The sequence below is a fragment of the Vicia villosa genome, unplaced genomic scaffold (genome assembly GCF_029867415.1).
Source record: "Vicia villosa cultivar HV-30 ecotype Madison, WI unplaced genomic scaffold, Vvil1.0 ctg.000004F_1_1_1, whole genome shotgun sequence".
In the NCBI taxonomy this organism is placed as follows: domain Eukaryota; kingdom Viridiplantae; phylum Streptophyta; class Magnoliopsida; order Fabales; family Fabaceae; genus Vicia; species Vicia villosa.
The window spans coordinates 1,110,935-1,183,023 of record NW_026704934.1 but is presented as its reverse complement, the minus strand read 5'-3'; the positions used below and the strand labels follow the sequence as shown (position 1 = coordinate 1,183,023).

General features: G+C 33.4%; 3 protein-coding genes and 1 long non-coding RNA gene across 19 annotated transcripts; all 4 read right to left on the bottom strand.

Moving 5' to 3' along the window:
* Window positions 1-18,626: 18,626 nt before the first annotated feature.
* On the bottom strand, window positions 18,627-21,518 carry LOC131621382 (uncharacterized). The gene is made up of 4 exons (XM_058892420.1): window positions 20,967-21,518; window positions 20,157-20,831; window positions 19,757-20,021; window positions 18,627-19,654 (listed from the first exon to the last, which is right to left on the bottom strand). Exons 1-4 carry the CDS (start codon window positions 21,516-21,518, stop codon window positions 18,627-18,629), a joined length of 2,520 nt encoding a protein of 839 aa, XP_058748403.1.
* Window positions 21,519-26,320: 4,802 nt separating this feature from the next.
* LOC131621428 (uncharacterized) lies at window positions 26,321-30,203 on the bottom strand. Of its 16 annotated transcripts, none has more exons than XR_009289579.1 (7): window positions 29,903-30,203; window positions 29,469-29,630; window positions 28,811-29,384; window positions 28,000-28,723; window positions 27,623-27,917; window positions 27,340-27,402; window positions 26,321-26,596 (listed from the first exon to the last, which is right to left on the bottom strand). It is a non-coding gene; the product is annotated as an uncharacterized LOC131621428 (long non-coding RNA). The 16 variants fall into 16 exon arrangements; XR_009289582.1 differs by lacking the exon at window positions 27,340-27,402 and having other exon boundaries at window positions 26,322-26,596; window positions 28,000-28,302; window positions 28,645-28,723; XR_009289584.1 differs by lacking the exon at window positions 27,340-27,402 and having other exon boundaries at window positions 26,322-26,596; window positions 28,000-28,302; window positions 28,645-28,720.
* An 11,254-nt stretch (window positions 30,204-41,457) lies between these two features.
* LOC131621380 (protein MAIN-LIKE 1-like) lies at window positions 41,458-42,469 on the bottom strand. The gene is made up of 3 exons (XM_058892419.1): window positions 41,953-42,469; window positions 41,609-41,833; window positions 41,458-41,567 (listed from the first exon to the last, which is right to left on the bottom strand). The coding sequence occupies exons 1-3, from the start codon at window positions 42,467-42,469 to the stop codon at window positions 41,458-41,460; spliced, it is 852 nt and encodes a 283-aa protein (XP_058748402.1).
* A 15,696-nt stretch (window positions 42,470-58,165) lies between these two features.
* Window positions 58,166-60,437, bottom strand: LOC131621338 (3-ketoacyl-CoA synthase 3-like). Its single transcript, XM_058892382.1, has one exon. The coding sequence runs from the start codon at window positions 60,039-60,041 to the stop codon at window positions 58,617-58,619; it is 1,425 nt and encodes a 474-aa protein (XP_058748365.1). The 5' UTR covers window positions 60,042-60,437; the 3' UTR covers window positions 58,166-58,616.
* Window positions 60,438-72,089: the final 11,652 nt, after the last annotated feature.

The window sequence follows — 72,089 nt, the reverse complement described above, 5'->3', positions numbered from 1 at the left end:
ATTTTCACCACACATTCTAGTATACTTATAGCTTGTCATCTGCCGAACTGGAAAATAAAACTTATTGGGTGGTGAAGTTTCTAAACTTTAATGAAAAGATGTTGGGAGAAAGAGAATGTTGAAACTGAATGAATTAGAAGAGACGTGGCTTAAGGCATATGCGAACACATCAATTTATAAGGAAATGAAAAAGCAGTACCATGATAAGAATTTGGTGCAACGAGAGTTCCAGCAAGGCTAACAAGTTATATTATATAACTGAAGATTGAGATTATTATGTAGTAAGTTAAAATCTAAATGGTCAGGTCCACTCATAATCAAAGAAGTCTAGATTATTAGAGTCGTGGAAATCAAAGACCTTCGAGATGCACGTACATTCAAAGTGAACAATTAAAGGCTCAAACATTATGCGGGAGGAGAGATTCCATCTGGAAGGCCTCTATAATTCTGAAATCATAACTTTGAAGCTAGTGAAGATAAAAAAGTTCTTAATGAGAGGTAACAATCAAGTAAAAATAAAAAATTTTTACTAAATTTTATTTTATTAATTAAATTTTTAGTTTATTTTTGTTCAGTAGGAAAAAATGTGAAGAAATAATAAGGCTGGAGCAAAGGTAGGAGAAAAACTACAAAAGCGGCATTGCGAAATTCGTGTCATGATGGACACAACTTTTGTCACAATTCTTCAATTTGAAACATGATTTATTGAAATGGTGAAATTAATGTAAGAGAAGACCGTTCGGAGAATAACGTTGGTATGTGACTATTGGTATGTGACCTTTGCAAATCGTGACACGATCCAGATGGGGTGCAGTTACCGTGCATAGATAAAAATCTATGCACCATACATAGATTATTATGGACCCTTGGATCATTTGATCAAATTCTAGACATCAGTTGTTATTACTCAATACTCAATACTCACCATTCAATCCTCAATACTCAATACTCAATACTAGATTAAAAACATGATCCAATGGCTTATATAGGCTTATGCATGGTGCATAAGTAAAATCCTTATGCATATTAGCCAAAACCATCCAGATGAATCATGACACAAGTTGGAGAGTTATATAAAAGCAAAAAACAGATCCATTCTGTTCAACAACATACAGGGCCTGTCCCGACTTTTTAGAGGCCCAGGGCAAACAAAAAATGGACCCCTAACAAAAAAACCGACTTTTTACTCGTCTCCAGAATAAAGAAGAATCTTAATAAAAAATATGAAGTCTTAGTTGTTTATAACAAAAAAAATTTCAACGCGGATAAGAAGTCGTCTGCAAATCATTTAAGAATTTAAAATCGCAATATGATTAACTAAATTAATGAGAATCTTTTAAGGGCAAAACATAAATGATAATGAATTTGATTTTATCATAAGAATTTGATAATAAATAAGTTAATTGTATGGTAAATTATTAAAATATTTAATTATAACATATAATAGTCTCTAAAATTTATACTTCAAATAAATTAAGGACTACCAATCGTTAGTTGGTCCAGTGGTGATTGGCGCTGGACTTGGTAGGGAGAACTACGGTTCGATCCCCCGCAACTGCGATCGGGAGGGGGATGGAACCACTTGATGCCAGAACTCGCCCCCGAACCGGACTAAACCGGTGCTATAAAGCAAAAAAAAAAAAAAAAAATAAATTAAGGACTAATTTGCAACTTTTAATTGATTAATATCATTTAAAATTAATTATATATTTGGTCCTTCAAATTTGGTTAGAATAAATAATTATCGAGTTGATTTAAAATATCATTTAAAATTTTAATTGATTATATACAAATTATTATTTTATAATTAAAATTTATGAAATGCTAATTGTCATAAATAATTATATTAGAAATTTATTGAAAAATGCTAATTGTCATGTATAATTAACTAAGTTTATTCACAATTTAATAATTATATTAGGCTTGCCAAGAAATTGCCAAACCACTAGGCTACATACACTAAGTTGTTTGCTTAAATTGCTAATGAATATATAACATATTTTTTTTGTATAATGATTTCTTAATAGTTTCCAAAATTGAGGCCCTTATATTGTGAGGCCTTGGGTTGTGGGCCTGCTTGCCCAGGCCCAGGGCCGATTCTGACAACAAATATACTACTACTTTCCAATTCTCTCAATTACTCAAGTTCTTTAAGAGTGTGTTTGCATGAGGTAATTGAAAATTTTAAAGAAATTTAAAATTCAAAGCAATTCAAGTGATTCAATTGAAATCATTCCTTTTTAAATTATTTTGTTTAAGTGGAGTATTAAGATAATTCATTGTTAGATTTTTAGGGTCATTTATAAAATTTAAATTTTTTAGACCAAATTAAAAAATATTGAAAAGTAGGGACCAATTTGTAATTTTTAAAAATTTGAAGGACCAAATTGTATATTTTAAAAATTATTAAGGATTAATTTGCAACTTTTTGAAAATTTTTGGGGTCAATTTGATAATTTTGGAAAATATGAGGACTAATTTGCAAAATATGAAGAAATAATAGTAACGAATACATTCTACGGAGAATGAGAGAAATTTTAAATTTTTTAGTTTTTGATGTCATTTCAAAATGATTAAATTTAATTTATATAAAATACTCAATAAAATTCTATCATTTTAACGATTCTTCATTTTTGTATCTAAACAATAAATTTTGTACAAATCATTTTAAATTCTGAAAAAACATTACATTTAATCCAAAGACACTTTAAGTTAAATTTTTCTTATTTCCATTACATTCTCCATCTTTTCTTCTTGTGTTATTTCACTACAATGGCTCAACCATCCAAGATAGGAAGAACCGTAGGATCAACAAGCAGCTCAACCCAAAAATGTACACTTGCTTCTTATTTCTCTTATGTTAAGTTTTCAAGCAAAGTTCATGCTGACAGTATTCGTTGTGGAAGAACTGCAAGAGTAACCAAATTTCTTTGTTTGAGGAATTGGGTACGTTTCAAGAAAGCAACAAAACTACTGCGTTGGAATTCTATGCCAACATGTTCAACCACTCTCCAGGCCATTTTGTATCCTTTGTTTGAGGAAAAGAGATAAATTACAGTGCGGTCTCCATCCACAGAATGTCCGGTTTATAACCACCAGCAGAATTTCATGTTCAAAAAAGAGGCAGCCGTACAACTAGACAATTGATGAGGAATAGGAACCATTGCTGTCTGAGCTTTGGCTGAGGAATAGAAACCATTGTTGCATTTTTAATGAACTTTATAGGTTTGCAAGGGTCCAAAGTGAACCAGACGACATCATGATACATCTGAGAGCAGCAATCAACACCGTTGCTACTCAAGGAATCTCTAGGGCCCCGATTCACCAACCAGATGAACCATCAATTGAAGAAGAAAAGCAACAACCACAAAATCAAAAAGAAGTTCCATAACCACCAGGATCAGATCGACAATACTTTTTAGCGCTTTGGGAGTTTCACAATGGGTATGTACAATTAGACCATATATATCTCTTCCAACTTATATTCAGATAATCTTTGATCATCAATTCCATGCAGAATTGGAGGAGTACCAACTTCACATGCCTACTCTATACCTATTTGAGTGTTGCAACACAATGAAAAATATGGAAAATTATTTTGGAGATCAAAGTCGGGTAGATGAGGATATAGAAGTAAGGCAGAAAGAGACTTTCCAGAGGCAGGAGTAAGAAACATCAAGCCATGCTGCATGCTACGAACAACTTTAACCTCTTTCCTTCTCCAGACGAAGATATGTGTAGGAATGTCAACTTGCCCCCGTTAGTGGAGATTCCATGGAAATTCTTTGTTTGGGGCCTCAAAGACGGGGAATTTCCCTCCACAGAGACGGGGATGAACACTATAAGAAAACAGGTCATTAGCCAGGTGATTATTCCAGGTGGTAATCACCTCGCAAAAAAACGTACTTGTGGGGTGTTATTCACCTCGCAACACAATTTAAAAAAAAAAAAAAATTATAAGTTTTTCCATTTCGCAACAGCTAGAGGGAAATTTAAATTTTTTCAAAAGAATGTTGTGAAGTGATAAACACCCCGCAATTGTTTTTAAAAAATTTTGGGGGAAATTTATTTGTACAATTATTGATGCGTCAGTAGTGGCAGGAGAAATTTAATGTCATAAACGGAAAAAGAATTTGCGGGGTGAACCCCACGGCGTAACTTCCAACAAAATAATATTTGCAGGGTTAAAGCCACCTCACAAGCTTTTTTTGAAAAAGTGGGTGGAAAGCTTTAATTGCAGTCATTGATTGACAGAGGGGTAGGTGAATGTTACGTACAATTTCTGACATTAATGTTGCGGGGTGATTTGCACTTCGCAAATCTCAACAGTCAGAAAAGTTGCGGGGTGATATTCACCTCACAAGTTTCCTTTATATATCTCATGCGTCTTTCTCTTTTGTCCACCAGTAAACTTAAACAATTCTTCAAAACTTCTCAAACTCTTATTCTCTCAAACCCATTTTCTCTCATTCTTCAACCCTTTCCCAACTCCTCTATATCTCTCAGTTCTCTCCATTTTAATACAAAATCAAGATCCAAATACTCAAAAAATTTATTGGATTCAGATCTGCTTTCTATATTTTCATCAAATCTATTTATAAAGGTACACATATTTATAAATTGTTTGTTATTTTAAAAATTCTTTTAATTGGTTTGTATGATAGAAATAATTGGTCTGTATGTTTTATGAACATGTGTAGAAATATATGTTGAAATGGGTATAAAAATATGCTATATGATTTTTGTATGTTGAAATTTATTACAAATATATGTTGAAATGGGAACAAATATATGCTGAAATTAGTAAAAATATATGCTGAAATTTGTAAAAATAGAATATACTTTTTATTTTTAGTAAACTGAATTTTTATTTATTTTATAAAACAGAATATTTTATTATTATAAAAAAATATTATTATTATTTGTTAAAATAGAATATATTTTTTATTATATGTTAAATAATTAAATATTATATTTTAGGAAACAAAATATTATTACCTTCTATTATTAAACTAAACATAAATATTGTATTACTAACATTTATTACTATTTTTAATATATTTATGATAGTTATGATTTATTATATTTATATTATTTTAAATATTAATAATTTAATATTTAAAATAATGTAAATATTTTTTTTATTAGCTTACTTACTGTTTGCTAGGTGATTTCCACCCCGCAAGTTTTAATCTTCTCCTGTTCTGCAATTTTAGTAAAGGACTTGTGGGGTGCTTTTCACCTGGCAAAATTGCGAAGTGAAAACCACCTGGCAAACTTGCGAAGTGCGTTTCCCCTTGCAAAGAGTTGCGACTAACGTTTTTGCGCGGTGTTTTGTCCACCCCGCAATTGTTACGTTGCAGGGTGATATTTGCATTTGCGGGGTGCTATTCACCTGGAAAATTGATGTTTTTTTTTGTAGTGGAAGAACAAAGTCTTCGGGGACGGGGGTGGCGTAAATATCCCCTGTCCGCCTAAAATTCCTTAATTTATATATAATTTTAAATTATTTTGTAAGTTTATTTGTCATTTTATATAGTTAATCTTATACACAAATTTAAAATATATATGTATTCTTAGTAAAAGAGTGAGATCTAAATGATTATTTCAATTTATTTAGTTTGAAATTTTGATGGTCACGATACTCAATATTATAGATTAAATATTGTTAAGATAATATATTTATCATAAAGGAATCAATTCTAAATTTATTGTGATTAGTTTTTGAAGCTTTTACTATTAATTTGATTTAAAATAATAATAAAAACAATCATGTTTATGAATCTCCGCATGAACCTTGGGGATCAGTGGGAACCCGCGGAGACGGGGAACAAAATTCCCCCGTAGCAGAAATTCGAAACAGGGATGAGAAATAGATTCAAAAGCGGAGATTACAATGAGAATGTATCCCCCACCCTGTCCCGTCCCGCTCCATTGACATCCTTAGATATGTGATCCAGGCATCTCATTATCGTCTACTAAATTTTAAATTACTTTTGATGTATTTCCTTTTAGTTTTATGTTTTCATTTTTTTAAAATTGTGTCTTGTTTCTCCTAAATGTCAATTATAGTGTTATTTGAAATTAATGAACTGTTTGTTTTTTAAATTTTGTTCAATTAACAACATTGCTTATTTACTAGTGATACCATAATAGAAAAAGCAAGAATACACCAACTAAAAAAAGAGCTTAGTTGTTACATAAAATTTGAATGCATATTTCCATAAAAGGAAAAAGATAGATATCTAACTGATACGTACTCAACTTTCAGATACCTCAACATTTAAGCAAAATTTTTACCGTTCACTATGTACTGGAGAACATAGTTAATAAAAGTAAGAAAATAAAGAAATTAAAATACCTTCTTAAAAATTAAAATAAAAAGAATCAAGAAAAATTTATTCTCTAGTAGTGTTGAATTTGTAATTGGTATCATGTTAAGTTTGGTTGTGAAACAAATGAAAACATGGAAAAATAATAGGTACTTAACTCCAAATTTTAAGCCAACTATCCAAATATATCCCACCTTAACATAAGTTTCACTATAACCCGAAAAGACCTCAAAAATGCGTATTCAAATGCTGACTTTAATTGATTGTTTAGAATGTTTTCAAACTCATGGTCAAACGAATTTTGTATGTTGATTGAGTGATCATTATATTATTCAATTTGAGCGAAAATGTATGGAAGAGAGACAGGTTGAATACATCTAAAAGTTGGAAGAGTCCCTTGAAATTATATGAATTGAAGCAAGGAATAAAAGTGACATAAGTTATATAATTTGTGTGTGGTGATCATCTAGGTAGGTTAGCATGCTTTTATTCTATTTAAATGTTTAGTTTGCAAGCAGGTTCCTTGAGGAGAAGCAACCCTTCAAGTTTGGGGTTATGACGATACTCACTCATCATGTAAATTGATAAGAAATTTTAGAGGGGGGTTTGAGAGTGAGGGGTGTGAAAACATTTGAAACTTTTAGGTTAAGATAAATAGTTAACGCGAGGGGTTGAGTGGTTACGGTGAAAAAGTTAGAATTTGAGATAAAGAGATCAATCGAGATTTGGGAAAGAGGCAAGCTCGGAGCGATTGTGACAAATGGGAAGAAAACCTTCAAACCTTCAAACTTTGAGGTAAGGAGGGAAATTCCTTTACTTATGGATGACCTTAAGCAGTCAAGACTCAAGATAGTGAGGAGTCATTATCCTCCTATTTATGTATTTTATACTACAGAGTCTTTGACTTTGTTTGTAACCAAAGAGGTTTGGCCAAAACCCATGAAGTCACGATTGTTACATTGCTTGTAATCCGTTATTATAATATTTTGCCTTCTGAGAAAAGTCTCAAAAAGGCAAAATTGAAATCCCAAAGAAAATAGCTGTCCAAAATGGGAACACATATCTACAGGTGATAATCCTCCTATGATTAAACGTCACTTGTGTAGAAATTCAGCTTTTAACAAATACATAATGCAGAGAACTTTAAGTTGTTCTTTAATGGATACATCACAAGAACGTAGGCAGATTTAGATTACTAAAATGCTTTATAAGTGTTTCGGTGCTTATTAGTGAGAAAAGGAAAAGATTCAAAGATGAATTGTTTTTCAGTATATCTTTAACCTATAAGCTATATGATCTTCTAAGCAAAGACATATCAGAGAGTTAATATTCCATTGCCATTATTGAAATTTGGATATTTTCCATAAGATAATGCTAACACTCTTCAACTTCATGTTGTTATGTGATACACGTGAATGAATTTATTAATTTGGATATTTTCCATTAGATAATGCTAACACTTAGGATCGTCTTTGAGGGTGTGCAAAGCGGACTACCGCACAGGACCTCAAAATTTTAATGGATAAATCGTAATTAAATAGAGCCTCATAAATTTTGCCACTGTTAAAATAGAATTAAATAGGATCTCTAATTATTTTGTTATGGTTGAACCATGACCTCCAGAAAATTGAGACTGGCTTGCTAACACTCTTCAACTTCATGTTGTTATGTGATACACATGAATGAATTTAATAATATCTTAATCATACTATTTTTGTTCCGAGGTGTGAATAGCACTGACCAATAATTAAACTCATAATATCTGTTATATCATTTGAAAATTATACATGAAAATGGTTTTTGTTTTATTTATTTATTTTTACATAAGGAAGTGGTTATAGTTAATTAAATTGATTTGCAAAAGAGATTTCACTGGTTTTGATATGGAAATATTTGCTTGCTAATGCAATTGTGAGACTTGGTATGTGTATGTATATATGGTTCTGGATTTATCATGTTATTATTTAACTAATATAATAAGTAGTATACTTTAATTAATATAATAATAAATAGTTATTATTTTTTTAGTTAAATAGTTTGATATATTTAAAGTTAAATTTGACATGTTTGGAGTTGACTCAATTAATTTTATTAAAGTTGTAGAGATTATTGTAGAACTCTTAGAGTTGTCAATAGAGTTGTTTGAGTTGTTATAAATTGTTAGAGTTGATTTTGAGTTATTAACAATGGAATTGACTTTCAAGTTGTTTACAATTATGTTTGACGAGTCGTAGAGTTAAAGTTGAGAGATTTGACTCTTTAAAATTGTTTTAAATTATTTTATTATTTGAATAAGACTATATGAGTTATCAGAGTTATAATTGAATAACTCTGACATATTTTTAGGTCTTGCTCTGTTGATAAGTGTTTATAAATTATTATATAATTATTGAGTTTAATTATATAATGTTGAGTTGAGTAATTCAGAGAGAATTATTGTTTGGCCTTACATTGGTAATGTAGATGTTTTGATTGGCTGCATTTTATGGTAAAACATTCATGTGTATTCTGTTGTCTTGACTAAGGTCATGACATGTGGTGTGTAGTGTTAAAGGTTATGCAGGTTCTGGTTGTGTAAGCTAATACATGCTGTGAGTTGGATGTCATGACTAATAGAACAAATCATGGGCTGGCTTTTTGGCACCCTGATATGTGAGAAGCAGAGAATTGAAGTGAAGAATACTGTTTGCTGTGATTTATGCAGAACAGGTACAACATCAAGATGTTACAAGGAATGTCATGACTTCAACCATGACATCGCGCCTGCAGAACTGAGGAAGGAAGATTCAGTTTGGTTTTAAAAGATACAGAATATTCTATGTGAATATTATGTAATCCTATGTGGCGCAGATTTAAAGGTCAAGGAATCAAGTCAGAATATTGTGTAATCAAATCTGAAGATTGAAGATTCAGCAGTTACTAATTTAGGAGATAAATTAGGTAACTTATGATTAAAAGGCCTTGTTTGTAGCAGAAGAAATCTGCTGATTTGTAACAGCAAGGAGTGCTGCGATTTTAAGCCCAAGACCAACTAGGATCAGGTTATATATAGGAATCTTTGTAGCCTTGAAAATCTAACGATCATAATGTAGTCATTAGGGTTTGTTGTGTAAGTGAACCACCCAGGTTGTGGGATGGTTACTGATTTGTGCCTCGAAGCCTGTAGGTAAGAGGTTTATTCTATTCACTCAGAAGCTGTGAAGCAATGAGTGAAGATTGTGTTCTTGGAACTACTCCATTATGTATATTTAAATTGTTGGTGATTAAGCCGTCGATGCAGTGGCTGAGTTGTTGACTGCTAGACATCATTGCTATGATTGGGAGTGGAATGGAGATATTCCATATCTAGGGAGAACCTAGGTAGAGGGGTCATTGGGTAGTGATTAAGTGAGGAGTTGTAAACTGGGAGTTTAGCTCTGAATTGATACTGCTAATAGTGGACTTCATCCCTGGCTTGGTATGCCCCCAGAGTAGGTTGATTGAACCGAACTGGGTGAACAATTCTGTTGTGTTGTTTATGTTTCTGCATTGTTTATTTGTAAGTTCAGTTTGGATGTCATAACATCGTGCATGACATCAGTGTGTGATTTAATGACTGTGCTAACACAGAATCTCTGCTAAGCAGATTTGTTAATGTTAACTGAACTGATATGGGATCCCAACACTTCCAGACTTCTGGATGTTAGATGTAATAAATAATTGAGGGATCTGTATGTACTGCCTCAGCCAAGCTGATGACAGACCAGATGTCACAACATCGTATATGACATCTGGGGTCTGTCTTACCAGAATTTCAGGTAAGTTTGTGGTTCAAAGGGAACCATGTTTTGAGATGGTTTAGAGAGAATCTTGTTTTGAGTATGAGATATTATTTGTTGATTGATTGTGAGTTGTGATTGATATAATATGTTCATGCATACATGTATATTGGAGTTAATAGAAGCCTTTAGATCAATAGACTTCTTTTCTACCTCATTTCTTCATCATCCAAATTTTCATTGTCACTTGTTTCACGGTCACTTTGCTCATTTGTTGAGAAACTTAATAGAAGCCTTTAGATCAATAGACTTATTTTCTACCTCCTTGTCTTTACTTTTCTCTTTCCTAAGCTTCTTCTCATACTTTTTATGTTTCTCTAAGCAAGTGAGTTCTTGCTCATGTTCTTCAAGCTTGTCAAACAATATAGTGAGGTCAAGTATATTGAGATTATTTGATTCCTTGATCGCCGTGACCTTTGGTTTTCAGTCTCTAGTAGGACACCTCAAAACTTTGTTAATAGCAATTGCATTAGAAATTGGATTCCCAAGTACATTTAAATGGTTAATGAGATGAGTGAACCTCTTTTGCATTTCGACAATGGTTTCACCATGTTTCATGCGAAATAGTTCATACTCTTGATTCAATGTGTTAATTCTAGCCTGTTTGACTTCATTAGTTCCCTAATGGGCAACTTGTAATGCGTCCTATATAGCTTTAACAGTTTCACAATGAGAAACACAATAATATTCACCAACACCGAGAGGGAATATAAGAATGTTTTGTGCTTTCCAATCGTAACCCCATTTTTTATGATCATTGTCATCTCATTGTGCTTCCAGTTTAGGTATGATAACGCCATTATCATTGGTCATAGTAATTTGATTTGGATTGTTCATAATGGCGTCCTACACACCCTTATCATATGAATTGATATGAATGTGCGTACAAGCTTTCCAATAACCATAGTTTTCACCGATAAAAATAGGTGATATATTATACGCCCCTTTAGGTTTGATAGCCATTTTCTAGTAAGTGTTTGAAGTACAGAATTAACCAGAGCTCTTGGTGCTACATGTTAGGCGATGAGAACTTATCTAGAGATGAGGTGAATATATCCCCTAGTTTAAAAATCATATTTCTTACTATGCAAATATATCGTTTTACAAGAGAATTGAAGCAAATCAAATATACAAACCCTAAGTTTGTTTTTGATCCTTGAAATGTTTCTCCCCTTGATCTTGAACTAGACCAAGTCGCCTGTTAACATCAATTGATTCATCGTCTCACGCTACTCCTTTGCAAGAACCACCATCTTCAAAGATTTCACTCGATCGAATCCAATAGCGTGTTACCGTGATTCCAAGATTTACCAATGTGATTCACCGTCACACGGTACTCCTTTGTAAGACCCACCATTTTTAAAGCTCTTCACTCGGTCAAATCCACAATTGATTAATATTGTCCAAAACCTTCAAATCCCATTGATCTTGAAGGAAAACTCCAGCTTGATTTTCTTATTGAAATAACCCCCAAATTCCCAATGATCTTGGAGGACAAACACTGGGTTTTTCCGGATGAAACCCTCTATAATTCTCAACCCATCCTTAGGTTACAACCAACCTAATTGAACGTTATCAATCAAGTCTATATGGCATCCAAAAAATAATGATTATGTATACTTTGTTTGTGTGTATGCATATACGAGAGGTTGAAGATAATGAGCAATCTTAGTATGTTTTTATAGTTTCATCAAATTGAAAATGATACATGTATGATGTATTTATAGTGGTGCAAGTTGGAGGCAAAAGGGAAACCCAAAAATGTGAAAAAGAATGCAAATTTTATGAAAAAAAACACCATGTGTCGACCTATGTAATGCTATGAGTCGACCTATAGTAGGTTATGTGTCGACACACTCAAACAAAAGCTATAGGCTTTAAAACTGTAGGACATATGTCAACCTGAAAATCGTGTGTGTCAACACATAGAAGTAATTTCTTCAGTATGTGTCGACATGAAATGTTGTATGTGTCGACTCATGCAAACATAAGCTACATACTTTAATACTGCAGTACATGTGTCGACCTACACCCTGTATGTACTTGTACACTTTCTCTTTGAGCAAAAATTGATTTTTCAAGTATGAAACTAATTTTTGATGCTATGTAATTCATTTTTGATGCATGATATCTTTTCAAATATGTTTTTGGATGTATTCTAAGATCCTTAATCCAGAGACACACATAATGACTCGGAAATACTGTTCAATGTACATAAATGCTAAGGTTTTCCTAAGTTTTGACATCATGTAAAACATCTAATGGACAAGTACACTTACACAAACAAATTCGAGGAGCTGAACTTCTAGATTTCGACCATTTCCTACCTCCTAGATTCCACAAGAACATAGTTTTAAATTACAGTGACGTCTCCTTTAGGCCTGACGACCTCAAGGCTAACAAAGACACAATAATAGTTCCCTACCGCTAAAAAGGTACTCTCTATTCGATCAAAACGAGGTGGCAGCCGACCAAAACATTAGGGATTTCTTCAGAGAGGAGCCTCATGTTCCTCATTGTTCGTTGGATCTAAAGGGGACAAAGACATCTTATGAAAACTCCTTCAGCTGAAGAATCTATTAGTACCCCATCAGGAGGAAGCTCTAGAATCATTAGGAATGATTGAACCAGGATCCAAATTTTCGAAGAGTATTGAAACAAAGTCCTTAAAACTTTCAATAGTTTACTTGCAAGTGTTAAGAAGTATATACAATACAAAGAGAAAATGATCGCCGATATGACAATTTATGGCAATACAAAAACAAGTAGAGTGTGAGAGTAACATATATAATATTAATTATAAGACATAATTAAATGAAAAAAACTCAAATTTATATAAAAAATTGAAAATAATATTGATTTTAATTTTTTGTTTATTAGAATATATTCGTGCTAACCAAGATATATATGAAGGGGTATCGACTACTGTTCAGACACAGAATGGATAGACAAACGATTTTCCCATTACAATTAGTTTGCATCAAGTTTCAACCCTAAGTCTCTATCTTTTTACCTTAATTTTGGATGTACTCACGTAACACATTCAAAAGCTAGCATCGAGATGAATGCTTTTTGCATATGATATAGTCCTTCTTTGAGAGTCGAATGAGGATTTAAATGAGAGGTTGAAAACATGGAGACGAGCTTTAGAAACACATGGTTTTTCATATAAGCATATGTAAAATGGAGTATATGGAATTTAAGTTCAACAAAAATAGAAGTGTTTCGAACCTAGAAGTGAAAGTTGGAAATCAAATTATCCCTTAAGGCACACAGTTTAAATATCTTAGATCCGTAATACAAAAATGATGGAGAATTAGAAGGGGATGTAAACCATTGAATTCAATTTGTGTGGTTGAAACGGAGAAAGACATCATGGATTTTATGTGATGCAAATGTATCACCCAAGTTGAAGGAAAGTTTTATCAGACTACGGTAAAACCTGTAATTTTATACAGGACTGAGCGTTGGGCGATTAAGAATCAACACAAGAATTAAGAAAGTGTAGCAGAGATAAAGGTGTTGCGGTTGATGTGTGGTAAGACTTGACAAAATAAAATTAGACATGAAAATATTAGAGAGAGTGTCGGGGTAGCTCCTATAGCAGAGAAGATGATAGAAAATATACTTAGGTGATTTGAACATGTAAATAGAAGACCTGTAGATTCTGTAGCAAGGAAAGTAGATCAGATAGAGAGAAAACAAACAATGATGTTACTTGAGGGCAATTTGTATCCAAAATTTACTTTTTTTTTCAACCAATGATGTCACTTTGTTCTATTTCAACTACATGTTTTTTCTATTATGCCTCTGGTTGTCAAGTTTGTATCAATTGATGATGTTATCTGATTCAATTACAATTTCCTTTTCTTTAATATTATCTTTTCTTACCTTTCTTTCATTCTATATTATTTTTTTTCTCTCTTCTATCTAACAAAAAAACCCAACATCTCTTCACTTCATCTCTTTATCTCATCAAATTTAGATTTAATAACAATTAACTATAGAATTAAATATATTTTTAGTCTTTTAAATATAACAATTTTTTCATCTCTCTCTAAATATATTTTTAATAATATAGATTATGATTTTGTTTAATTAAAAATAATATTTTTATAAGGGAAAAAACTATTATTGATCTATATATTTTTATATACGAAAAATGGTATTTATGATCCAAATATTTTTATTAAAAAACGGTATACGGGAAAAAATCTATTATTGATCTAAATTTTTTTATATACAAAAATTTACTATTGATCCAAATATTTTTGTAAATGATACCTAAAGAAAATAATATTTGTATACAGGAAAAAATCTATTATTTATCTATATATTTTTATATACGAAAAATGGTATTTATGATCAAAATATTTTTGATTCCAAAATAGTATACGGAAAAATTTATTATTGATCTAAATATTTTTATATATGAAAATTTACTATTGATCCAAATTTTTTTGTAAATGATACATAAACAAAAATAATATTTGTATACGAAAAAAATCTATTATTGATCTAACACTAGTGCAGAAAGTAGTTTTTACATCGGGCGAAAAATACTTTTTACATCGGTTTTGGGCCCGATGTAAAGTCAGGCGATGTAATAAGTCTGAGACATTTTACACCGGGCTTGTGAAAAATATCATACCACATCGGTTGAGTTCATATGTCTGATGTGAAAAACAATGCAATTTTTTTATTAAAAAAATATACGCAACCTTTTACATCGGTTTTAAGCGTGGCCCGATGTAATAGACTACCATACCACATCGGTTTAGTGAATAGGTCTGATGTGAAAAATATTGCAATTTTTTATTAAAAAAATATAAGCCTCATTTTACATCCGTTATAAACCTGGGCCGATGTAATAGAATGCTTTTTACATCGGTTTTAATAAAGCCTGATGTAAAATGTTTTCTGTTTTTACCATGTTACGGCTGTTTTTCCTATTTTTCCATTTTAACCTGTAATTTTTTTTGTTCCTAATTTTCCATATAAGATTTAAATACCACACAGACCAAAGAGGTTGCTATATATTTTGCACTTTTTTACTCACAACACACAGACCAAATAGCTAAGATGCATATATATATTCGTCAAAATATACAAAAATATTAATCTAGGATACACAAGTGTTCAAAATGATAAGAAAGGTTTACACACGGTTTTCTACTACAAGATAATAACATAACAAATATCCAACCATTTAAGTCCTTTCGCGCACTTGAAAAACCAACACGCATCCACGAGAAACATAAAGTTATTCTTTATATAACTCAAAGAAACATTTTGCCCAACAGAGTCGCAAATCATACAAATCTTCTTGTGTCAATTCTATAGGATCATTAAATACCTACAATACGTAAATAACAATATAGAGTTATTCTTTGAAAATTCACATTAAGTTGCAAAACACAAAGTAAATAACAAATTAGAGTTATTTTATTACCTGCATCCAAGATTCAGTTATATTGGCAGAGACAATATCCAACATATTTTTTATCACATAGTATCCACAATCATTAGTGTTATGTTGTTTCCTTGTCTACAAAATGAAAGACATAATTAATGAATAATTATCATAAAATTAAATATAGAATTATAATTTACATCACACTTACATTGGGCCTAAGCCATGCAATAGCCTTTTTTCTATTGCTATTTGAAAATTAATGAACCTCAAAAGCACTGATTCAAAAAAAAAAATCCATATACAGCCACATAAAATATGAAATTACTTTTGTAACAAGTTATGTATATATATGATATATACTATATGATAACAAAATTCACATAAAAGATAAACTTACGTTGAAATAATTTTCTTCGTGTTTTTATCAGTATCCCGATGAAGTGAACAAAAGAAGACCACAGTATTCTCTCTTGGACATAAGACTATTAATTGCCAATGTTGTCTGTACATGTGTATGGAAATACAAAAGTCAAATAAAATATCTATGTTATCAAAATTAAAAAATAGAAAATAGAATTTCATAAAAACTTACCCATGAATAAGTGGTAGTAAGTAGCAAACTTTGTTTTGCGACATTAACTTATCTTGTACGTATTTCTTAACATCTACTATAGATTTCGACACATCATCATAATACATACACCTAGTAGGATCCATAAATCCATACACTTCTGATGTGGAATTATCAATACATACACGATGAATATACCTGAATAATTTTAAAATAAACATTAGATTCGAAGTGATGGGAGATATAACCTATTGAAAGTAATAAAAGAAGAAAATGTACTTACGTGCTCCAAACTTGCAGAGTAGACACGTCAAGCCAATCAAAACCCATCAACAACTCTCTGATACACTTAGCTGACATATAAAAATTAATGGCAGAGTTACAATGACTTAAATTCATTTCCAAGTGGTTGTCAGCCATTTTCACAACCATGAGTAACAATCTCTGAACATCGTCAACTTCAACATCTTTTGTGATTCCTTTTGCAGCTGAACAACTTCCTTTTCCGCTTGCTTCGACTAATTCCATTTTTCAATGCATTTAGCATTATCAGTGTTTTGCGACAAACCCATAGACTTAAGTGTCTCCATAAAAGATTGTTCCAACACCTTACGCTCTTCAACCCACTTTTGATCAAAATTAGCTCTAAGTCTTGCTTCCAATTTTGATGAAAGTTGTTCAAGTTGTTCATTTACATCTATATGTTGTCCTTGATGTGAAGACGACCTTCCAAAGTAAGTGCTTTGTTTATGGTGTTTTCCAACACCACGAACACGGCCGCCATGCTCAGATGTTCCAAGGGCCGCTGTTAAGATATCGTTACGTCCATGTGGAACAAAGACACCTTTTTCAGCTTCTTCAAATAGAGAATCCCACAAAATGCAAAAAACCACAACTAAATTCAATAGTTTTTAAATAATCACAAATATAATGACACTTGAAGTAATTTCCAAGTTTTACTGACAATTTTCTCCACAACAGCTTGTGTAGACTTTGATGTGTATTCTCCTCCTTTCTTTTGTCGTGCTCTCTTCCATAACTCATGGCGTGACGGTGGAGATGGACTACCATTATCATCTTATGTAGAATCATCTCTTGATATCCTTTCATTTTTAATTGTCTCATCGAGCATGCGATACCCTCCACGAGATAATACATGTGGGTATACATTCTTAGCCACATTTTCTCTACCCTTTCGACTTTTTTTCCTATTAATTATAAAATCAAACTGTTACCACTAAACATAATAAAAATGTTATTAAAAAAACTCAAACATAACTCCTACTAACCTTAAATGCGGGGGTATCTCGAGACTTTATAAACTCTTCCCATACTTCTTTTTTAATAAAATTATATCTGACATGTGCAGGAGCGAGATCTTTTTTGGGATTATTAACATATTCGTCTGTGAGTTGTGTCTTAAAACCTCTCCATCTATCTCCTTCATATTTAATCCATTCCTTCTTCAACAGATCCTTGATTTTACCATCCTTGTCTTTAACACACCAATCTGGAATAGTGAAATGAGTCTACACATACAGTATATGGCATATGTTGTTAGTATATATATGTGATTATAAAATATAATAAAGTGTTGAATTTAAAATACCTGAACATCAACCCATATAGCGTCTTTTATTCCATTATATATGTCTTTCCACTCATCTTTCACAATACAACATCTCTGCCGAGCAAGAGATGCTATGTAACTCTTAAAATTTGCAACATTTTTACCAACACTAGTACATTCATAAGTTCTTTGATCAAACTCGACCTTTATCTTTTCACCCGTTTGATGAACTTTGTCAATTTGTGTCATCAAAGTTGGACCTCTAACTCTTTTTTTATTAGGATTACCAGATGAAGAGGACTTGTCGGTTGAATCAGCCATGTATCTATTTAAACAAAATAAAAATAATTAGAAATCAAATTAAACACAAGATAAAAACAAATAGACATAAAATTAAGCACGAGATAAAAACGATTTGACATAAAATTAGGCACAAAATAAAAACAATTAGAAATCAAAGAAATGTCGAATTAAATTATAAAAAACACCTTAGTAGTTCTCCCATATCCCTTCTTCATGATCTATGTGAATAGCATGCACATCATCCTCTACATCTTCTTCAATGAAGGTAGGCACATTTGTTGAGAAAGGAGGAGTTTCGGAAATATCAAGATTCGCATCTTGATTTTCATCACTATCATGCACCTTTCCTTGTAGAACAACTGACCACCTTTTATTAGAAGGATCTGTGACATAAAAAACTTGTTTTGCTTGAGATGTCATGATGAAAGGTTCGTTCGCATAAGCTAACTTGCTAAGATCAACCAATATAACTCCAAATTCATCAATTCTTACACCACTATTGATATCAACCCATTTGCATTTAAATACAGGAACTTTAAAAACAACATAATCAACTTCACAAATCTCTTCAATCACCCCAAAGTATGGTGTAGATGCCATAATCGGGTTTTTATCTTTAGACTTTAGCACTAGAGAAGTGCATGGACTCGGCCACAATCATAACCCCACTATTTTGTGTGGTACTACGGTCATCCTTTGCCTTTGTATAAAAGGAAGTTTTATTAATATCATATCCACTCCAAGTTATTATGTTACATTTAGGATCATAGGACAACCACTTAATTGTTTTTGAAGCACTATCATCACCAGCAATTTTTTCTTTAAACCACTCAGAGAAACTCTTATTATGCTCTTTTAACAACTCTCTTTCACTCATCTTGGGGTACTTTTTCTTTATGATGCTTTTGTGAGCAAATAAGTAAGGTTGAACTTCATCCGTGTTATTCAATATATACAAATGCGCTTGAACAACCACATCAATACTTAAGCTCTTGATCTTTAAACCTTGTGTACCCACACCCTCACATCTTCCATCATGACGAGACTTGGGAACCCCTACAGCATTCACTTCCGACAAATAGTTAGAACAAAACTCAATTGCTTCTTCTGCAATATACCTCTCAATAATCGATGCTTCCGGACGGTGTGGGTTCTTGGTATACCCTTTTAGGATCTTCATGTATCGCTCTATTGGATACATCCACCGTAAAAAAATTGGACCACATAATCTAATCTCCCTTACTAGATGAACAATCAAGTGAACCATAATGTCAAAAAATGAAGGAGGAAAAAACATCTCTAATTGGCACAAGATAACTGCAGCCTCATTTTCCAAATCTTCTAACTTTAATGGATTAATGGCTTTGCAACAAATTGCATTGAAAAACAGGCACAACCTAGTTATAGTCTTCCTAACATTGTTAGGCAATATCCCACGAATAGCCACTGTTAGTAGTTGTTGCATTAAGACATGACAGTCATGAGATTTTAAGCCAACTAATTTGAGATCTTTAACCGATACAAACCTCTTGACATTTGATGAGTAACCATGCGGCACTTTGATACTTTCTAAACACTCACAAAAACTTGTTTTCTCTTTTTTCGACAAAGTGTAGCAGGCAGGAGGCAAATACGTCTTGTTACCTACATAATGTTATCATCAAGAATTTCAACAATTAAAGTTATGAACATGCTATTTTAACATCAAAAGGTAATGATATCTTAATTTGAACAAATAGTTGGTACCTATATATTGTGGAGTTAGCTCTTCTCGTATACCCATCACACCCAAATCTAGACGAGCATTAATACCATCCTTTGTCTTGCCTTGAATGTTGAGAAGTGTTCCGATTACACTATCACATACATTTTTCTCCACGTGCATCACATCAATACAATGTCTTACCTCAAGACTAGACCAATATGGAAGATCGAAGAAAACCAACCTCTTTTTCCATATATTATTCACAATAGGCCGCTTTTGGTACTTTCCAAAAACAGCAGTAATACCCTATTGTCGTTGATAAACTTCCTCTCCAGTTAAGGGCTTTGGAGCAACACCATACTCTTGTTCACCATTGAAATCTTTCCGCAATCTACGATATGGATGATAACGATTTAGAAATTTTCAATGCCCGAGATAAACAGTCTTCTTTCCTTTTTCAAGCTGATGGTAACATGTGTCTTTTTCACATATAGAACACGCTTTATGCCCTTTAACTTTATACCCAGACAAATTGCCATATGTCGGAAAATCGTTGATGGTGCAAAATAACATGGCACACATATTGAACTGTTCACCAGAATGCGCATCGAAAACATCAACCCCTTCCTCCCACAACACTTTTAAATCATCGATCAGTGGACTTAGATAAACATCTATGTCATTTTCTGGTTGTTTTGGGCCCGAAATCATCATGGATAACATCAGATATTTATGCTTCATGCACAACCTAGGAGATAGGTTGTAAATCATCAGAAGAACAGGCCAAGAAGTATGGTTAGTATTTAGATTACCAAACGGATTCATTCCATCAGTAGAAAGTCCAAGTCTAAGGTTTCTCGACTCTTTGCCAAAATTTGGAAATAAAGAATCTATTTTCTTCCATTGTAAAGAATCACCTACATGGCGGATTTTTCCATCACATTTTCTTTCTTCTGCATGCCATCTAAGATTATTTGTGTCGTTTGAATTAGACAATAATCTCTTGAACCTTGAAATTATTAGTAGGTACCATACCACTTTCGCGGGAGGACCCTTTTTGACCTCATCATCATCACTAGATTCACCATGTCTCTTTTTGTAGCGTGACGCCTTGCACTTCGGACAATGGTTATAGTTTACATACTATTTTCTGTATAATATGCAATCATTAGGACATGCATGTATCTTTTCATACTCCAAACCTATCGGACACAGTATTTTCTTCGCCTCGTAATAACGACTTGGTAGTACGTTACCTTCTGGAAGCATTTGTGTCAACAATTCAAGCAATTCGGTAAAACTTTTGTCAATCCACCCGTTAATTGCCTTCAGATTAAACAATTTTAACACGGCTGACAAACGTGTAAAATTTGTGCATCCTGGGTACAAAGGTGTATCCTTGTCATTGCATAAATTATCATACGCATGTGCCCTCTTAAACGAATCTTGTCTAATATCACACATCATGTCTTCTAGACGATCATCCATTTCTACACTAACATTATCTCTTTGGGACACATATGAATTTACTACCACTTCACCGTGCCATATCCATTGTGTATAACTTTGACAAATACCTTTACAAATTAGATGATTCATGATTTCTTTCTTACTAAGCTTTGGTTCTTTATTTGCACAACGAACACATGGACAGAGAAAAAGCGTAGGGTGACTATCTTCAGCATTACTTTTAGGAGGAGGAAGATCTTTTTTAGCATTACTTTCAGCAAACTGTAGAAATTCCATCACTCCATGTTCGTACTCAGCACTTAATCGATTAGCTCTCATCCAACTACGATCCATACCTATAACGTAAACTTAAGAACAACTAAAAAATTGGTGAAATTTGCACCTTCTTTTAACTTTTAATGAGGGAGAACACTTTAGGCTCACTCAAGTAATCTTTTAATACTTAGAATCAATTCTAAGTATAGTTTATATATAATATTCACTTTGAAACGTGTGTATATATATATATATATATATATATATATATATATATATATATATCAAATAATTGATTAACATTATAGCATAAATGAGTTATATTTAGTAATATTTACTAAACCAAAATCTTGAAACTTCCGCCAAACCAAATTAAAATCAGCACATACTAAAAGTTATATTTAACTAGTTTTTTCTAACTCATTTATTTTGTTCTATTTCCAATAAGTAATGTTCAAATGAAAAAACAGCAAACATGCATATATATATCAACAAAGAAATTGATTCTAACGATTGTTAACACAACTTATTTACAATTTATAGCACAAATACTTATCATAATAAGCATTTCTGTATACGCTGTTTTTATAAGAAAAGATCAAACAAAGTTAAATAAACCAAAACAAACCTCATTGCCACCTCTAATACAACATCCATTTTACAGAATAGTATTAACTTTTTCAAATTAAAAAAATCGATTAAAAGATAACTTCTAACAATCAGTAGTAGCAGAAATGATAGCAAAATATATATCATCCAGAATAAACAAAGTCAAAAACTTAGTAACAGTAAAATGATAGCAAGATAATGTAGTCAGATTCATGAAACAAAAATATATACTCAGATTCATGAAACAAAGTCTGGGCAACAAAAATATGTACCTGGAATGGGAATGGTGGCTGGCTGGAAAACGTTGAAGACGCGGAGGAGGTCGTAGCGGCGGAGGGAGGTCGTAGCGGCGGAGGGAGGGAAAACGTACGTTGAAGACGCAGAGGGAGGTCGTAGCGGCGGAGGGAGGTCGCGTGCGGTCCGGTGGCGATCCGGTGTTGACGGTGGTTTGGTGAGAGTGGAGCAGGCAGTGGTTGGTTCGGTCGAGGACGGTGGAGGGAGGTCGGAGCGTAGGGAGGTCGCGTGCGGTCCGGTGGCGGTCCGGTGTTGACGGTGGTTTGGTGAGAGTGCAGCAGGCAGTGGTTGGTTTGGTCGAGGACGGTGGAGGGAGGTCGGAGCGTAGGGAGGTCGAGGACGGAGGAGGGAGGACGACAGAGTGAAGAAACGTTTCGCAGAAAAGAAATGTTTTGTGAGAAAGGAGGCTAGGGTTTAGTTGGAATTAGTGGAAAAATGGGGTACTTTTCCCATCGGGTTTCACTTGGGCCGATGGAAAAGCCCTTTCAGAAATACTTTTCCCATCGGGTATGAACTGGGCCGATGGAAAAGCCTAATTAAAAAGACTTTTCCCATCGGTTGCTTAATAACCGATGTACACATTATTTATAAAATATTTACTTTTCCCATCGGGTATGAATTGGACCGATGGAAAAGCCCAATCAAGAAGACTTTTCCCATCGGTTATGAATTGGACCGATGTAAATGGCTTTATAAAATATTTCGCCTTATGTACATTAATGCCACCGTGTAGTGGTTTTTTATTTTTTGAGTTATTTTTCCCATCAGCTCTATTAAATGTCTGAAGTAAAATCCCAAAATCAAAATTTTTTCACATCAATTTGTTTTAAAACCTGATGTAAAATTCTTTGTCATATACTTTTCCCATCAGTTTTATTTATACCTGATATAAAATCTTGTAACCAAATGTAATTTTTTTAGTAGTGTAAATATATTTATATACGAGAAATGATATTTATGATCAAATATTTTTTATCTAAAAATCGTTTACGGAAAAAATCTATTACTAATGTAAATAGTTTTATATGCAAAAAAATTTATTATTAATCTAAATATATATTTTTTCTTTTTTAACCTTCTATTTAAAATAAATATATTATGCAAACAAATGCGCGTAACATACCAGAACCCGTACACTAAAATCTAGACTATAAAAAAAGTTATTAACAACTATCTCAAGATTAAAAATCACAATTTTTTTGCTCATTTTGAATAAGATAGAGTATATTAAAATGTTTGTTAGTATTTTTGGTACTTTAAAAGAATTTATAATTAGAGAAAAAGAAGTACTTAGAATTATCACTTGTTATAAAACTCGAAGCGGTCACCGTTGAAAACTTTAATGATGTGCAAACACACTATACCCACCTCTCATGTTGAAGTATACTATGACATTGAATTGTTGTTGGTAGTTTAATGCATGTTTCTCTATTTGTTCACTACCTGCACATATATATTGACTTGTTAGGCCCATCACGTGTTGTTTGACACACGCAAATGTTTCGCAACATAAAAGACATCAACTATATATTCTACTATGCTTTCACTTCTCAGCTGATTTTCCGCTTTTTCAATTCATTGATACTTCTTCTGAGATTTTCTGTTGCTTTCTATGGACCAATATAATTCTATGCTACTGCTTCCATCTTTATTCACCAACGATGGTTTGTGTTGAATTAATGAGGGAAATGATGAAACTACAACCAAGACAAACTTAAGGTAAACTACTTTAAATCAACAAAGTTAACTATTTTTTTTTGCAAATAAACCTAACCTACTTTGATTAAGACAAACTTGAATTTTAAGAATTAAATGCACAAATTTTTTATTTTTAGTATCTTATATCTTAAGAGTAGCATACACACAATTGTTAATGTTTCTCACCACACTTACCTGTTTGAAATATATGATACTTTTATAATTTTAACCCTGAGTTTATCTATTCAGGAAAATGAAACTTTAAACAGAGTTATAAACTTTGGTATTAACTGCTGCAAGATTTTTATTAGTTTTTATTATATAATATGAATTTGATTATAAATTGTTAATAGAAGAATAAAATTTTATAAAAAAATTACAATTTTGCCATTGAAGTTTAGTTATTAAATTTAAAATTTTATAATTCTAGGATTATTTTAATAAATAATTTTATAATGACTTAATAAATTGCGAGGGTCATATTTATATTTATGAGTAAATGTAATTTGTTTGAAATATTTTTTCACTTTTAATACTATAGTGTTTTTAAACTATCAATTGTGCTAGCCGCGAGTAATAGTTATTTGATAAAATATATAATATGAGAATGTAATATAAGTTAGAATTTGAAATCATATATTATTTATAATATATATATAATATTATTCTTGTATGATATACATGACATAAAGATATTTGGGTATCTTGTGTAACAAATTGACGATGTTCTTTGCTATCAAAATGTATGACTCTATACATCATATATAATTCATGAGAATGAAGGAGAATTAATTGCGAATGATAAAGCTAATATTTGAATTTTTTATTTAATTTAAACTTAATAATATATTAATAATATTTATTTTTTAATTAATATTTGTAATACTGCAATTTCTAAATTAAATTTAAAATAAATTATCGATTAGGAGTATCTGAGTTTGATACCTACTTTAAATAATATTTGATAAGTTTTATTTATCTCTCATAGAAATTTCAGATTAAGAAAGCCAGCAGACCAACCATGTGGATGTGCGAGAAAAAATAAATCATCTTTCTCTTTGGTAAAAAAGTTCATTGATAGTATTTTTTTTATTTTGATTAAACGATTCATAATTTTAATAAAGTCGCGGGTAAGCATGACAACAAAACTCATATCCGTAGGTACCCATCTAAACTCGCTTTAAAGTTGATGGGCAAAACCCGATTTGACAGGATTTGAATTTTTTCCGATTACAAAATATGGAGAAGAGCCGGATAATAAGAACACTAGTACCCACCCCAAATCCGTCTCGTTTATTTCATTATGTATATTATAATTTAATTTAGATAATTTAGAATATTAAATATGCGGCCAATGTTTTGATTTTTTGATTTTTATTTATTATTTAAAATATTTAAAATGTATGTATGAAATTTTTTGAAATTGTTTTATTTTATTATTTATAATGTAATTTGATTTTGAAAAAATGAGTATTTCAATTAAAAAAATTGATTTTACTAAATAGATGGTGGTGAGGCGGAGATACCCGAACCTAATTTGAATTCGTTTAGGTCGGGTTTGAATTTTAATTCCTCATCTCCGTTTGAATTTAGGACGGGGAACAAAGATTATTTAGAAATTTGAATTTAGATTTGGGGGAGACAATAACTATCTCCTACCCGCTTTAATTCTTTAAGGTTCTATGTTCAAGAGTTGGGTATCAATAAGAGATGGTCATTAGGAGGAAAGAGATTGAGTATCAACTTACACTACAGAAAAAAAGGCCTCCTACCACGCCCAGAAAACCAAGGCTTTATGCAAAATAACTGTGGCGTAACGCTGAGGCCACGGTTTGGCCACGGAAATCCAACGGTGGAGTATACGGCCGTGGCCAAAAGTAAAGTCCACGGTTTTTTGGTATAGACCACGCCTTTTTGACAACCGTGGCTTTTTTAAGCCACGGTTTAGGTAGCTTGATTAAGGCCGCGGTTTGTATTTGCCATGACTGCAAAACTGTGGCTATATGGTAAAGCCACGGTTTCAATTTAACGCTTACGATACAGTTTTGGTTCAAGATATAGCAACGGTTTAGTTATGACCACAGAGTTAAAACCGTGGTTATATGTTATGCATTCTAAACCATTAATCTTGCCACGCTTTATTTTTGTATCATTACATAAATATGTCATTATATATATATATATATATATATATATATATATATATATATATATATATATATATATATATATATATATATATATATATATATATATATATATATGCACATGCATTAATAATCAAAAACCAATAATTATTACCACTTGCATCAAATGATACAAATATCTATTATTGACAATTGTTTTGAATGAGTTTTGGTAATGTTGAACAAACACAAGTAGGTTCATGACAGAATTCAAACATTTTTTATGACATTGATTGGTTCATGATTAGCTAAACTGTAAATATATACTTCACAACAATGTTCGGTGTTTTTGTTAACTTGATGAATCACCACAATATAGTTCATTCTTCTTATGGCTGCTTTGGACAATTAACATTCATCAGCATATCCCTGCAATGTCATGAATGGAAAACCATTAGTATAATAAACTAGAAATAAATCAAAAGAAGTTAATTAAGTATATAATGACACCTAAAGAATCGGACACACGTTGAAAGGAAACACCTTTGCAAATATTACATCGTATTAAATGGCTTGAGCCTTCTTAAAAATTTCTCATAAATGTACTTAGCCCATTTAACAATAGGCCCAATTGAGATTTAACTGAATTAACAATGAATCACATTCCATTCAGTGTGTTGTGAAGGGTTATGCTATTGTAAGAATTATACTTTCCAGATGTTAAATTTATGAACTAAAGTTTGAAATGCACTACCATGTATCTGCCAAAAGAAATCTTACACAGACTAGTCAAATCTATTACACAATCAATTGTGCCAAGAAAATCTTACACAGACTAGTAAAACCTAATTCGGAATAATTTATGCCAAGCAAGTTCAATTAACATGCCTATTCATAACATTGCCAAAATAATAAACAAGGAAAACCCAAAGCTAAAATTTGTATCTTTCAAATTTCAGATCTAGCTTAAGTTCCCACTGATTAATTGAGATATCAAAATCAAATGCGGTGTGAAAATTAACATCAGCATAGTGAAAGATAAGCTCAGTCTGCCCCCATTAAAGAGGTTGACATAAAATTGTTCAGAAGCTTTCGACTACAGGACAAGAATCCAAACCCAACACTAACAACATGTTGACCAATGACCATGAAACAGGACCAAGCAACAGAACCTGCAACTCCGGGTTCTGTCTTGACAAGTTTGAACTACTTGAATTGCTCCGGGTTCAAGATACCTATAAGCACATGCATGACATGATTGAATGTTTAAACTATATACAAAAACAACAAAACCCAACAAAATAACAAGAAAAAACTTTATTTTTGAAACAAAATAGATAATCAAGAGAAAACCAGCTGTAAATATACACACACAAAACACCAATAAAATAGCAAGGTACACACCATAGAGTAAATAAACATATAAAAAGCAATGTATAAAGATATATTAGATACCTCCAGTTGTGCGAAGGGTTATAAACTGAGTACCATGGCATCATTGATTGTAGCCTCTCGAACTTCGGCTTCGTTTCGGTCCACGCTGAAGTGTTTCAAATACTTCTTTCTGTTTGTTGTCATCTGCATCATAACAGTGTTCCAAAGCATGTATGTGCTAGATCATCAACTTGATTCAGTGTTTCATGAATGTGCTTTAACAATGCAACCGACTTAGCAAGATGGTTTCTATTTTGTAGTTACCAAAACTATGCTTCCAGGTTTGACTAGTGATTCGATAAATATCTCAGCTCTCCTGAAATTAATTATATAGTGAGTATAGATATATATGTTTTGAACAGAAAACTGCTGATTCAATTATTTGTTTTGCTACGTACTTTATTTTCACGTTTTCTTCTACTTTTGCTAACTGAAAGAAGCTGCAGCCTCTGGTGAATGGGATTTGATCCTCCTTCCATTTTACCATACCAAAAAGATTATCATCAAGCTTATATCACTTATATGTTGCGAGAAAAATAAATAGCGAGTAGAAAAGTAGTAAATTAGCATAGGATAGGACTATGACCCAACTGCCATTTTACTGCAACAGTTAAATCGTCTCCCTCGCCTATGTTTCTCACTCTGAATTTTACATTCTGGCCCATACCAGCAGTAAGTTGATGTAAGAAATGCATCACTTCCTGCAATGTTATGTCTAGATTATCTAGTGTAGCTATTTACTCAATTCAACTAGGAGTGTATTTTTGAGTAATTAAATATACCATCATGTTAGACATTAAACATGACTCTGCAAAGCACCGCCGAAGATGTAATATTAACATATACCAACAGGTAGTAGCATAATCAGACTAAATATAATGAAAAAGCTTGCATAATCAGACTAAACATGACTCTGCAGGAAGCTTGCTAGATTATCTATCATCAACATTTGCATATTAGCCATTCATACTTGATACAATACAACTCTAGTAGTAGTTCAAATATAATCCAAGACAAAAATAGAACAGAGCCAACCAAATAACCTGATAGGCAAAAACAATTCTTTGATCCCTTTCTGGATCTTCCTTAGGCTCTATAGCTTCCTTATTCTCCCTAAGTCTGCTGCAACTCACATTAAAATACAGCCATTACATGTATAGAAAAGTTCAGCAAATTCTATGTGACAGAAGAAATAAAAATCAAGCTTACCATATCCAATCTTTTCCAACTTAGAGGCAGCTGTAGTAAATGCCTTTTGAATATAATAAAGTGACCATCCCTACAAGACCAACATCACATGTCAGTTTCTTACATGTATGTATCTTACAAAAACACAACACCAATGCATACACATTTGATTATATTGATTACTTTCATTTTCTTAAAATTATTATTGGTGCATATACGTATCAGTATTAGATACCTGTTTCCACTTCATAATCCTACAAGGTTTATACAAAGCACCGAATTTCAAATTATTACAAGTGTCGAGGTGTCGACATATCAGTGTCGGTGTCGTGTTTCTTGTGTCCGTGCTTCATAGATAGGCTTTATAGATAGAGAAACAAAACTTACACCTCCACTGTCATGAATTTATTTGAATTCTGTATAGAAGCTCTCCAAACATAACAAAACAATGATTTGCAATCTGCACATTCAAGTATCGATTTTGTATATATATATATACATATATATATATATATATATATATATATATACATATATATATACCTTTGGAGCAGCTTTAGCACTCTTCCACAAGATTGCAGCACACGCCTCCGGACTATATCATGTAATAAATAAAGGTTAAACTAGTAGAACAGATCACAACATCTTCAATTGGTAGAAAATAAAGGTTAACCTTTACATTTTCCTTCCCAGACTAACCCTAAGTTATGAAGGCGTCTTTCTTTTAGCAATAGAAGCACCTTTTAGAGGTACCGATGAAATTCCACGAGAACTCGGAGGCATGGCACTTGGTGTAGCTACTTTCGCCATTCAGCATTCACCACACATGCTCCAGATAGATCTACACAAGTTAAAATCAAATCAACAAAATCGCAATCAGCGAAACTAAAGAACACACTAAAATATTGAACTGAAATAGTCATGAAATGAAAATTGATGAATAGAAAGAATTGAGAAACGGAATCAAGAGAAACGACGAAGAAATAAAGAAGAGCATGTGAAGTAAAGAAAATGAAAAATACAAACACAAACCAAAACCAGATCTCAGAACACACAATTAGATCAAAACCTCCCTCCAAGAGAGGAAAATGAAAATTTTCGGAAGAAGCATACCTGGATTCGTGAGTATGTGAGATTCTTCGAGCTTATTCCATGGCCGCCGTGAGAAACCGAGAGAGAGATTTTTCTGTTATTGTCGTCGTTTTCGCAAGAGAGAGAGAACCGAAGACCATCGTTGTTGTTGTCGCTCTCAAGAGAGATGATGATGAGAACAAAAAGCTACCATGGTTGAGCTTTATTAAGCGCCGCTGATGTTGTTGTTCGTCGTGGAAGAGAGAGCGGAGAGCGTGAGGACGGGAGAGAGAGGCTCCTCCTCTTTTCTTTTCCTTCTAGGTTTTCAGAATCCAAACTTTGACTTAAGAGAATGTAAACATATTGTATTTACGTTTTTAAAATTTTCTCCTTTTTTTTAATTAAAAAAAATTAAAAAAGAAAATAATTAATTAGAGAAGCTAAATAAATTAGAAAAGAAAATAATTAATGAGAGGGAAACAAAAAAAAAAAGAGGGAAATTTTGGAGGGGTATGTGTTTTTGGGCTTGAGTCACATTTTGAAGTGAAAATTATAATGGAAAATAAAATATTAAAAGATAGAGGGAAACTAAAAAAAAAAAGAGGGAACTTTTGGAGGGTTTTTTTTTTGGGGTTTTGGCCACAGTTTGAACTGAAAATTATAGGCCTCGGTTTTTTAGTTGCGGTTTAAAATATCTACCGTTATATAACCGTGGCAATTGAAGTACAGGCCACAGTTTTACACTCCGGAATCAATATTCTATAACATACGTCTACGCTTTGATAACCATGGCCAAATCATATATGTGGCCACAGTTTTTGAGCTGTGAAAAATTTTAGCGTGGCCGTAGGCCAAATTTCTAGTAGTGTTACTTGCCAACATCAATTATATTGCGGCCATTTGCTACAATATCATATAAGAACGGGTTTCCAACTTGATGTATGCTAGATATCTTTACCACTTATATGGTTCTTGATGAAATTTATTGACTTGTTAATTGTCCATTTGAAAGGGTTGTCTTAATTTAAAAAGATACTGATGCATCATTGTTTACTTGAGATTGAAACATGGAATTATTATTTAGGGTCCAAATAATTATTAGATATGTAAGCATATAATCCAACTAAAAATCTTAGGCAATGACTTGATCTAAATATCACCATTAGTTCATGTTAGATGTGTTTTCTTTAGGGTTGTATCATTAGGACATATGTTAAGACTTAAACGTGAAATTATTTTTCTTAGATTATATATTATTTTTATTAAAAGTTGATAATTAATGTGTTTATTATGTTTTTCAATATAAATTTTTTATATTTGGATTTCTTAATATATGCCTTGGAGCACATGTTAGCTTTATCCTTTTCTTTATTCTTTATCAAGAAAACTTTAACCCGTAGAGAACTATGTATTATTCAATAAAAATTGAGTGCTGAATTTCTTTATGACATGAAGTTGGTATGTTATTGATTTAAGCTACTTAGGGGTCTGCATGGTTGGTTAATTTCAAAAATCAAACCATAACTATTTAAATGGTTTAGATTTATAACCATAACTACATTTTAATCAAAACTGGTTATAAATTTGGTTATGATTATATAACCGGTTTTTAAAAAAATCCAGTTTTGAAAATTATTTTTTCCGATTATTTTTTTCGAAAAAGAAATTATTTTGAGAATTAAAATATTTGGATTTGGATTATAACTGAATCCAAAATAATTTAACCGGTTAGTAGCCATTTAATTATATTTGAATTATATGAATGTATAACCAAACCATTAGTAACTAAACTGGTTAATAACCATTCAACTATATCCGAATATTTAAAAGTGGCTTAGCTACTTGTCAATACTAGAAATTAGGTGAAACGAACTTTTTTTCTATTATATACAACATATCACTACGCCAAATTTGGCTTTTAGCAGCACATCTACGAAAGCACTTTTAGGCAAAAGCCCTGATATAGGTTTCGCTAAAAACAAAACTAAAAAACAAGGGAAAAAAGTGCTGCTATAGGGGATCCTACGAAAGCGCTTTTAAAAAGCGCTTTCTAAGGCTACCTTAAAAGAAAGCGCTTTATAAAAGCGCTGCTATAGGGTAAGATATAAAAGTGCTTTTAAAAGCGCTCCTATAGGGGTAGGCTACGAAAGCGCTTTTAGGAAAAAAACGCTGGTATATGGCTAGCTTCGAAGGCGCTTTTAAAAGCGCTGGCGTAACTAATTTAAAATTAAAATTTTTAAAATAAAAGTAACAAACACGCGTTTTGGCTCATTCTTCTTCCATATTTCCTTCGTCTTCCATATTTCCTCCGTACTCTCCTCGCCGTTACCCTATGATTCCTCGCCGTTCACTAACGTCACCGTTATTCTCCTTGCCGTCACATCCTCGCCGTCACTGTTCTCCTCGCCGTCACTATTTCAAACATAAACTCACCGGCGTCGTCGAAGGGGAAGGTTACTCGAAGGTGTTGCACCCTAATTTTTGACCACTGAGATCCCACCATAGCCTAAATATTAGGATCATCATTATCATCATGCATTTATCTTTTATTAACCCAAAATACAAAAAAAAATTGTTGTTTGTTGCTTGTGTCCCAAAATAGGAAACTAATCAAGAGGAAGTTGAGCAAATTAGGGTTTTAAGGCCCACAAAGAAATTCAACATTCTTCTATGATTCAAGGGGTTCTTCAATCAAAATCAAAACCCAAGGATGGGTCAATGCAAGATTAATCACCTTCAAGTTCATCAGAAGCTTCAATTAGGGTTTTTGACCTAATTTCTATGGAGGATTGACTTTTAATCAAGAGATAGTTCCAAGACTCAAAATATGATTCAAGGACATCCAAATAAACATTATAGTCCATCCATATCATTCATTTGAAAAGGAGAGCTTGATTCATTCAGAAATCACAAAATTGCAGTTCATTTGGAAAAAGTCAAGTTTGCAAGTCAACCTTTGACTTTTGAAAAAAACAGTCAACTATGGACTTTTAAGGATCCAAATCATTATCATATGGATATTGAAGACATTTGATCAAAGAAAATTCAAAGAATTCATCAAGAATCAAAAAGTCAACAAAAAGTCAAATTAGGGTTTTTAAGTGTATTTTGACCTAATTCATAGATCTCCAAATTTTGCTTACACACTAAAAAGTCTCCCAACATGAAAGTTGTAGATCTTGGCAAAAAAACAACTTATCACATTGGAACTTTTTTCAAAAAGTGATTATTTTGAGAGATATGGAATTAAGAAGATAACTTTCAAAAGACTTGTAGAAATTTTCAAGCGTTTTACTTGGATTTTTTCTTAACTTTATGGTCATTTTTCTCAATGATCCAAAAAGAGTTTGAGGAAACTTTTAACTACTCATTTGAAGTATGTAGCAAGGGCTTTCCAAAGAGCTAAGTAGCATGAAATTTCATGGCTTGAGCAAGGAGATATGATTTTGTCAATATGCCACCATGAACATTTGAAAATGAAGAAGAAACATGAAGAAAGTGAAGAAGTTATGAACTAAACTTGTTCAAATTTGAAAGATTCCTTTCTTGAAGCCCATATAACTTGTTCAAAGCACCATAATCAGAAAATTACACTTGCTTTTGAGCTATAATCCAAGCGTTTAAACCATTATCCAATTGATCATTCCATTAATGGCACAAAGTTAACACTTCCATTCTAGTAAAGTTAACTTTATGCACAAAGTCCACTCCTCGAGCCACTACAATGTCTCTTCTGCCTCAAAAGCAAGTTAAAACCCACAAGCAAGCCTCTAAGATCAAATCAAAACCTTGCAAGCATGCTTAAAGCTTTGTACCTCACTATTGAAACCATACCTTTCTCATTTCTTCACAAACAAGCAAGATGGTACACAAGTCACATGTGAACTTAAAACTCTGAACTTTTGCCATCCACAAACCCTAATTTTTGCCTATAAATAGAGGACCTTGCATCTTAGATCATTTACACCAGAATTCTCCAAGTCCACCTTCACTTGAAATTCTCCATTTTTTGATCTTTTCACTTTTATAATGAATTCTCGTTCTAAGAGTTCTGGGTGTCAACAAATGGTTTAGACAACTTCTAAACATCATATAGAAGGTGTATATACCTTCCTTAGCCTTTAAAATCCTCCATAACCAAAAATCACTTTTCAACCTTCATTAAAGGTCTTTTTAAGGTCTTAACTTGCCATTTTTCAAACCAAACACTTCTAAGCCAAGTTAACCCTTCAAACAACTTCTAATAACTATATAGAAGCTGTACCATACCTCCAAACACTTGCCAAGAGCCCATAACCAGAAATCACCCTTCAAATTTTTCATTAAAGAACCTTTGAACTCAAACTTGCCAAAATCAATTCCACTCGTGCATTTTGAGGCTTTATGGTTTAGATAACTTCTAAACATCATATAGAAGCTATCCAAACACCTGTTCTTGATCTGTAACACCATTTTTATAGTGTACTCACCATAACTTTTTCAGGTTCAAGGTGAAATCGAATTCTAAGTTGCAGGGACTTTCAAGCAAATCTAAGCATTGCAATAGCTTCTTGGTGGTTTGTTGAAGCTAGCTGAGCCCTTGATAAATTCCCAGGTCCTCTCAATCATTCTGCCCGACCCCATTTTGAGAGTTATGTGACTCAACTTCGAGCTCCCTTAAAAGGAGCTCAATTCATACAGTTCTTGATACCAAAATGTTCTATTTTACATGTTGATTGATAGCCCTAAGGTTCTGAACATTGATTGTTTGATTTACTACGTCAATAGTCAATACATAAGTTGGATGTGTCAATACATACACATCAAACATAAGCTTCTGCTCAGTATATGTCAATACATAAGTCAGATGAGTAAATACATTCTTACTTTAAATATCCAAATTTGTAATTTTGCAAACCTGGTTTTTTCTATTTTCTCTTTTACACACACATATAAAGTCATGCATACATCATTTCAAATTAATTGAAACCAAAAACATACAAATAATTTTTCTCCATCTTCATCCTCTTTCATTGCATACATACAACAACTACATATAATCGCTTTTGATGTGTGATCAAGAGATAGTTTGATAAGGTCCAATTAGGTTTGTTGTAATTAATTGAGTTAGAAATTCTTTGGGGGTTTCAAGATAAATCCAATTGGGATTTTTCTCCAAGATCAAGGATTAATTTGGGACAAGATTTAACAAATTGGATTCAGTAGAGTGAAAACTTTGAAGAAAGACATTTCTGTCAAAGGAGTAACGGTAACCGGATGATCATTTTGATAATCTTGGGTCACAATAGTTCACAATTTGGAATCAGCTGAGTGAAATTGTCAAAGAAAAGAGTTCTGTCAAAAAAGTATCGGTAACTGGAGGATCAATTTGGAAGTATTGGGTTACTTGATCAAGCTCAAGATTAAGAAAATAAAAGAAGCTAGGATCGACATCAAACAGAGGAGTTGGAGGGTTAGATTGCTATTTTTTCTCTTGTAAACAACATTTGCAAAGGTTAATTTTTATTCTCTCAATTCCAGTACGAATTAGGGGCAGATGTACCCATAGCGAGATCGATTGGAGATTTGTTTAAACAAATCATTCTCTCCCTCTCTCTCTCTCTCTCACACACACACACACACACACACACTTTTACTTTCATTGCAAATTATGAATTAATTGATTGTGCAATCTATACATTGAGATAATTTCTTCTTCAAATATTACAAATTGTTTTGTTGAGTTGATTGCACTATAAGATATCAATTGAATGTTTATATCAACAAAATCAAAGAAAAATCTAAATAGAATTGATTGGACACCAAGTGTTCGAAAAATTGCTTAAGTCAAGTTTTTGTTTAATATTTCAATGGAACTCGATTATCATTGCGTGATTTTATTCATACGTTTTTGTTGAAAAAATATTGATAAATTTTCTCATCAATCGAATACGTTAGTTACAGTTTAAACGCATATTCACTACAAGAAATACTGTCTCCAGCGACATACATTAGCGACGTGGAATTCACGTGGGTACTTTATCCCTTTTGCGACGTGACAACCACATCGCTACATGTTTTTTAATTTTATATAACTTTATTAACATAAAGTATTGAGGAGTCAGACATTGGGGTGAGTAAAATATGTTGCGACGTGGGATACACGTCACTATATTAAGTTTAAAAAATAAAATAGAAAAAATTATAACATTCACGTAGGGGGGAAGATTCAAATTTTAAAAAATTTAGTTGTGACGTTACAAACACGTCGCAACTTTTAGAGGGAAAATACAACGTTCCACTGAACTGACATGGTGTCAGCATTGCAGGCAGGAACATTAATTAATGTTACCGTTGACATGTTGCGACGTGAGTCTCACGTGGCAAGGTTGCGACGTGATGATGATGCCTCTTAAAAACATTTTGTATTTTATTTGTTTTAAATTTATATTTATGTAACTTATTCTACATTTTGATTCATTAAAATATTAGTTTTAAATTTTTAGTTTTATTTAATTGAATTTATTATATAAAATTTATTATATGAATTTATTTTATAAAATTTTATTATATAAATTTTATTATATAAATTATATTTTATAGATTTTATTATATAAATTTTATTATATATAAATTTTATTATATAAATTTTATTATATATAAATTTTATTATATAAATTAATTAATTTATTATATAAAAATACAATTCATCCTGCGTGATTAAATTTTAAAAAAAAAATAGCATTCAAAGTAGCGACGTGAAATCCACGTCGCTATAAAAGTCAAAATCACACTTCCCCACACCTGCCACACCTGCTCTGCGTGCATGGAGATGTTTCCCATGTAACTTTATTGCGACGTTGGAGTCACGTCGCTACCTTCTGACGTGGATTCCACGTCGCTAATGAGTTGCCACACGTGCTCCTGCGACGTAGGTGGACACGTCGCTAGTTTTTGGTTGTGACGTGATGTTGCATGTTGCGGCGTGGGATCCACGTCGCTGCAGAGCAGTTTTTTTGTAGTGATTCTATCATTTTAATAACGATCCGATAGACTATTGTCGATTCGGAATTGCTTCTACTTACCATAATTAAACAATTTTTTAAAAACCGTTTTTTAAACTAAGAAAATTTCATTTGCGATCTATTCACGCCTCTAGATTGTAGCCTATTGTCTAACTATTATAGAATATAGAAATACTTATTTTGAATGGGATGGAATATGTTAAAGAGATTTGTTAGTAATTTTAATATTTTAAAAGAGTTTATAATTATGGAAAGAGAAGTAAGAATTGTCAGTTGTTATAAAATTCAAAGTGGTCACTGTTGAGAACTTTAATCATGTGCAAACACACTACTATTCAACTCAGCAGGTTGAAGTATGTTATGACATGAAATTATTGTTGAGAATTCATTGCATGTTTCTTTATTTGTTCACTAGCTGCACATGTTGACCTGGTTGATCACATGTTGTTTGACACACGCGAATGTTTCGTAACATAAAAGATATCAACTATATATCTTACTATGCTTTCACTTCTCAGCTAATTTGCCGCTTTTTCAATTCATTGATACTTTTTGTGAGATTTTCTGTTACTTTCTATGGACCAATATAAATCTAGGCTACTGCTTCCATGGTTATTCACCAATGATGGTTTGTGTTGAATTAACGAGGGAAACTACAACCAAGACAAACTTAAGGTAAACTAATTTAAATCAACAAAATTAACTTTTTTTTTTTGGCAAATTAACCTAACATTTTTTTTTATTAAGACAAACATTGAACTTTAAAAATTAAATGCACAAAATTTTTATTTTTAGTATCTTATATCTTTAAGTGGAGCATACACAAAATTGTTAATGTTTCACACAACACTACATGTTTGAAATATATGATAATTTTATAATTTTAACCCTAAGTTTATCTATTCAGGAAAATGAAATTTTAAAAAGATTTATAAACTTTGGATTTTAATGCTGCAGGATTTTTATTAGTTTTTATTATATAATATGAATTTGACTATGAATTGTTAATAGAAGAATAAAACTCTATAAAAAACTTACAATTTTGCCATTGAAATTTAGTTATTAAATTTAAAATTTGTAATTCTAGAGTTATTCTACTAAGTAATTTTATATATAATGACTTAATAAATTGCGAGGGTCATATTTATATTTATGAGTAAATGAAATTTGTTCGAAATATTTTTTCATTTTTAATACTATAGTTTTTTTAAACTATTAATTGTGCTAGCTATGAGTAATAGTTATTTGATAAAATTTATAATATGAGAATGTAATGGAAGTTAGAATTTGAAATCATATATTTTATTTGTAATATATATATATATATATATATATATATATATATATATATATATATATATATATATATATATATATATATATATATATATATATATATATATATATATATATATATATATATATATATATATATATATATATATATATAGGACATATCATATGAGAATGACATATTTATATGAGAATGTGAGAATGAATCTGAACCATTGGATTTTAAATATATATATATATATATATATATATATATATATATATATATATATATATATATATATATATATATATATATATATATATATATATATATATATATATATATATATAATATTATTCTTGTATGATATACATGACATAAAGATATTTGGGTATCTTGTGTAAGAAATTGACATGTTCTTCGCTATCAAAATTGTATGACTCTATACAGCATATATAATTCATGAGAATGAAGAAGATCTAATTGCGAATGATAAAGCTAATATTTGAATTTTTATTTAATTTAAATTTAATAATATGAGTTATAAAGTAGTGCAAAATAATTTTACACTGTTATCAAATAGAAAACCATCAATCTGTCATGTCATTAATTATTTTTTTAAAATAAAAAATATTTTAATTAAATACATGGTGGTGATTGATTGACACTATAAAAATATTTTACATGCATCCGACTTTTTCTCATAATATATTAAGAATTTTTTATTTTTTTAATTAATATTTGTAACACTACAATTTCTAAATGAAATTTCATATTCTGAGAGCCACCAGACCAACCATGTGGATCTGTGAGAAAAAAAAAAGAGAATATCTCATTAAACCATTAAAGGCCCGTTTGTTTTGGCTTTTTTTTAAAATGATTTTTACAGTGTTAAAAAATTTTGTGAAAAAAATTTTTGCAAAAAAACTTTTTATAAAAGTTTCAAATGAAAATTTTGTTTGAATAGTTATTCTTAAAATGTGATTTTAGGTATTTCATCTATTTATGGAGAAAAATTTTGGATATCAAAATTTCAAAAAATCACTTAATTTTGAAGCTATTTCAAATAGATTTTCATAAAAATCATTTTTGAAATACAACTTTTTGAAAAAATTGCGATTTTGACTAAGTTTTGGTCTTCAATAATCTATGTTTATGTTCTAGGATGTCAAAATTAGTGTTTCATTTTAGAAAAAACGAATATAAAAAAACTTGTAATATTTTGAAAAACAGGTTTGAAAAATCAATTTTCAAAAATACAAAGAAAAAATCAATTTTTTTAAAGCTGAAACAAACTGGCCAATTCTCCCAACTATCTAGCGAAATTTCAATTATGTCCATTGCTTCCGTAGATGCACATTTGGAAGTACATTTTTTTTCTGTAGGTACATCTACGGAAGCGTTAAAAAACATAGTAAATGTTGACTTAATTCAAATTATTTCAGTTCAACAATTGCTCTGTTGGTACATCTATGGAACATGTTAAAAATAGAGTGTTACGTAGATGTACTTACGGAACATTCTATCTTTTTAAATCACATACATTTCACTCCAAAACACAATTTTTATAACAAAAATGGAAAATCAAATTATAGTAAATTAAAGTAATGCAATTTAAAGGCAATAGTAAATAGTACAAAAAAAATACATCATATAAATCGTCGGCCAACATGTCAAATACATAATCAAAGTAGCGTACATAAATGAAATCAAAATACAGATGAAATTCTGGTGTAACAGATTCAGATGTCTTGAGAGATGTCGAGACATATGATATGTCAAGAAACATTAGCGAGGTATATACATGGATTTATGCCAAACTGAAAGATAAATAACACCAGTAATTGTTGACCAGCTCGGTGATAAACACACCTACTCTGGAGGCATACCAAGCCATGAATGAAGTTCATTATCAGCAATATTAATTCAGAGCTAAGCATCCCCGTTTACAACCCCTCACTTAATCCCTACCCAATGACCCTTCTACCTAGATCCTCTCTAGATATGGAATATCTCCATCCCACTTACTAACACCGCAGTGATGTTGTACAGTTCTCCAGTCCCAGAAGTTGTAGCAACAACCTAATACCCAACGCATTCTGATCACACAGAAAAACAGTTTGGAAGACACACTTCCATGACAATCCCTAGCCAAGACTCTTGACTATGAACACTACCCTGGAGTTACTTCAAGGCTTCCTCCAAGAACAATACATACTCTTCTTACATACAGATTTCGAGGACTATAGTGACCTTCCCACATCCCGGGAGATTCACTTTGGCAAACCCTAATGATTACATCTTTTCTACTCATGGTTGTCTTATTTTTCTATGTTACAATGCTTCTATTTATAACATATACTCAACTGGATTTGAGCCTTCAATCAGAGCATATTTGCTGTTACAAATCGCAGTAACTTCTGCTACAAACAAGGTCTTCAATCTTTTAGTTTCCGAGAATCTCTCCATATTTAGAAACGATATAATCTTCAAATATTCTGATTTGATTCTTCTGATTGAATCCTCAAATCTTCTTATTGATTCTTCAGACCTGTCCAATAGCCCACGCCTTATTGATTCTTCATGGAATATTCTGCATTATTCTGTAGTAATTAAATTGTAACTGATTTAACTAATACTCTTCTCTTCATCTTAGGCATGATGTCATGACATCCCATGTGACATGTTATTCCAGATGTTGGATTACTTGAACATAACATGTTCTATCATTTCAGTGGGACTTCTTTGTTGTACCTGTTGTTATTATGCATTATATAACTGATACTATTATTTCTTTTACAAAAATTAAGCCAACCCTAAAAAAAAGATACTTAACAACAGATATAAAAAAATCACATGCATCACTAATGTGTGTGTCGGATATCATCCTGCGCCTCTAGCCCCGCCCTCGCCTCTACGTCCACCACGCCGACTGCTTCCTACTCAGCCTCTAGTGTCAAGTGGCCCACCTGTCTTGGCACGATGTCGATGGTAAAAAAATGCATCCTCTGCCAGCCTAATCATACCTTCCACTACATGACTGACATCAAACCCCTCAGGAAAGAAACCATTTGCAATGCCTGCCCACCCCATGTCAACTATCTAACGACACCGAGGAAGAACAATCTGAGTGTGGTCCAACTGAGCCTGATGAGTCTGCAAAACCTCCCATGGACTGGTCTGGACGGCGATCTTTGTGCAGTGGGAATCATGTATGGATGTGACACTCTATAGTACCAGGTGATGTACCCGTCACCTCAACTCCAATCTACCTCTGATCTGGTCATCCGAGCCTCGTCAGGAACCATGTGATGCTCTCAGTCTGCAAAGACATCATCTAGCTGGCGACAAATCATGGCATTAGGAGTGGAGTTAGAAGGGTGACGAGGTGTCGTCTGCTGGTAGCCAAACTGACGCATGATGCGCTCTGGAAAATAACGAACAATAATGGTCGAACTGGCAGCCAACCATCCAGAATATAGGGTGATGTCATCTCACGGAACCGTATCACGGTGATCATCATAACAATAATATCAGACGTCCTCAACGACCATGCGGTCAAAACGGTGCGTGTAAGGATCCAACACCTGATTCCCTTTGAGGGGGCGAAGGCTTTAGCACGCGGAATGGTCTCAGTGTAACTTGACACCTCTACCCAGCCAGTAATTTCTGGGAAGTGTTGTAGTATCCAACCTTGAAAAATAAAACATGGGGATCAAATATATTATCAAAAATATATAACAAATTTTGAGAAAACGTTGAAGGGTATAAGATTGTTACCACTATAAGGGTACAACTGCTTGCCACAATACTTGCCTTCCACAAGTATCCCTCTTCGAGTCTGTGGTAGGAGTACACCAATGTAGCCGCTCCCAAGTTATACTCCCGGACACGTGCAATGTCTGATAAGTATCTCAGGTAAACGACATCCGTGTACGTGGAACTCGTGTTCATAAACAGTTGGGTGTCTAACATAAATAGAAAGTAACATCTCAATGCTTGCTGCCTGTGTATATCCACCTCATCATCGTCACCAGCAGCAGCCTGTGCTGTAAGGAGCTCGGCATCGTACCGTCGCCTCAAGAAGTGAAACCTGACGTGCGCCTCGCATGTCCCCTCAACCTCCTCAAGCGCATCCTCAGGATTAACCCCCAGCTCCATAATCAGCATCTCCCTCGGTTCCTCCTTCATAAGCTTACCGTGACTAAGGAGGGTACCCCTGATAGGTATATGCAGGAGGCATGCAATGTCATCAAGAGTGATGGTAATATCACCGTGAGGAAGATGAAATGATGATGTCTCTAGATGCCACCTCTCTGTAAATTCCATTAGCATCCATTATGTATCGTCTAGAACCCGACCTGACAGAGGTCCCTTAGCCTAGAAGTTGTGAGGACATCCCAGATCCATGCCTCGTCAGGCTGCGCGAAAACGACAATCTTTCGGCCGTGGTTGTAGAACTTCTGAGGTTCCCTATCTTGAAATTTTCTAAAAAAATACTGCTATTAATAAGCAAAGTTAGAAACAATTAATCAAAAACTAAAGAAAAAAGTAATAAGCAATAACCAAAGAAAATTTACCTCCCTCTCCATAATATGTGTGGCTGAATGATCTGCATACCCTGTCAACATGGATGCATCTATAGGACCTCCGGGTACCAGACAGGCTCCGACACCTCATCATCCTTGTGCAACTTAGGAGGTGGCACCGAAGATCCTGCATCGGCCGTCACTAGCACATGCATAGGAGTAGATGAACTGCCCCTCCGACGTCTGCAGGCGGAGGGCATTGTGAGGAACCCTCAACATCATCCCGAGGCCTCCGTGATGAAGTAGTGGATGGAGAAGACCCTTCATTTGGAACGGGTGGAGAAGACCTTGCTAGAACGAGTGTAGCAAGTACATCGCTGGAACGACAGTTCCATCAGTCACTTGTGATACTACATGCATTCGTTCACGTTGCACGGATGCATGTTGTGCAGTCCTCCCATGTATAATGCAGTCTGAATGGTCGGCTATAATGTCTGCACTGTGATACAAAAAAATCGAGTTAGATACTATGTAATTATAACAATAAAAGAAAAAAAATATTTGCTCTTCTGTAGATGCATCTACGGAAGTACCTTACGTTTCAAACAACTGAATTTCTTCCGTAGATGCATCTACGAAATGATCCAACGTTCCATTCTTCTGTAGGTTTTGATAATTAATTTAAGAATAGATTTTAAAGACACAAATAATATTTTAAAAATTAATTTGTAAATAAATTTTAAAAAAATAAAAAAATAAATAAATATAAATGTAAAAAATACATAATATTGTAAAGCAAGGTTTTAAAAAAAAATCTGGCCGATACGACAACTTATGACAACACAAAAACAAGTAGTGGGAGAGTAACACATAATATTAATTATAAGACATAATTAAATGAAAAAAAAAACTCATATTTATATAAAAAGGGTTAAATATCTAATTTTAGTCCGTATAACTTTTTTTTTTTATAAATAATGATCATTTTAAAATTTTTCGTCAAGAATTTTAGTTCCTACCATCTATTTAATTTAACGAAAGCTGACGTGATCGGCCTCATCACTTTAGGTCAATATCATATTTGACTGCTTAAATTGTGGGGTTATAAACCAGCTTCCTAAATTAAGTGATTAAAACATAAGCTAACAAATTCATAAACTAACAAACGTGTAGAATTGCTGCTACTGAATTAGAAAAAATGGCACACCAAAAAATTGCTCATAATTTGCACGAAATTTTAAAAATCTAAATACAGATGCATGATGCATCTATAAAGTTTGTTGAATTGAAGACAGTTTACAAAACAACATAGTTAAATGTTTGGTGCTTTTTTAGTCTAAGATAAAGATTCACTTCTACAAGACCAATCTTTAATTTCACTTTTACCAGCAAGTTGCAGAAAACAGAGAGATATGAGTTCTACAATTTTGTCATTAATTTCACTTTTGACACATTCATACTAAGCAGTTCTTGTCATCAAAGAATACTTGTATTGTAATATAAAAAAAGAAGTAATTTTATTTTTAATATCTTCTGCAAAGTTCTATTTCATATTTATGTATTTTTTTTTAAATATTCTTTTGTATTTATGTAGAAGTTAAAGTTTTCAATTAGTGCTCCATATTGGTATGTATATTGTACCTGAAAGAGTACATGATAATGGTTAGTTACCTAAAAGTACACATAGAAGAAGATTCTCGCAATGAAGATAAGTTTTCAATTCAAATCTTGTTATAATATGATCTGTAAAAATGTGGTGATGTTGTTGTTTGTTGTGACATCACTTAATTTGTCGAGAATATGTGTCTTCATCTTCTTAGGATTTTTCTTCATCCCAGTAAAGAGTGTCGAGAAGAGATGAAATTTTAGTTTACGTTTGAATCACTTGATTTAGGGAGGTTTATAAATCCCACAATTTAATATGTTATTGTGTAATCATAATTTTAAGTGTGGTTTCATTTCATGTAGTGTGTCACGCCAGCTTCTGTTTTTTCAAATAGATGACAGTGACTAAAATTGTGGACGAAAAATTTTAGGAGAATTTCTTTAAAGAAATTTTTGATAAGGACTAAAACGAAATTTTTAATTATTTATAGGGACTAAAAACATATTTAATCCTATAAAAATATTTATTTTTTATTTATTTATTAGAATATATTCGAGCTAATATATATATATATATATATATATATATATATATATATATATATATATATATATATATATATATATATATATATATATATATATATGAAGGGTTATCGACTAGTGTTTAGATACATGATGGAGAGACAATCAATTCTTCCACTACAAATGATTTGCATCAAGGTTCAACCGTAAGCCCCTACCTTTTTACCTTAATTTTAGATGTACTTGCGTAACACATCCAAGAGCTTGCACCGAGATGAATGTTTTTTTGCAGATGATACAATTCTTCTTGGAGAGTCGAAAGAGGATTTAAATGAGAGGTTGAAAACATGGAGACGAACTTTTAAAACACAGGATTTTTTGCATAAGCAGATGTAAAATGGGGTATATGAAATGTAAGTTCAATAAAAGAAAAAGTGTTTCGAACCTAGAGGTGAAAGTTGGAGATCATATTATCTTTCAAGTCCCATAGTTTAAATATATTGGATCGGTAATACAAAAATGATGGAGAATTAGAAGAGGATGTAAACCATCGATTTCAAGGTGGGTGTGGTTGAAATGGAGAAAGAAATCATGTGTTTTATATGATGCAAAAGGTATCGCTCAAGTTGAAGGGAACATTTTATCAGACTACTGTAAAACCTGCGTTTTTGTACGACATAATATTGTGCTATTAAGAATCAACACGAGAATAAAGTATGTGTCGCAGAGATAAAGATGTTGCGGTAGACGTGTGGTAAGACTTGACAAAATAAAATTAGAAATAAAAATATTAAGGAGAGTGTCGAGGTAGCTCTTATAACATAGAAGATTGTAGAAATAAACTTAGGTGATTTGAATATGTAGAGAAATGACATGTAGATTCTATAACAAGAAGAGTAGATCAGATGAAGAGAAGATAAACAAATTGAAAAAAAAATAAAAACTTAGAAAAACTATAAAAAAAAAAGTTATTAAAAAAAATCTCAAAATTAATGATTTGGATAAAAATATTAATATGGTGTTTAATAAAATATTATGGCAGTTTATTCTTATAGAAAACTCTAGCTAATGAAATAATGCTTAATTGTTCTAAAATATATTAGTATAGTTTATAATTATGGAAAGAGAAGTAAGAATTGTCACAGCCACATGTTACAAAACTCGAAGCGGTCACCGTTGAGAACTTTAATGATGTCCTAATACACTATACCCAACTCAGCATGTTGAAGTATGTTATGACATTAAATTGTTGTTGACAACTTAATGCATGTTTCTCTATTTGGTCACTAGCTGCATATGTTGACCTGGTTGTTAGGTCCATCACATGTTGTTTGACACACGCGAATGTTTCGCAACATAAAAGACATCAACTATGTATCCTACCATCTTACTATACTTCTCAGCTGATTTGCCGCTTTTTCAATTCATTGGTACTTCTTCTGAGATTTTCTGTTCCTTTCTATGGACCAATATAATTGTATGCTACTGCTTCCATCTAATGATGGTTTGTGTTGAATTAATGAGGGAAATGATTAAACTATAAACATGATAAACTTAACTGTAACTAATTTAAATCAACAAACTTAATTGTTTTTTTAGCAAATAAACATACTATTTTTTAAGGGTCTTGCTAACCAGTACCCTCAGGGCAATGGTTAAGCATTCCAAAAAAAGAAAATATTTTATAAAAAATTTAATATTTCAATTTTCGAGGCATTAAAAATACGCAGATTACCAAGATAAATTTACTATTTTTAAAGTCTTAACCATTGTCCTGAGGGTACTGGTTAGCATTTTCCTTTTTTTTAATTAATATAAATTTGAACTTTTACAATTAAATGCAATAATTACACCGCCTAGTAAGACCACCATGATGGAAGGAGGGAACTTTGAAGTACTCAATGGGACCATCGTGGGCAGAGGTTCAATAGGCACCTACAAGCAAAGCTCAAGAGTTTATGACATTGAAATTAACTGTCATTGTCTTTTTTTATCACTTATTTAAGCATTGCATGAGATTTTTTTAGGACCATATTCCATGTTGATAGCAACACTATTTAAAGAGTGTAAAGTTTACATAACTACAATTTGAAAATAGTTGTGCATAAGAGATAGGATCAATAAAACATGGTGCAGAATGAAAAAGATTATTGAGCTAAACGTGGGCACCATGTATCCCAAGCTGACCGATGGAGTTTTCACCCACTATACTATCCACATAACTAGTTGAATGAAACACCATTTATGTTGGTCACGTATCTTAAATGCAGGAAACATTCACACATCCACGTAAGACGAATGAAACAATATTTCTAGAGGTCACAATTCTATGGCAGTAATAGGGGTGGCAAAACAAGTCGCCTCCATCTCGCCCTGTCCCGGTCCGCTTTAAATCCGCCAAAGAGAAAATGGGGCGAGCAAATCAGTCAAATAAAAATGTGCATAGAAATTTAACCCGCCCCATCAAAGTCGAGGTTGACGGGCTTGCTCACTTATTTTTTATTTATTTATTTTTTATTTTTAATAGATTAATAAATTTCTTTTTACATTTTAATAAAAATTTTCATTTATTTTTTAGAACAATTTTTTATAAAACAATTTTTTAATAAATTTTACTTAAAAAAATTACAAATATTCATAAATAAATTATAAAAAAACCATTAAAAATTAAAATTATTATAATTAACTAAAAAAACGGGCTTAAGGCTGGACGAACTTCGAAGGCGACGAATTTTGGCAGGGCGAGTTTTAGCGGGTGGCAGACATTTGAGGGGCGGACTTTGATTGACGACGAGTTTAAAATCCCAACCAAACCTGTCATTTCTTTGCAGGTGTGCGGACTAGTCCGACGGACCACGACCCGTTTTACCATCTGGAGTTAATATATAAACATTAAACACAAATTCAATCAAATTATTTGTAATTTCTTATAATTTATTTGTAATCCCCTATTAAAGATACTTGATTGGTAATAGATCATAGACTCGTTTTCCACTTCAAAAATATATCATTTTGCATCCAACAATGTAAACAATTTCTACGTTGATTATCATCTTTTATCATGCTCTTTTTAATATAGTTTTTACTTTCACAATAGTTTGTAGATTAATTTTCCTTAAGACGGTTTCGTGTATTTATTTTATTCTTTGTTTAACAATTTTTTATGTATTTGATCTTCAACCACCATCTAAATTTTGAGAGATTTTAGAACATCATGCAAAAATGATTCAATTACACTAGACATCTTACATTAGACACATTTTCAACCTTGAGGGACCACAAGCTTTTGTTCACATGTTTCAAGCATCTACATATATAGCAATTTGTCATTCAATACTCACGTCTAAATTAAAGTAAAACGAACGTCTTACATTTAAGGTACATAAGGGGACCCTCACCTCAAGTAACCAATATGGAGGACGTTGCTCCCTGTCATAGTGATTTTACTTTTATCATGCCATTGGACCAATCAATGTATTTGAGGGTGTGAGGGGCAATGTATGAAAAAAGGTTGCATAAGGCATGCTTAAATTACTTAGTTCAACTCTTCATTCTCGGACTATAAAGTTTAGTTAGTTGTGTATTTATTATTCAATGATTTTAATATTATATTATTTTTATATATTAGTTTATTTTAAATCAAATTCAAATGAGTTTTGTTTGGTTTGAGTGAGGTAATTTAGATTATACGTTATAGTTAAATTAAATGAGTATAAATTGCTGACCTACGATTGCATTGATATATTTATAAAAGATTCACATGAGGCGACACAAGATTCATCAAGGGTAGGCGAATAACACACCTCATCAAAAGTAGGATGCCTAACTGCCTACTCATCACAATGTGTGTCCATTATCTATAACATTCGTCATTTGCTCAAATCACTTGCCTTATGGGCTTAAATAAAACCACTTGTTGCCCTATCACAAAACGCACGAATTGACATGTCCTATAGCACTAATGGTATGTATGTTCATTTAAATAAGAAAAGTCACGTTCTCCTGAAGAAGGTGAGAAATAACGGCTCCACACTCCTAAGAGGAGCATAATAACTGCCCCTTAGGTCCTAGGATCCATACTCAATTAATCTATATAAATATCTCAACCACTAGGTGAGAAAGGATGTTCAATTCACTCATAAATCACCTAGATACAAAGTTTCTCATCATTAATGTGTGAGCTTGCTCTAACACCACAACAACCCTAAAATTCTTAGACAACCTTACACAATTAGGGGTTGTTACTTATTGTACTTTTAACAAGTATAATTGGCGCCCACCATGGAGCGTTGGTAAAACTGAATTGGGCCAACATTGCATCACAGACAGATTTTCATCCAGCTCTGCAACCCCTTTATCTAATATGTTGAATAAGCGAATAGCAACTTCGGCCAACAGAAGTTCCAACGATGATAAGGACGCCATAACAAAAATGAGTGATGCCATGGATGACTCATGTTGCCATAATTAGACTTTGGAGGACAAGTTCCTTCACATCCAACAACACTAGTAGAAGGCTGGCCCTCTTGAGGAGACAGAGGTTCTAGACCCTTAAAATCTCTCTAACGAAATATGAGAAGCGCATGTGCTAGAGAATTTCAAGCCAACATATATGAATAAGTTTGATGGACGCATCGACCCCCTAAAAGCATGTTGCTTTCATCAACACACATTATTTGAGCCTTTGATTCCCTAAAATGCAAGCTTCTCTCTGACATCCTCAAGATGTGGCGTTGAGGTGGTACATGAACCTACCACAACTTTCAATCACCAAATACTAGGACTTAGTGAAGAAGTTGGCCCCATCAGTTTGCAGCATGTAAGCACAAAAGAATATCCACCACTATTCTGTTGGAAATTCACCAAGGCCCTGTATAATCTTTGAGGGGGTGTCTATCTTACTTTAAGTTCAACCCATTTAGGAGATGTTCATGGGAGTGTTCCAAAACAGGCTGATGGATGGGTATTTCAACGAATTATTCTAAAGGCTTGTTGCTTCCCTAGTAGATGTAGTGATGCACATAAAATGCTACATAAAGGGTGGAGAAAGCAATGCCAAAAAGAAGGCCAAATATGTTAAGGAGAATACAACTAGCAACCCTGATAACTCGTAGTAGTCTCGTAGGAACCGTTATACTTTACCTGTTTGAGAATATATGGCGTGAGGTCCTCCATATGTACGACATTCTTCTTCCACTATCCTCTAAGTCATATATAATGAGGCATAAACCTAGCAGGTGGTGCAAGTTTCACAAGGTCAAGAACATCGAAAATTTATATTAGTTCCCCTTACAACATGTAAAAGATTTTATTATACTTTGACCTTGCACAAGCGCATGCATTGAACATTTAAAGGCATAGAGATTGGTTCGTTAGTTGAGTTGTAATTCAACCATTCTTTAAATCGATTATTGTATTGATCAATAGGGTTAGTGATTGACAAAAAGTGAAAGAGGTTCTCATATTTAAGGGGAGTCCTAAATAGGATTATCCTGGTAGAATAAAGAAAAGAGGCATTGAACAAAGGTTGTTCATCTAAGACACTTTGTACTAATTCTATTGAGAGTGGATATCCTTTCTTGGGTTGGAAGCCCCCAGACATAAGTGACATTGCATCAAACTGGGTTAATAATTCTCTTGTGTTCTTTATTGCTTTTATTTAAGTTCATTGTTGTTGTCAATCTATTATCCTCAAGTTGTGCATAATTGTCTCAGACATTGTGTCTGACATCTGTCCTTACTAGAACAAAATTTCAATTATATATAAATATGATATTAATGTTTGTTTGCTTTGTCGAAGGAACGGAAAAATAATATTTAAATTGTGATTCAATATACAAATCTAAATCTAATGACAATGTTGGATTCGAACATTTAACATTTGAATTTTTTAATTGTCTTAAAATATCGGAGCTCCTAACTACTCAATCAAATTGAAAATTGACACAACTATTATTGTTGATAAACTTATATCAATATGAAAGATTATGTAATGGTAGTAGCTTGACATTGATTAGGCTTGCTAATCATATAATTGAAGTAAAATCATTATGAGAAAAATATTAAATTATAATATATATTCTTAGGATCTCAATGTCTCCTTCTTAATCACCATAGCCATTTACACTTATTAGAAGATAATTTCCAATAATTATTTCTTTTGCACTGACAATTAATAAGCCTCAAGATCATTAATTAAATTGCATTAATTTATACTTAGCAAAAAAAGTTTTTAGCCACTAGTCACGAGCAGCTTCATGTTGCTATTTCATGAGTAAATATCAAATAAGGTCTTAAAATATTAATGCCTAAAAAAATTACCCTTTGAGTACTACAACAAATGTTGTATTCAAATAAGTATTTCACAATATTTTATAGATAAATATATTATATATTTATTATATATAATTAAGTTCTATTTTATTTTTATCAAATGCTTCATTTCAATTGATTGTTATAAATTACATCATTACATATTACCTATGCAGTTTAACAACTTGTCCCCTTGTTCCATCATTTGCATTATTACAATAATAACTTTTTTTAATCAAATTTATAGAATTTTATTCTTGGTGTGATACAAAATATCCATATTTCAATTAGAAAGGTGCTACCCGTCGTTAGGTCGAACTATTACGGGTGGTTGTTATAATACCTCTTTGAACTTTGTGGATGTGTTTTGTATGTTGGTGTCCACCCGAATGCTTCCTCTTTCCTTAATAGCTTGTAAAATGGAAATGCCTGAAAGGTTGATGTAGAGATGAACTGAGATAGAAGTATTCATTGGTTCGGGTTGATCCATGAATACGCCGACACAAACTAAACGAACTCACAAATTACCCTGTTCATTTATGAATATACCCGACCCAACCCGTATCAATGTGTATAGTGTTGATTTAGTTATCGGGTTTGAATTTCTCAACGCATAGATTCGTTGACCCAACATGTTGACATGAATCAGTTTTGGTCCCTACAAAAAAATAGCATGTTTTGGTCACTACAAAATTATTATGCACATAGTTTTAGTCCCTCATGTTAAACCAATGTGTATTTTTAAATGATTAGTTTGCAGACATGTTTAAAACGTTTTAAAAAGTTCCTTGAAAAAAAAAAGAAAATTTCTTTACCCACCTCCCTATGAGGGTCACCCCCAGCGAAAACCCCAGTTTACCCCTGCTTCGGAAATGAACTTCCGAAGTTTTTTTTTTTTTTTAAATTTTCTCAGACTTCGGAAGTTCATCTCCGAAAACACCAAATGGGGGGTGTTTTCGGAGATGCACTTCCGAAAACACATTTTTTCAGATTTTGGGGGGTTTCGGAAATGAACTTCCGAATTATGCAGAAACTGTGTTTTTTTATGTTTTTGGAAACAGCCTCGTATTTTCAATTAAAGGAAGACGGAAAATAAAATAAGCGATATATAAACAGAAAATACTAATATACTAATATGATAAAAATAGTAATATATACAAATCGATCCGATCCAAATCCAAATAATAATAGTGTAAGAAAGATACAATCCGAAAACAAAAAAAAAATAAACCCGACCACTACTGGGTATGCCTAACCCTCTCTCCCTGGGACCTCCTCTGCCGCCTGTATGCCGCCGCACGGCCCGCATCAGTGACGATCATCTCCATCACGGCGACTGCCTTTGGACCGCCCTGATGAACGACACCTCGATCCAACGCGTCCCGCCCAAGCATCTCTATCCGCTGGCAGATCAGCAGGAGATCAATGGCGTGGTCATCCTCGGCCTGCTGGTTCTCCAGGATCTCCTCGTGTGCTGGCCTAGGAGCGTCGGGAGCGTCGGGTGTCAGCAGAGGATGTGACACCCGGTAGAACCATGTGACGTACCCCTCTACATTGTGCCAGTCCTGGGTGACCCGAATGTGACGATACTCCTCCGGTACCACATGATGCTCCCAATCCTCAAATATGGCAGTGAGCTGTACTCTGGTCACTGTGTCGGGAGCAGCCTCAAAAGGTGACATGGGTATCATCTGCACAAATTCGAACTGCCGCATGCACCACTCAAGGAAATACCAAACCATGATGGTGGTCCCGCATGCCAACCAGCCAGAATATAAAGATATGCCGTCAAAGGGGACAACCTGAGTGTAGTCGCTAAATGGCCTCCAGGTGACGTCATCGTGCATCGTGCGGTCCAGGTACCCACGGTATGGTCCCACCGCATTGTTCCCCCTCTGGAGAACGTATCTGGCGGCTCTGGGCATGGCGTCAACGTACTGAGGAACAATGTGAAAGCCGTGGATCAAGGGGAAGTAAGAGATGATCCAGCTCTGAAACACAAAAACGATAATGTAACGTACCGTAAGTAAATATGAAACATAAATAAATACGAAACATAAGTAAATATGAAACATAAATAAATACGGAACAATTAAAATGAAACGTACCGTGAGTAGTGTGCAGGATCCGGTCAACTGCCTCGTCCTCCAGTTGGAGGCCTCATTCAGCTTCTTGTATAGATATGCCAGAGTAGTTGCCCCCCAGTTCCACTGGTGAACGGTGGTCAAGTCCATGGAGTAGCGGAGGTAGGTCACGTCGATGTACCTCGCACTCTTGTCCAGAAAGATCGCAACGCCTACCACATGCATGTACCAGCACCGGAGAGCGCAGCCACGGTGATAATGTGTAAATAGGTCGTCACCCGCATCCTCGGCATCGGCCGCTGCGTCCAGGTGGTGCTCGAAATAGCGGCTCAATGTGGTGAAACGGATATGAGGCCCAGATGTCGTGATGCACTCGTAGTCAGCAGCTTTGGGCTCCATACCCAAATAGAGCGCCATCCACTCACTAGCTTTGATCCTCTGGATCCGGGAGTGGGTCAACAACGCCCCCCTGATCGGCAGGTGGAGAAGACACTACACATCATGCAAGGTGATCGTCATCTCCCCAACCGGCAAGTGGAAAGAAGACGTCTCCTTGTGCCACCGCTCCACAAAGGCCCCCTGCATGCCGTGACTGATGGTGGAATACCCCGTCATGCAGAGCCCACTAAGCCCTGAACCTCTCACAGCGTCGTTAAACCACTCGGCAGTCGGTTTAAACAGACTGAAAACCTTCCGGGCGTGGTTCACCATTTTCAACGGCTCTCTCTCCTATTACAAAAAAAACAAATAAAAAAGTATGTTAAATGGACCGGTTAAATAGACTGGTTAAGAAAATATTGAATAAACGTCTAAATTATAAACGGTTAAATAATGTAGTCGGGAAAATTAAAAAAATACCTCTCCCTCCCAGATACGCCGAGCGACGTGATCGCGATAGGTAAGCAGCACTGAAGTGTCACTGGGCCCTCCCGGGAAGTCCTCCTCCTGCTCATCCTCCTCCCCGCGTGGAGGGTCAACATCCGGTACCTCCTCCGCCTCGTGGTATGGCACTACCACCTCCTCCTCCTCCTCTCGCTAGCGGGAAGAAGATACCCGAGGCAGACGACTCATCGATCCAGATGTAGAGGTACCCTCGTCCATCTCCACGGGAACTCGCACACATCGTCCTCGGCCCTGCCCCCGTCCCTGTGTCGACGCCAGCTGCACCGCCGCCCGCTCGCGTCTAGCCGACGCATTTTGGGTCTCTCTACCATGTCTAATGCGTGCTAGGTTGTCTGACATGTTCTTGAAAACAATTGAAATCGATTAATATGCGAGACAACATAAAGAACTAAAAAAAATTGCACTTCTGATACAATTCGGAAGTTCATTTCCGAAACTGGGAATGGAGGTGTTTTCGGAAATGAACTTCCGAAACACCCCTGCGCAGAAGTTTTCTGCAACTTCCATGGCAGACCCCCAAAATAAAGTTCAAAACTATGTTTACACATTCTAAACAACCTAAATATCAGTACCAACCTAACATAATACATTTTTTGCTAATTGTAAACAACCTAATATGAATTTTAATCATAGATCTAAAACTCAAAATGCTTACCGATTGATGAGATTGGAGGGCTTTTGAATGTAGTGTAGGAAGCTTATTAGATCCTTTGATGTAGCCTTTGAAGTGTTTGCACAAAATTTCTCTGGGGTTGTGTTTGATGTTGAATTAGCACAAAATTTCTCTGGGGTTGTGTTTGATGTTGAATTAGGGTAAAGTGAACGGGGGAGGGGGGCTGTTTTGCTAAATCTGCAAAACGCGCAGTATTTCGGAAATGAACTTCCGAAATGGTGTTTTCGGAAATGCATTTCCGAAATAAGACAAATTTTGAAAAAAAAAGGCGCTTTCGGAGATGCATCTTCGAAAACACCTTTTTCTTGCATTTCGAAGATGCATTTCTGAAGTAAGGGGTATTTTGGGTTTTTCACCAGAGGTGACCTAGAAGGTTGGGAGGTCTATAAAGAAATTTCCAAAAAAAACTCAAAATTTGATTTCTAAGTCGAGATTTTCATTACATTTATCATTATTTTTTGAAATTAAAAAAATTCATATTTAATTCTTCTCGATTTAAAAAATTTTAAAATTTGGTAAATAAATATTTTAAAGTATTTTAAACATGTATGAAAAAATTATTCAAATATTTAAAATTAAAGGGACTAAAACTTGTATTTTCAAAATTTTAAAATTTTAAAAATTGTTCAAAAGTTTAGAATATTTTAAAGTGTTCTAAACTTGTATGAATAAATATTAATAAGAGGGATTAAAATTGTATACATAAAATTTTTATAGGGACTAAAATATGTCATTTTTTAATAGTAATTAAAAATAAAATTTGAGATATATATAAGGATTAAAAACATATTTAACTCAAATTAATATATCACTATAAACTACAATTTTGCTCAATTTTTTCTTTCGCAACCAATATTACTACTAGACATATGAGTTTAAGTAATTTCAAGACTAAGTGTTTTTTCTTATTTTTTATAGTATCATTTCCAACTTACATATTTTATGGAAATAATTTATTTTAAGATGTAATTCATAAAAGAATTAATTTTAAGATGTATTTCATAAAAAAAATTAATAAAACTTTTTTATTTTGATTATAAATATTAGTGTTAATTATTTTTATCAACAAAATAAAAAAAAATAATAGTTGATTTGAATGACAAAAAGTCACGTTAAATGACAAATAGCTACTACACTAAATTTATTGATTGTAAAATAGAGAGAAAGGTATGAAAATAATTTTTTAAAGAAATTTAATTTAATAAATTAGTGAAGAAAGAGAAGAATTTTTAGTGATAAATTGAAGAGGTGCATCATGCTAATTAGGGGCGGCAAAACGGACGACTGCTTTGTCCCGTCTTATGCCCACAAAAAAAAAAAGCAGGATGAAAAAGCTTGCCAAATAGAAATGGATATAAAAATTTAGTGCATCCCGTCAACGTGGCGGGTTGGCGGGCGGCGGACTTGTCCGACTTATATTTTTAATTAACTTTTTTTCATTTTTTAATATATTAATAAATTTATTTACTTTCAATTAAATTTTTAATTTATTTTTTAAAATAATATTTTATAAAATATCTTTTTAATAGATTTTACTTAAAAAATATTGCATATATATTCACAAATAAATATATAAAAATAAAATCATAAATAATTAAAATTACTATAATTAACTAAAAAAAGTGGGTTTAAAGTGGAACGCGTACACGAATATGCGCAGCGAACTTTGGCGGGCAGTAGATTTTGACAGGTCAAACTTTTATAGACAAAAAATTTAAAATCCCAACTCAACCTTGCCATTTTTTAGCGGGTACGCGGGTCGCGTTCTGTTTGTTATCCCTAATACTAATACACACTTTCGTAAAAATGAATGGTTGTGTTATAGCATTTTATATATATATATATATATATATATATATATATATATATATATATATATATATATATATATATATATATATATATATATATATATATATATATATATTTCTTACTAGAAAATTTTTTTTGACAAATGATAGTTGTCTTATTAAATGCCCTAAATCCGTAGTACTGTGGGGATGCTAATGAGGCACTTAAATCCGTAGTAACTTAGTCGTTGTCTACAAACTCAAGTCTGTCTGTTGCTCTGAAACACAGACGCTATGAATATTACATTCATATTCATTAAAACTATTTAATTTTAGGGCAAAATAGTTAATCTCAAAGTACTTTAAAAGCAGTTTTATTTTCAGAATCTGATTGGAACGTTTAATAATGATTAATAAATGATAAATTAATAATCATAGAAATAGTTACGTTTTTATTTTCGTTATATATTTTTTATTTTCTAAGATTTGTGTTAATTTTATTTTTAATAAATTCTTAGTAAAAATATAATATTTTTTTAAAAGAAACAAGAGTGTTTATTTGATAATAATACAAATAAAAAATAATTTCATTTAGTTTTTATCATATATAAAAATGCATCTTTCTTAATTAGAATTCTATCTTCTCTAATGAAATAAATAGACATTCATAATTATATAAACAAAAATGGTGTTGGTAAAAAAATGAAAATACACGGTAACTTGAAAAAAAAAAAATTCAATTTTTAAAACTACAACAAGAAGTTTAGATGAGAGTGTAACCACTACTCGTACCTCATGTAAAAAGAGGATTTTTTTTATTAAGGCATATCATTAAATGTTACCATTTTGTAATGTTACTTTTCATTAATTGCTTTCCACCCACTTGTATGAAAATATAGATAAATTAGTAAGTGATTTTTTTTATAAAACTTAGTATTTCTTTTATCCATATTTAATTATATCTTTGATCCATATACAATCTGTAAGATTCTGATTTCGGGGGTATGTGAATTTCATACATTCAATTGTCATATTTGTTTGTTTGTCATTTCATTATTTGTAGAAATTATTTTTTTATTTGATACATTCTATTAATTTAAATGAATAAATATATTGATTTGTATTTAATATAAAAATACTATATAATATAAATTTTTATATTATTTATTGATTAAAATTCATATAAATCTAACTAAATTTATAAAAGACCTATATAATATTTTTGAATGACCCTTATTTTATTTTAAGTATAATAATCCATATCAACTTTAATCAATAAAAATTGTGTTGAAAAAAAATTTTTTTTGAAAATTAATTTTCAAAAATAAATAAATTAGTAGAGAGTATTTCACAACATTCGTCCTTCCATAATTTTGAATTTGAATCATCTCTTTCAATTACCATTTTTACATCTCTATCTTAATCTCACGCTTGCAGTATCATCACTATCCCATTCATAATTAATGACTAGTAGTAGTATGTATGATGTGACAAGTTGCGTCTTTCCAACTTCAATTTCTCTATTGAAAGTTACATACATATAGAAAGTAAATACATAAACATAACCATCAAAACTCAACATCTATTCCTATCTACTCAACAAGAATGAAAATTACATGTATTTAGTAAAACAAGCACAATCCTTATGTTACATCTTTTCAGGCCCCAAACAGAAAAAACACTAACATAATCCTATCATATTAATATTAATTAAACAACTAAAAGTCTAAAACCTAGTATACTAAAGATAAACAGTAACACACTTTTATTATTTAATTCAAACAACAAGTACTATGATAGGTTTCAGCATTTATTTCATATAGAATTCATAACCAAAACACCTTATTGGGTAGAACCCTTGTGGGAACAGAAAAAATTGTAAGCACAATAAGCATGATAGTAATGATAAGAGGTGAATTCTAAAAACTAGTCTTCATTTTTTTTTCTTCACTTTCTGTAAAAATCAGATACAACACTACACATGTAAAGTAGTACTAGTATCTTATATTATATGTAAATAAATAATAATGAAAATGAAGTTAACTTAACTTAACATTACTTGAGAAAATACTCAGCAAGTTTTTGTCTGAAAGTGTCTGCATCTTGAATACTATTAATCCAACCGTACTTCTCCATGAATGGGTTGGCCAATGAATGTGGTGGATAGTTATCAATGCAATCGTCCCACACATTCCTATCACCAACATCTCTCATCACCTCCCACAAACAGCTATTGCATTTAAAGCCAGCACCTAAACTTATCATCAACACTCTCTCACCTTTTTTCAGCCTCTTCTTTGCTTCCATATACCCTAGCACATACCATAAGCTACTAGCTGATGTGTTTCCAAATCTATGCAAGGACATTCTTGCTGGCTCAAGATCGTATTCACTCAGATCTAAGCTCATTCCGATTCCGTCGATCACCGCTTTTCCTCCTGTGTGGAGGCAGAAATGATCAACACCGGTTTTGAAATTCAGTGGCGATTTGTTCATTGTTGCACCAGCACCTGCTGCTGACTTAGGGACATGAAACTTTGTTACCTTTTTTATGACTGACATGAGCAGAAACCTGAGTAGTTCTCTAGCTGGTAAGATTTTTGGTGATAATACTCTTAGATTATCGACGAAAGCTCGTGTCGCCGCTTTCGGGAGATCTTTCGCTAGGTAAAAACCGAGGCGGCCTTGTTCGTCTTCCTTTTGGCTACAACAGTTATGCGCGTCGTCTCTCGCGCCGTGATGAGTTCGGACTAAGCACTTTAGTTTCAGTATAGCTTTGTGCTTTAAGGATCTTTTGTTTGTGAGAAGAATAGCGCATCCGCCGGTGCGAAAGAGACAGTTAGCTAGGATCATTGACCTGTTGTTGCCTGAATACCAGTTTGTGCTGAGAGACTCTGAAGTCAACAAAAGAGCATACTTGTTTTTCTGTGACTTGAAAATGTTTTGAATAATGTCTAATGAGATAAGACTAGCACTACAACCCATACCGGCGAGGTTATAAGCTTTTATGTCCTCTCTCATTTTGTAATGGTTAGTGATTCTTGAAGTTAAAGAAGGAATAGAAGAGAACAAAGATACATTTACCACGAGAACATCGATCTCCGAAGGCGAAATGCCTGATTTGTTAAGAAGCTTTGCAATGCTGTCGTGACAGAACTCTTCCATCTCGGAGATTTCGTCATGCAATGTCGGGTTTACAGCTCGGCCTTCGATGAAGTTTCTTGGAGCGTAAGTTTCCTCGCCAATACCTGAGTTGACAATGGCTTTGAGGAAGAACTTGCACTCATTCAGACCAATATACTCATTGTGTGCTATGATCTTTCCACAAAGATCACTTCCAAGCTTTCTTTCATCACCTGGCTTGTAACATTGGTAGCTTAATATGTAACACTCTTGGTCCCTTCTCTGATCAAAGAATTTCCAGATCAGGAAACACAAGTGCATTATTGTGAAAACATAGAGTACGGAGAGAAACTCCATTAGAGAGAGAAGAGAGAAAGTTAGAAAGAGAGAGAAAAAGAGTTTGTATGTGTGTTTGAGTTACAATGAATTAATTTGGATGAGTGTGTGGAATTAAAATTAACAAGGTTAAGGTACTTTATAAGAAGGGAGTGAGATGTGAGTACTGTATGGGGGGAGGACTAAGATGCAAATGTCAACAAAAATGTTATGCCTCAACCCCCAACAAACTTATCTCTTTGAAGATTCCGTGTCAACTTTTATTACAATAAACAAAGCAAAAAAATTAGTCACACTATGGGCATGTGTGTGGAAAGAGTTCCCTGGTCTACCATTCTCTAATTGAGAGTTGGATTTGCTTAAATGCATGTTTAACATTTGTTTAATGGATGTCCAAACATGTACTTAAGAGTAAGTAATCTAAACCATAAATAAGAAAACCAATTCTTAAAATTAATTGCTCTGGGCCGGCCAAAGGCCTAATACAGGAGAGATTCAAATATCCAGACTAACCAGACAAAGTTCAATCAAAATTATTCAACGTATATAACCAACACACGCGAGACTTGAGGTAAACTTTGTGATCTCATAATTTCATTTCACTCATTTTAAGTTATATAATTGACTTGAGATTTGGAGTGCTAACCTTGCAGATGCACCCCACGCCACCGGATTGGAGATCAGCATCACCGCATTTGGAGTCTATCATCATCAATCAAATACAATTCTAATTTCAGTACAGAATAAAGTTCAATATCCGATCGGTGTGTATGTATGGATAAACTCTCGTTGAGAGAGGTTAACGGTCTTAAGCAAATCTCAATGACCTCGAATCATTAGTCTCTGCAAATTACTAACAAGAAAATTCTAATTTAATTTACCAATAAATATCACTTGTTAGGCTTCCATGTAGGTGGATAATAAATACTGATGACACAAAAGTGGGAAAATAAATTGTAAATGTGTGAAAAATATTAATATTTGTGTTTCTGATAATAGTTGTACTAAATGAGCCAGACATTGCTTTCCAGGCCAGCTAGTTTAAGCTGTAACAGTAGTGGAAGTTGGAATTGAAATTTAAAACAAAAGGTAAAGACACAAAGCTCCATAAATTGTTCACAGCTTACTCAGTATGGTTATTTAACATTTAAGAAAGAAATTGTAGGGTAGACAGTGGAACAGAAGAAAACATGGTAATCTTAAACCATAACACAGATCTAAATTTTATAACTATAACAGCAGAAACAACAATTCGACCATATTTACTGATACATGTACGAAAAACCAACATTAAAATTTTGTTTGGTAACAAAAATTCAATATGTAAGAAAAATGCTTAATTTCAATTATATTCATAATCAAAAGCTAAAATGTGGATGAGATTAATATATCAAACAGTTGGTGTGCAAAAAAAAATTGAAACTTTACTTGACCTTCCAAATTCAATGCTCCAATAGCATCTAAATTAGCAATTGTTGGATAAAGTAGTCTATGATCATAAGTTATAACAAAAACAGGAAGAATAATTAACACATTCATAGGAATTTTAATTATACCATGTGAATATCATTCACTAACATAGAAAAAAGTGGAGTTAGAAACTATACCTAGTAGATTAGCATCAATTTATGTTAGTTGCCACATTAAGATAAACAAGTTTATGTGTAATTTGGTAGCATTGGGTAAATGTAACATAACATGAAACTTTGTTATTTTCGTTTATTTATTTATGAAATTTTTTTTACCCACCTCCGAAGTATTTTTTTTTTAAAAAAATTTTCAGACTTCGGAAGTGCATCTCCGAAAACACCAAATGGGGGGTGTTTTCGGAGATGCACTTCCGAAAACACATTTTTTCAGATTTTGGGGGGTTTCGGAAATGAACTTCCGAATTCTGCAGAAACTGTGTTTTTTTTTTTTATGTTTTTGGAAACAGCCTCGTATTTTTAATTAAAGGAAGACGGCAAATAAAATAAGCGATATATAAACAGAAAATACTAATATACTAATATGATAAAAATAGTAATATATACAAGCCAATCCGATCCAAATCCAAATAATAATAGTGTACGAAAGATACAATCCGAAAACAAAAAAAAATATAAACCCGACCACTACTGGGTATGCCTAACCCTCTCTCCCTGGGACCTCCTCTGCCGCCTGTATGCCGCCGCACGGCCCGCATCAGTGACGATCATCTCCATCACGGCGACTGCCTCTGGACCGCCCTGATGAACGACACCTCGATCCAACGCGTCCCACCCAAGCATCTCTATCCGCTGGCAGATCGGCAGGAGATCAATGGCGTGGTCATCCTCGGCTTGTTGGTTCTCCAGGATCTCCTCGTGTGCTGGCCTAGGAGCGCCGGGAGCGTCGGATGTCAGCAGAGGATGTGACACCCGGTAGAACCATGTGACGTACCCCTCCACACTGTGCCAGTCCTGGGTGACCCGAATGCGACGATACTCCTCTGGTACCACATGATGCTCCCAATCCTCAAATATGGCAGTGAGCTGCACTCTGGTCACTGTGTCGGGAGCAGCCTCAAAAGGTGACCTGGGTATCATCTGCACAAATCCGGACTGCCGCATGCACCGTTCAGGGAGATACCGGACCATGATGCTGGTCCCGCATGCCAACCAGCCAGAATATAAAGATATGCCGTCAAAGGGGACAACCTGAGTGTAGTCGCTGAATGGCCTCCAGGTGACGTCATCGTGCATCGTCGGTCCAGGTACCCACGGTATGGTCCCACCGCATTGTTCCCCCTCTGGAGAACGTATCTGGCGGCCCTGGGCATGGCGTCAACATACTCAGGATCAATGTGAAAGCCGTGGATCCGGGAGAAGTAAGAGATGATCCAGCTCTGAAACACAAACACGATAATGTAACGTACCGTAAGTAAATACGAAACATAAATAAATACGAAACATAAGTAAATACGAAACACAAATATGAAACATAAATAAATACGAAACAATTAAAATGAAACGTACCGTGAGTAGTGTGCAGGATCCGGTCAACTGCCTCGTCCTCCAGTTGGAGGCCTCATTCAGCTTCTGGTATAGGTATGCCAGAGTAGCTGCCCCCCAGTTCCACTGGTGAATGGTGGTCAAGTCCATGAAGTAGCGGAGGTAGGTCACGTCGACGTACCTCGCACTCTTGTCCACAAAGATCGCAGCGCCTACCACATGCATGTACCAGCACCGGAGAGCGCAGCCACGGTGATAATGTGTAAATAGGTCGTCACCCGCATCCTCGGCTTCGGCCGCCGCCACCAGGTGGTGCTCGAAATAGCGGCTCAGTGTGGTGAACCGGATATGAGGCACAGATGTCGTGATGCACTCATAGTCAGCAACTTCGGGCTCCATACCCAAATAGAGCGCCATCCACTCGCTGGCTTCGACCCTCTGGATCCGGGAGTGGGTCAACAGTGCCCCCCTGATCGGCAGGTGGAGAAGACACTGCACATCATGCAAGGTGATCGTCATCTCCCCAACCGGTAAGTGGAAAGAAGACGTCTCCTTGTGCCACCGCTCCACAAAAGCCCCCTGCATGCCGTGGCTGATGGTGGAATACCCCGTCATGCAGAGCCCACTAAGCCCTGAAGCTCTCACCACGTCGTTAAACCACTCGGCAGTCGGTTTAAACAGACTGAAAACCTTCCGGGCGTGGTTCACCTATTTCAACGGCTCTCTCTCCTGTTACAAAAAAACAAATAAAAAAGTATGTTAAATAGACCGTTAAGAAAATATTGAATAAATGTCTAAATTATAAACGGTTAAAAAATGTAGTCGGGCAAATTATAAAAAATACCTTTCCCTCCCAGATACGCCGAGCGACGTGCTCGCGGTAGGTAAGCAGCACGGAAGTGTCACTGGGCCCTCCCGGGAAGCCTTCCTCCTGCTCATCCTCCTCCCCGAGTGGAGGGTCAACATCCGGTACCTCCTCTGCCTCGTGGTTTGGCACTGCCACCTCCTCCTCCTCCTCCTCTCGCTGGCGGGAAGAAGATACCCGAGCCAGACGACTCCTCGATCCAGATGTAGAGGTACCCTCGTCCATCTCCACGGAAACTCGCACACGTCGTCCCCGGCCCTGCCCCCGTCCCTGTGTCGACGCCAACTGCGCCGCCGCCCACGTCTAGCCAGCGCAGTCTGGGTCTCTCTACCCTGTCTGATGCGTGCTTGGTTGCCTAACATGTTCCTGAAAACAATTGAAATCGATTAATATGCGAGACAACATAAAGAACTAAAAAAAATTGGACTTCTGATACAATTCGGAAGTTCATTTCCGAAACTGGGATTGGAGGTGTTTTCGGAAATGAACTTCCGAAACACCCCTGCGAGGAAGTTTTCTGCAACTTCCATGGCAGACCCCAAAAACAAAGTTCAAAACAAGTTTTATTCAATCTAAACAACCTAAATAGCAGTACCAACATAATCTAATACAGTTTTTGCAATTTCTAAACACCCTAATAGAGATTTTAATAATGGATCTAAAAATTGAAAAAATTGAAAAACTTACCAATTGAAGAGATTGGGATGATTTAGGTTGAGTTTGGGAAGCTTTGGGAATGTCTAAATGTTTGATACACACTTGCTTTTACAGAAATTTTTGAAGAGAGGAAGTTTGAAGTAGATTTAGGGTAAAGTGAATGGGGGACGGGGGCTGTTTTTCTAAATCTGCAAAACGCGCAGTATTTCGGAAGTTCATTTCCGAAATGGTGTTTTCGAAAATGCATTTCCGAAATAAGACAAATTTGAAAAAAAAAGGCGCTTTCGGAGATGCATCTCCGAAAACACCTTTTTCTTGCATTTCGGAGATGCATTTCCGAAGTAAGGGGTATTTTGGGTTTTTCACCAGAGGTGACCTATAAGGTTGGGATGTGGGCAAAGAATTTTCCATATTTATTTAGATATTACATTTGTCCTATTAAATTTATTAAAATGATCTTGATACCTTCTATAATTTTAAAACAAACACTAATTTTCTTTAAATTTTTTATTTAATAGATAAACACTTCTTAATTAATTTAATTTTTATTAATATTCTAAGAAAATTAACATTTACCATTGGATTTTACCTACCATTTTTTGTATATGATTAGAATTTTGTGTTAAAACTAATGAAAATGCTTGTATCATTTTAATAATTTTAGAGGAGGAGAATGTAACCTCTTCTTAATTAATTTATTATAAAATCGAATGACTCGATAACATAAATCAGTCTCAATAATTAAATTATATAAATATTCAATTAATTTAAACCGAATGACTCTATCTCTAAAAAGAAGAAAAAAAAACTATGATATCTAAAAAAATGTAAAAAAATATTGTATATAAAATAGATTTTGATTTTCAATGTCAATTAATTTTTTTTTATTATTTTCTTTTGTGATGATAAGAATTATATTTTCTATTTTAACTGTTGAAGCTCTTAAAAAAAAAGCTCATGAATATATGAAAATTTATTGGTAAATAATTAAAGAATCACCTCCCTAGACAAGGGCTACTTCAAATTTGCCTTTTCTTCCTTTAAAGATGTTAGAAGAGTTAGATTTGTAAACTCTTGAAACATAAACCCCGACTTCCTCAAACTGTTTCCATGGAGCAAATATTTCAATCCTGGTCAACTAAAGCAAACCTATGCTTAGGTTTGGGAGAGAATACATGGTTTGTCCCAAGAATATTGGAAACCAAGAATTATTTTTGCCATAGCAAGCAACGTTGGGACTCCTCTATGCACTGACTCTGCAACAAATAAAGGTCGTTTCAATAAACCTTTTGGCCAATTTGTAAGAGTCTTGGTGGACCTGGACCTAACTTAGGAGTTGAGATACAAGGTATTACTAGAAAGCCAAGGTTATGCTTTCTTTGTTGGGCTTGAATATGAAAATATACATGATTTCTGCTCATTGTATAATACTTTTGGTCATAGCTATGAAGCTTGCAAAAGAAAAAAGTTGGATGATGGTCCACAGCCTAAAATGGTAAATGGTAAGAAGAAGAAAGTGTAGATGTTTTTGAATTGGCTGCATTTTGTGGTAAAACATTCCTGGTTGTTTAATGTCTTGACTGATGTCATGACATGATTTATATTGTGTTATGCAGGCTGCATATGTGTTAAGCTAATACAGGTTCTGTTAGTGAATATCATGATTGATGTCATGACATCCTTGTCTGACAGCAGGAGTTCTTATGTTGTATTATTGTGTTTCCTGATTTCTCTCAATCTACAATTTAGGAAACCTTTTATTGTATGTTGAATATTTCGTCTAGAAGATTTCGCTGACAGCACATTCTATAACAACCAGATGACATGTAAATTAGGTTAACTTGGTTAACCCTAATTTGATTCTTGAAAAGCCCGAGGCCCAAGAGCTACATATAAGAAGACTGCAATCCTAATTTGGAAGGCAGAGAGAGAAAGTTTGTTAATTATGAAGAACCGTAGTTCTGTAGCTGTGTGTTTAGTCTCTTGTACTCCAAGCAATTGTCTTTTGATGATTGTATTGGAATAGGTTGTTTATGTATTTTATCACTCTAAGATTTTAAGCACGAGTGCGTGTCTCTTGATTGAAGCTTTTAAGCAGATCAAGGTGTGTTTTTTAAGTGTGTCTTCTCTCTAATTTGTTTAATGTTTGTTTGTAATCACTGCTGTGATTGAGGTGGAGTGAGTGGAGATACTCAGGTCTAGGAATAGATTGGAATTACATTGGGTAGGTCTTAAGTGAGGAGTTGTAAACGCGGGAGTTTAACTCCAAATTAATTCTGCTTATATTGGATTCCCTCCCTGACTTGGTAGCCTCCAGAGTAGGCATTGTTGTATACTGAACTGGGCGAACAATTTGCTATGTTCTTTACAGTTTTATGCGTTTCTGTTTTAGCGTTTTATACTGTGTAATTGTGGATGTCATAACATCCATTACGACATCGCGTGTGAGTTACTAAAATTTTCAGAAAGAGACCAAAAAAGTCCATAAACAAGTGGATAACACCACTAGTGATGATGTAGTGCAATCAAAAAAAGGCAAAGAAGGTTTAGTCAAGGAACAACATGTTGAAGAACAAACTATTAATCCTAGGGAATCAAGCAACATTCAAATGAATGAAAATAATGCACAACATGTAAAGGAGGATGAATTAGTGCTTTAAACTCAAATGAAAAATATGGAAAAGCAGTGTGTCCCTATTAGAATATGTTGATGCTACCCTTGGTGTGCAAGAGGTGGTTCCACCTTACAAGCTTGTTCTTGCTATGGTTCCACCTTATTTGTTAATGCTACTCTTACTATTAGAAATTTTACTTGCAAGAGGTTTTGAGTTTCCAAAAATAGAGGTTATTAATTCTCACAAAATGACTCTAAAAAATGTTATCAGTTATGTAAGTTGTATTGGAAATGAAATGACAAAAAGAATATATATGTGCTTGAGATTAAGCACAAAAATGGATAGAAAAAGTTACTTAGATTCGAGTCAAAAACATTTCATGATTTGAGTCGAATGAACAAATCGAGTGAAACGAGATCCCATTAAGAAAAACTACCCATTTTCCCATCATTCGAGTTACCTCATAAGCTTGATTCGAGTCATGTACAAAGCTTGATTGGAATCAAGTTCGACAGAGCCAAACAAGAAAATGTGAAAAAAATTATGATTCGAGTCATGTAGAAAGTTGATTCGAATCAAACTGGGCAGTGACTAACAAAAGGCGCGTGATTCAAATCATGTGCAACTTGTGATTCGAGTCACATTGTTGCATGATTCGAGTCATGTGTAAACTACGATTTGAGTCAAAGACACCAAAAAGTTCATGTTTTCCTTTGTTTGATTTGATTCAAGTCAGAGATTGTGAGCGACTCGAGTCACGCACAATAAATATCAATTTTTCAAGTTTTTCAAATTGATTTGAGATTTCACTTCCCACATAACTTGAACCAATACCAAATATGATTCTTGTTCTATTAACTCAAGCAATTGACCTAAAACATCGTGATCAAACTTAAATACAAGACAATTGTATTATGCATGTTAAAAACGAATGGATTCAAAACTCAATTCAAAGATGTGAAATTGATGAGGAGACTCAATGAACAAATATAAACGAAACAAATACTTAAAAGACAAATAACAAAATCGTATTGCGGTTCTTCCCCTAAATGTATTTGGGTCATGCAACTTCAATTATTAGAGTTAGGAGAATTCTTCCCATTTTTCAAATTAAGAATAGAAACATATACAAAGAAGTTTGAAAAAACTTTAAAAAATATTTTTGGAAACTAAAAAAAGTGAGATAGCAACAACGAACCTAATATTCTAGAATTACAACAAAGAGATTGCATCTCCACGCGAACCTTAAGATATCATGCATAAGAGCTATCTTTCTTATAAATTAAATATTATACTTCCTCTGTTCCTTTTTAAGTGTCGTTTTAGAAAAAAACTCTTCAACCAAGATAGTGGATTATTAGAGTTACTTTTTCTATTATACCCTTATTTATTTTTCTCTTTCCAAATAAATTCAATCATTCACTCTCTTTTTTCAATAACTAATTGAAAAATTTGAGGTGGAGTTATTGAAAAAATAAGGGTATAAATGACAAATGATAACATTAAATTATAAAACGACACTTAAATAGGAACAAAAAAATTCTTCTAAAACGCCACTTAAAAAAGAACGGAGGGAGTACTTATTTATAGACAATGTGAGACTTAACCACTCATAATTAAACCTAACAATCTCTTCTATAAGTGTGAGCTTTCACCTCCTAGCACATGTTCCAACATATTATTCAGCTTCATCCCTCTCTAAATCAAACCGATACCACTTGTTGAAAAAAATAGAATAAAAAAAATAAAGGAACACAATAAAACAATAATATAACGTGAAAACTTTAAATTAAAAGGAAAAAAATCATGGTCTTCTACAAATAAAAACAAATTAAAAAAATAATATTATATGAAAATTGTTAATAATAGTGTAATATATTTTATAATCTTTGACAACGACATTCCAAATTCAATCCTCTATAGCATCAAAATTGTCTTCACTACTAACTATTGAATCTAAATAAGCACTTGTTAGAGAAAGTAATCCATGATCATATATTACAACAAAAACGGGAAGGTTAATTAACACATTCATAGGAATTCAATTCTACCATGTGAATATATTCACTAACACATGAAAAGCTAGAGCTATGTTAGTTGCCACATTAAGATAAACAAGTTTATGTGTATTGTAGCACTGCGTAAATGCAACAGAAAAGTAAACTTTGTTCTTTCTATTTATTTATTCATGAAAAAAGAAATGTTTCGTACAATGTTATAAAAACCAAGGTTATGGAGTCACGGAATCGGTACTTAAATTTAAGAGTGAGGAATTGAAGAATGATTGATTTTAGTAAAATCTGATGATTCGGTATAATAAATAGGTTTCAGTTATAAAGTTATATAAATATTGAATCGAATTAATAGAATGGTCTAATATCTAAAAAATTGAATTTTTATTTCTATTAAAAATAAAATTAATTTTCTTTTTTCAATGGAGAGATACATGTTTGACCGAAGATACATATATATTTTCTACTACTTATGAGGCCGCGACCTGGACCGAATCCTGGATGGAAAGACATCTATATAAGTCAGTTGAGGACTGCCTTTTAGACAATGTCTGAGTACCCTGGTCAGTTGGCAATATGTAGCCGGGAACATGTGAGGGTCACGCACTAAAGGCATGGGAGGGATCACGACACAGCCCAGGTATAATGCCTGGATGTTACGTGCTACTCGGCCATTATTGATACTTAAATATGCCATTCATGGTTTGATAATAAAGACGCATGAAACGTCTGTAACGAGGGGAAGTCCAAAAGACACCTCTTTAATGAGGTTCTAAGGACCAAATCAAAGAGGCTCCCGCCAGAGGGAAACGCAAGACACTCATTCTTGGAACAAAGTGTAAAGTACACTGCTTCCAAATCCCCTAAGTCAATCATAACATCATCGTGTTCCATAACTTCCATTACCTCTAAGGGCTAGCTCCACCTATATTAATTTTTTACACACGAACAATATATATATATATATATATATATATATATATATATATATATATATATATATATATATTGACAAAAAAGTAGAGAGTGTATGGTACCCTCATACCAGTAGAAGTGACCGGATGCCTTTGTAGTTTTAAGGTTGTTTAGAGCTTGCCCGCGGCAGCGAGAGACCTTGTTTGGTGGTGTTTGCGAAGATGAGAGAGAAAACTCACGCGAGGTGAGAATCTTTATAGATTTTTGGGGTATTTCGTGTGTATTACGATATGTCTTCCTAAACAGTTAACATATTTATAAGGGCTTTGAGCCTGAATTTATGGTTTTTCTGGGAACAATAACCGCCCAATTAGTCGGTGGTGGACCGTTTAATCTATATTTCCTAGGGAGACATGGATTAGCCTACTGGCATTGACTTCTCTCTGACCGAGGAACGTCTTTTCACATGTTTTCTACGGTTGGGCATGTAGGGAACACTTAGGACGAGATGGCCCCTAGCTACGGGCGGGAGATGGCACTTGCCTCTCATGGGCGGTTTTCATCTTCTCGCCCTGACACTATTATAAAAAATACATCTAACGTCGGATGCAAAATGTGTTTGACCTCGGGTACTGAAGCGAGGTGGCGAAGGGCGTCATGAAATGATACCCCTTATCACCTCGATTATTAAAACGCCGAGGAGTAAAGTTAACGGCATGTGGATTTAATATCGAACTTGATGGCGCACCCAATATTAACACTCGGTGTTTTGAAGAACCGAGGTAATTACTCGATATTCTTAACAAAGAGAGAACAACAATAATTGAGAACAACAACAACAACAAGAATAACATCAATGACCCAATTCCATTAGGAACCAAACAACCTACAATCTACATATCATTGCATCAAATTATGCGTAAAACGTGTTAGGGACCAATTTGTGTATATAATTGTGGATAATTTTTTTGTTCTTAACAACTCAAACTCTAGTATTTATTCAAGTTTACATTAAAAGTAGCTTAAATATAGTAAGTTTGTATTTTTAGTATGTAAATATGTGAGTATCTAACTTTTGTGCTTAAATTTGTAGGATTCGTGACCTTTGGCATTAATTGGAGCTTGGATGAAGCTTTAAAAGAGGCTTTGGATCAATGAAAAGTCAAAAAAATGAAGAATTTAACTGTCAAGCTCGCTTAGCGCAAATTCCAGCGCGCTATGGCTCTTTTTGTACCCCTTGACAGTAACTTTGACCTCTTGGGCTCGCTTAGCGAGCTTCATCTCGCTTAGTGCAGTCCACTGAATTGAATTTCTTTTTTCTCGCGTGTTCACTTAACGAGTTGTGTCTCTCTTAGCGAGATTACACTTTCTAAACTTGTATAAAAGTACTTTTTAGATATTTTGTGAGAATCCAATCTATTTTCCTCTGCTCTAAACCGACCTAGCTCATAGAAATTATATTCTCATCCATTTTTTACTAAAAAACAAAGATTAAAAGCTTGAATTATTGATCCATTGAAGATTGATGCTTGTTAATCTTTGTACCTTACTTCCTGTGCAAGCTTTCATGGTGATGGGTAGCTAAATCCTCTTTTGTATCAAGACAAGATGTAATCTTATTTTCCTTTATATGTTTTCCTTATGATTAATGTGTATGAACAAGTTATTAATCAATATAGATGGTAATATTTGCTTTTCTTGGATATCTATGTAAATGTTTGTGAAATACAACTTTTGTATCTGACCTAACTTTATCATCTATCAAAAACTAAGTCTAGACATGGGATTAGTGTTTGATAGTCACTTTGTATCGATTTATAAATGTTATTTGTGTTGTTTGATCGGTTGAGAAATCGTTGGTTGAACAATACGGTAAAACTTGCTATACCGTTTTGGACACGAACGATATAGACGAGCGATGTGTGATAATATTGATTAGTAATGAGTTCATATGCATGATTATTAGGAGACATACAAATTAGGTTAATGAAATCAAGTCTTGATACGTTTGTACATCCTTAAAACTTTCCGAA

What these genes read in the sequence shown, in the direction of transcription:
- LOC131621382 (XM_058892420.1), bottom strand. Translation starts at nt 21,518, where the DNA reads ATGGATCGTAGTTGGATGAGAGCTAATCGATTAAGTGCTGAGTACGAA. An exon ending in AAATGCTTCCAGAAGGTAAC is followed by an intron (nt 20,832 to 20,966) that starts GTACTACCAAGT and finishes CATTGTCCGAAG; the next exon opens with TGCAAGGCGTCACGCTACAA. An exon ending in GCTAACTCCACAATATATAG is followed by an intron (nt 19,655 to 19,756) that starts GTACCAACTATT and finishes AACATTATGTAG; the next exon opens with GTAACAAGACGTATTTGCCT.
- LOC131621380 (XM_058892419.1), bottom strand. Translation starts at nt 42,469, where the DNA reads ATGGAATTTACAGAGAGGTGGCATCTAGAGACATCATCATTTCATCTT. An exon ending in GGGATACTTGTGGAAGGCAA is followed by an intron (nt 41,834 to 41,952) that starts GTATTGTGGCAA and finishes TTATTTTTCAAG; the next exon opens with GTTGGATACTACAACACTTC. An exon ending in ATCACCCTATATTCTGGATG is followed by an intron (nt 41,568 to 41,608) that starts GTTGGCTGCCAG and finishes GTTATTTTCCAG; the next exon opens with AGCGCATCATGCGTCAGTTT.
- LOC131621338 (XM_058892382.1), bottom strand. Translation starts at nt 60,041, where the DNA reads ATGGAGTTTCTCTCCGTACTCTATGTTTTCACAATAATGCACTTGTGT.